The sequence below is a fragment of the Spea bombifrons genome, chromosome 12 (assembly GCF_027358695.1).
Source record: "Spea bombifrons isolate aSpeBom1 chromosome 12, aSpeBom1.2.pri, whole genome shotgun sequence".
Taxonomy (NCBI): domain Eukaryota; kingdom Metazoa; phylum Chordata; class Amphibia; order Anura; family Pelobatidae; genus Spea; species Spea bombifrons.
The window spans coordinates 32,000,024-32,070,337 of NC_071098.1; the positions used below are offsets into that span (position 1 = coordinate 32,000,024).

The 70,314-nt window shown below is 37.1% G+C and overlaps 9 protein-coding genes across 9 annotated transcripts in view; all 9 read right to left on the reverse strand.

Moving 5' to 3' along the window:
• Positions 1-21,376: 21,376 nt before the first annotated feature.
• LOC128469755 (IgGFc-binding protein-like) lies at positions 21,377-27,112 on the reverse strand. The gene is made up of 8 exons (XM_053451553.1): positions 27,031-27,112; positions 26,329-26,358; positions 25,822-25,851; positions 24,329-25,555; positions 22,489-22,518; positions 21,834-21,863; positions 21,640-21,746; positions 21,377-21,403 (listed from the first exon to the last, which is right to left on the reverse strand). Exons 1-8 carry the CDS (start codon positions 27,110-27,112, stop codon positions 21,377-21,379), a joined length of 1,563 nt encoding a protein of 520 aa, XP_053307528.1.
• A 51-nt stretch (positions 27,113-27,163) lies between these two features.
• LOC128469756 (IgGFc-binding protein-like) lies at positions 27,164-32,943 on the reverse strand. The gene is made up of 7 exons (XM_053451554.1): positions 32,925-32,943; positions 32,092-32,121; positions 31,610-31,639; positions 30,117-31,343; positions 28,276-28,305; positions 27,427-27,650; positions 27,164-27,190 (listed from the first exon to the last, which is right to left on the reverse strand). Exons 1-7 carry the CDS (start codon positions 32,941-32,943, stop codon positions 27,164-27,166), a joined length of 1,587 nt encoding a protein of 528 aa, XP_053307529.1.
• Positions 32,944-34,340: 1,397 nt separating this feature from the next.
• LOC128469758 (IgGFc-binding protein-like) lies at positions 34,341-39,749 on the reverse strand. The gene is made up of 6 exons (XM_053451555.1): positions 39,668-39,749; positions 38,966-38,995; positions 38,459-38,488; positions 36,966-38,192; positions 35,256-35,285; positions 34,341-34,630 (listed from the first exon to the last, which is right to left on the reverse strand). The coding sequence occupies exons 1-6, from the start codon at positions 39,747-39,749 to the stop codon at positions 34,341-34,343; spliced, it is 1,689 nt and encodes a 562-aa protein (XP_053307530.1).
• A 51-nt stretch (positions 39,750-39,800) lies between these two features.
• LOC128469759 (IgGFc-binding protein-like) lies at positions 39,801-45,535 on the reverse strand. Its single transcript, XM_053451556.1, has 8 exons — positions 45,454-45,535; positions 44,753-44,782; positions 44,246-44,275; positions 42,753-43,979; positions 40,913-40,942; positions 40,258-40,287; positions 40,064-40,170; positions 39,801-39,827 (listed from the first exon to the last, which is right to left on the reverse strand). Exons 1-8 carry the CDS (start codon positions 45,533-45,535, stop codon positions 39,801-39,803), a joined length of 1,563 nt encoding a protein of 520 aa, XP_053307531.1.
• Positions 45,536-45,586: 51 nt separating this feature from the next.
• On the reverse strand, positions 45,587-51,326 carry LOC128469760 (IgGFc-binding protein-like). The gene is made up of 8 exons (XM_053451557.1): positions 51,245-51,326; positions 50,540-50,569; positions 50,033-50,062; positions 48,540-49,766; positions 46,699-46,728; positions 46,044-46,073; positions 45,850-45,956; positions 45,587-45,613 (listed from the first exon to the last, which is right to left on the reverse strand). Exons 1-8 carry the CDS (start codon positions 51,324-51,326, stop codon positions 45,587-45,589), a joined length of 1,563 nt encoding a protein of 520 aa, XP_053307532.1.
• A 51-nt stretch (positions 51,327-51,377) lies between these two features.
• LOC128469761 (IgGFc-binding protein-like) lies at positions 51,378-56,807 on the reverse strand. The gene is made up of 7 exons (XM_053451558.1): positions 56,735-56,807; positions 56,301-56,330; positions 55,819-55,848; positions 54,326-55,552; positions 52,490-52,519; positions 51,749-51,864; positions 51,378-51,404 (listed from the first exon to the last, which is right to left on the reverse strand). Exons 1-7 carry the CDS (start codon positions 56,805-56,807, stop codon positions 51,378-51,380), a joined length of 1,533 nt encoding a protein of 510 aa, XP_053307533.1.
• A 1,742-nt stretch (positions 56,808-58,549) lies between these two features.
• On the reverse strand, positions 58,550-63,963 carry LOC128469763 (IgGFc-binding protein-like). Its single transcript, XM_053451559.1, has 6 exons — positions 63,882-63,963; positions 63,175-63,204; positions 62,668-62,697; positions 61,175-62,401; positions 59,465-59,494; positions 58,550-58,839 (listed from the first exon to the last, which is right to left on the reverse strand). Exons 1-6 carry the CDS (start codon positions 63,961-63,963, stop codon positions 58,550-58,552), a joined length of 1,689 nt encoding a protein of 562 aa, XP_053307534.1.
• Positions 63,964-64,014: 51 nt separating this feature from the next.
• LOC128469764 (IgGFc-binding protein-like) lies at positions 64,015-69,748 on the reverse strand. The gene is made up of 8 exons (XM_053451560.1): positions 69,667-69,748; positions 68,965-68,994; positions 68,458-68,487; positions 66,965-68,191; positions 65,127-65,156; positions 64,472-64,501; positions 64,278-64,384; positions 64,015-64,041 (listed from the first exon to the last, which is right to left on the reverse strand). Exons 1-8 carry the CDS (start codon positions 69,746-69,748, stop codon positions 64,015-64,017), a joined length of 1,563 nt encoding a protein of 520 aa, XP_053307535.1.
• A 51-nt stretch (positions 69,749-69,799) lies between these two features.
• The window catches only part of LOC128469765 (IgGFc-binding protein-like), a 5,734-nt gene continuing 5,219 nt past the window's right edge, over positions 69,800-70,314 (reverse strand). Inside the window, exons 6-7 of the mRNA XM_053451561.1 lie at positions 70,063-70,286; positions 69,800-69,826 (exon numbers count right to left, since the gene is read on the reverse strand). Of these exons, the coding sequence (XP_053307536.1) occupies positions 69,800-69,826; positions 70,063-70,286 (251 nt within the window). The remainder of the gene's footprint in view (positions 69,827-70,062; positions 70,287-70,314) is intronic.

Consider the following 70,314-nt stretch of genomic DNA (forward strand, 5'->3'; position numbering starts at 1 on the left):
TACGGTGTGAATTTTGTTATTGTACATAACAGCTAATTAAATGGAGTTAACTTGTATTAATTGATTATATACATAAGCCTGGCTGTGCCCCAGATTCATAAGAGAACACATTATATAGAGCAAATACTAGGACAAAAAGCATTACTAATGGTTTAAATTCAGCACCTCCAAATGAAGTAGTGTACATTATGTTTTTAGCCCCCATATATATTTGAAATATTGAATAAATTCCATTCTGAGGCAAAAAAATACAATATTCACCATGATTTTGTTGGGGTGTCGTCTGCTTATCTGGATCTCCGTCCCATAAACCTTGATATAAACAGCTGTAGTGTATGAAACTCGGATGTTTCCCCGGTTTTGGTTATGAACGTAGACCTGGAAATCGGTTAAGTCCAAACTATGGTCACAAAGTGCTGAGAATTGGTATTTACAGGTTCCCATGAAATCGTATCTGAGCCCATCATATGTGAAATAGTGAGGGTCACCCGAGGCGCTGCACATGCCAAAGGTAGTGGGGTAACAATCCTGCAGTCCATCTTTTACAATGCACTCCTCTCCGGCTCTGCACGAGCTCTCTCTGCACTCTACCTGCTGGCTACGTCCATTGCAGACACACTTTTGGCTACATTTATCGTCCTTCCAGAATGTCTCGTTTGGGCCATAGGAGCGCCCCTCAAAGAAACAACCACAGTTTTCCAAGGGCTGACACTTTCCTTCAATCAAGACAAAACCTGGATCACATTCACACAGCTCAACACAATGGTCCAAACAAGGGGACGAGGCATCAGGATCCTGACAGGTCGCAGGACAGGCTCTACCGCACAGCTTATAGGTGCTGTTCTGGTGGCACGCAAAGGCTGAAAAAAAAAAGAGAAAATTATGTATAACCACAATTCACAGGTTTCCTGAGAGAGAACTTCCAGATGGATTTGTAGTTGATGTTGTTACAATTAGAATTTTACTTTTACTTCATATTTTGAACTTACAGCATCCAGCTGCCACTCTCCACTGAGTGATGTTTGCCCCGGCGCGCTGGCATGCATCTGCATAGGCCTTAACAGCTTGGCATGAAATTTGCTTGTAGCCATCGTTTAAACACACGTCATACACACAATTTTCCATGTACATCTTGGGGTCGACAGCTGAATGACATTCACTGAAGGGGCCGTTATCAGTTTTGCCAATAAGACCACAGTAACCATCTGTTTTGAACTTCTCTGCAACGTTGGGTGGGCATTTTAGGCATGGTCCATGGCAGTCATCCCAACAAGCAGAATCATTTCCCACCTGCAAAATGGCAGACAGTCAAACCCTAGATGATTTATTTTGTCAACAAATATGAATTTTAAATTATATATTATTATTAAAATCAAATAATAGTCAAAGTCTGTCATGGTCATTTTTGGTCTCCACTTTTACTTCCAAAGCTTTTTTGACTACATGGAGATGTTTTCTTTGTCAATGGCACTTCCAATCCAATCTCGTATGGATGAGGTTTTCCATGACTCTCTACACTATCTCGCTTATTTTAAGTTATCTATCAATAAGATACCCTTAGTTTTACTGATATGACTGGGTCCCCAGTAGAGGCACCAGTGTTTACTTGAATTTTACAGAAGTCAAAAATTCCCAATGCATGTTTTTTTGTCATACTCCATCCAATACTAGGTCTGTTTAAGCCAATGCCTCCTCTACTACACACTGCCATGAAATACTACATCCCTTTTGGTGTAGTCATCATGAGCTACCCATACCTTCCAACTTCTCCCAAACTCAACGGCATTCGAAGCCTTGGAGCCACTTGGTGTTTCAAAGTCATCTGTGGAATCCTGGTTGTAATTACCACACATGCCACAGACATTTCTTGCATAGCGCCTTGTGAGCTCGATGCGCAAAACACTGTTCCAATCATAAGACACGTGCACGTCGTTCCCAAACTCAATGATTAACTTGTTTCCACTCTGGAAAATACTGAGGGAGCCATTGTTCAAAGTCACGGGAAGAAGAGATCTAGCTTTGTTCACCTAAGCACATGAAGCAAGAAAAATAAATAATCAAATAGATTCATAGAGACACAGTAGTTGTTTCACATAGAAAAACAAACTTTTTTGAACTATTACATTAAATATTTTTCGTCATATTTGTTTATTTGATTATGTTTTACTATAAAAAATTACTTTTATTTATCCACTTACCCTTACGTAACCAACTTCTCCTTTTTTGACCTCGACAATATGGTCATTTGTTTGGAAGGTTATCTGACCCACATAGGAAACACGAACATTTCCACGATTTTCATTTTTGGCTAGAACTGTAAAATTTTGAAGGGTTTGCCCAACGTCATTACAGAGTCGAACCATAGTATAAGTACACGTCCCCATAAAATCATAATATTTTCCATCAAAAGTACGATAATGGGGGTCTCCTGAAGCCCAACACACATCCACCTTTGGAAGAACACATTTGGGTTCACCATTCTCCATGACACATACTTGTCGCTGAGGGCAGATGGTGGAACTACAGGATGGCTCTTGAGGCTCAGGGTCTAGAAGACATAAAACAATGGATTAGACATGATATTCCTTGTATAATTCATCATCTCTATCACTGTCTAACCCCCAAACCATGCAAATAAACAGTTTTTAATAATCTATAGTTTGAACACTAAAGACAGAGTTACTACAAGACAGAGAAGTATCTCTCTCCAAATGTCATACTATGTAACCTACGTGTAAGAATTATCTTCCAACCACTAAAAAACAGCAACCTGATCTTTTTAGAATGAAAGTTTTTTTGGTAGTTTTTATAATTGTTTCAACTATATTATATGTTATGTTCAACATTATCAACTGCTGTTATTAATTAACCTTTTATGCAGGATCCTGGTGAGCCATAGCTGAATTCTTTACCAATTCCCACGCTCTGTAGACCAAATGTTGCATTTGGGTGATCAAATCTATGAGACGTAAAGCTGTTTCCAATGGAGTACCAAAGCCACATGTAGTCAGTTCCCTGGATTTCATGCCACATTGGATTTTGCAGGCTCTTTTGATCTATGGTAATTCCACCGCGGGAGGAATTCTTGGCTATCAGAATTGCATAGTTGCTAATGCTCCGTTGGCCATAGATGAAATAGCTAGAACAGTAGCTCCCAGTATCTAGAATATTCATGAGCATTGGGCCATATGAGTATCGGTTGGCTTTTCCACCAGTACTGTAAAAGGTAACTTGCACACCAGTACTTGCAGTGATTGCCAGTGGTGAACTCTCAATCTCTATCTCTAGAACCTGTCCAGCTACCATATTTACATTCCTTTCAGTATTATCTAGAACATAATTCAACCGTGCAGAGCCAGCTGCTACTACATTGACAATATCTTTGCTTGGTTGAGAAGGAACTAGAGAAACAAATGGTGCAACATAGAAATTTCTTCCCCAATGGTTGACTGGTAAGAGTTGTTCGAAGACATGGTTGCATTGAGTGTTCTTTCGAGCGCATGTGTGGCCGCTCAACACCGCTACCGATCTTGTAGATGTAACTCTGGAGCCTGAGAGGTCATCTGAACTTGTAAGTTGGACACCTTTAAAGGGAGCTAAATTCAGCATCAGAACACTGTTTGCCCGGTACGTTCGGCCCTTGTACTCCACTCGTCCATTCAAGGAAATTTCAACAGATGTGGTTTCTTTCGCTGCCACGATTGAGAACACCTTACTAGATTCACGAGAACCCTCCTTAGGTGTCAATAGGTAGTATTCATTGCCCAAGGTGGCCAGTGGGTACACAACTGATGTTTCTGCACTACCAAATTTGTAGTTTAGTGAGAGGACATTGATGGGCTTGTTGGACGTGATATAGACAGCATTGTTGATGTCTGAGTTGCCCCTAATCTCCACCAAGGATGGTAATTTAACTGAGATGGTTCTGCCACCATTGATTGTGATGTTTCTAGTGAAATCAGCCCCCAAAACAGTAATGGTAACTGTGGTGTTTTCATGATTCCCACTTATCCGAACCTCATATCTTTGCTGACCAAGACTGTTCAATCCATTCTCCATAAAAGTTGTAATAAATTCTGTTCCTGTGGGATTTGACCTTCCAAATCCTGTTAAAGAAGATAAGATCTATTGTTTATCTTAACAACCTAGATTTTTGACATTCTTAATAATGCAATCAATACTTACCAAACAAAATTGTGACCCACAAGGACAATACTGTTGTTCTGTGGCCCCCCATTTCTAGATGAAAAAAAAATAGACTATTAAAACATGCCGTGATGTCATTGCTTATAGATCTACTGAGATGCGGAAACAATGTCCCCAAAATATAAGATAATCCCAAACCATGGGAAATTTTATCTGCCTTCTTGGTAGAAATAAAATTTGTCTCCATATCAATATTATGATATTTACATTGATGTCTATGAATATTTTATATACCCCCCCTTCCCAATGCCTACATGCCACAGAATGATTGCTTAATGTGTTACAAGGTCACAATTTGAATAGTAGGATTCTTACATGTCTGCTCATTAAATGGAATACTTGTACTAAGACATATTCATGAAACCAGTTAGGCTACTTCGAGGTGTAGCAATCCAGAGTAATTATATTCAATCAAATTGGCAACCTTTTAAGAACATTTCATCCCTTAGTACGCAGTAGAATATCTGCTTCAATCACTCATTGGGTTCACATGGAGCCACAAGAACCGGGGACAGATCTCCCTATTGGGCGATCAGGTTCAGCGATGCACCGTGGCTTCCTATTGGGCGATCAGGTTCACTGCTACACCGTGAGCCAGTTGGAGACATGAGAGATCTCCCTTGCAACCATATGGTTGTGCCTAGCAGGCAGCCTCCATGTGATATTCATCCAGGCCTTCATCCAGGCCTTTACATTCATTGGATATGGAGCTTTGTGGTATGACATCATAGCAGGTGAGAGGAAGTAGGTCCTTACGGGTGGCTGTGGTCAGCACCCAACCTATATACGCATGTGTCGTGTAATAGAAATTTTAATTTTGGATAACAATGGAAAACTATAAATGAAATAAAGGTCAGGCTGTTTAGTACCCATGGGGAATATGCATAAAATGGGGAAAATTGGAGTATGGTGCTCAAGGTTTCAGAATATTTTATGGAAAAAAGAATAATCAACATATATGTGAATCTGTCGTCACCTATGTCAGCACAAACATGCTGAGTACTGCACTCAAGTGGTGGTTCTGGGAGTTGGCTCTCGATTTGTCTTCTACTTTTATTTTCAGGAGGTTTAAAAAGCTATTATTTCCGCCTGTGTTTGGGCAAAAATCCAAACTTCTGAATCACTAAACAGCTGTTAAATCAACAGCCCGCGAGCCAGGAAATTTAACCCTTTTGTAATCCTATTTACTAAAGGCCATGTTATAAAATGAATTGAAACACAGAAGCTGCCGGCAGATCGGCCCCATCTGGCCCCTGTCTAGTCAGCCGTATGTCTATCCCATGCATGTTTAATACCCTCACTGTATTACCCTCTACCACTTCTGCTGGGAGACTGTTCTACTTATCTACCACTCTCTCATTAAAGTAAAACTTCCTTACATTACACCTAGAAAGAGTCATCTAAATGAATTGAGATTATTTACAGATTGTTTCATGGTTAAACAAAACATTTCATAAACAGAGAAAAATAAAGAAAATGAAAAAATCAACATTTAAATTTGTTACAAATAAATATAATTAGCAATTCTGAAATTCTTCCTTCCAACTGCTACTTTTGCTCATGTACAGACCTTTAACTAAAAAATGAACATTATAGATTGATATTAAATGTTGATTTTATGTTTTCTCATATCAACAAAAAACAGCTATTATCAGATTATTAGTGGCCAACCATATAGCAATATTAACCATTTAATAGTTAAACCTTTGGAGAAATGTTACTGCTCGACATATACTGTACATTATGAAACACTTCTCTCTTACATCAGAGACAGAACAAGCTCCTGTGTGTCGGAATTCCAAAGGGCAGTTCAAAACCACTAAACCATACAGCTTCAAGGAGTTAATTATGCAACATTGTGTCACTGAACAATTGTAAAAGAATGTCAATAAATAATAAACGACAAAACCACTTCCTAATGGGGGACAGCAGGTGTGATGGCACAGAACGAGTCCTTACAAAGGGGATTTCTGGGAGTTTTGAATGCCAGTCTATACATATAAACATAAACAATGTTCTGAACCCACATGCATTAAATGCTCTGCGTGTTATTATCATTATTAAACGTGATGATGGCAACACACAATGATACCTACACTTTTATTATTGATTTTTCTTTATGACATAATATATATTTATATATATATAAAATGGAAGAGTAAGTCTTCTGCACAGAACAAAAAAGAAAATAAGTGGTAAGGTTTTTAACTTTGAATATTGATAAATGACAAATAATGTATTTGTAATTTCGTTCATAATTACAACACTTCTCTAAATAAACCCTTTTAAACCTTTTCCCACAAATTGTAACCTTAATTAAAAATTAAGTTGATTAGTAATTTCATACACTAAAATGTAATAACTTTTTCCATTGATATAAATAATATAAATATAAATATATTTTATTATTATTTTTTTTTCATGATGTGCATTGATGTTTGAAAGCATGAATATATATATAAATATTTATATATATATAGTGTATATATTTATATATATATATATATAAAAAGATAGATATAGATAGATATAGAAAGATATATGTGTTCATGATTTGAAACACCGGTGCACATCATGAAACATTTTGATGGGGTTCTAGATCTTAGAAGGATGATAGAAGATACTCACCTTCTCCTCTCTTGCCCTGGAACAGAAGCTGATTTGCCCTGGGCACTCTTTATAAAGGACCCGGTTCCCTATCTGGCTGTACACAAGAGGTATTTTGCATATCTTAATCTTAAAATAAGAAACCACAAGGAGTGGAGCCGCCCCTTCAATTTCGAAAGACGTGCCATGGAGGTTGGCATTATTTCAAACTCTAAAACCAATACAAGCTGATGAATTCTTGGCCGATTGTATGTTAATATTGCCGTTTAATTCCTATTGCCTTCACGCCCTTCTTGCTGAGCTGGTATATATGTGCATTATAATTCACTAATTACATTAAGTCGTGTTTCCGTCTCTACATCAGGAATGCATTTTATCATCGGGAGCTGTATGCATTCCAAAGAAAATATTGTGGTGTCATCTGAAAATCTGGCAAATTGTCACCAACGCCTGATAGAACAGCCTCTATCAAATGTCATTTGGGGCGACACTTCAACTGATGGACTTTGTGAATATTTGAATATGCATTCCCTAAACCTGAAAAGAGAATATCACTTGACTTTAGGAGTAGCTGCAGCTCCAGAGCAGCCCTTCCATGGTCCGACGTTTCATGCCACTGAGTAGGAAATAGGGGAAAAGGCATATTTGCAAGGAGGACTCCATGAAGATTGAAAGGGAGCTCAATGATGGCTGGCATGTCCCTTTAACTCGCAATGCAACCTGTCTGTTGAGAAAAGGCTGTATAATTGGGTTGGGTTCCTGGTATTTGTATAGACTTAGGGCTTTTGGACACCAGTAATATAAATGTTTTCCGTAAGAAGCCTCAGTGGGATGATTGCCTTCAAATACAAATGTCAACCCTATATCCCTCTTACTGCATGAGGACTTGTGATTTTCATACCATGCTTAGAGTAGAAGAAGGCTGACCAAACTGGAACCATTATTTATCATTTTTCTAGATAAACGAAGCATCTGGGAAAGAAACCCAACCATCACCTGTGGGACTGTTTCCCGGTAAAACACGACCATTTTTATCATTTGTAACAACTATGTTGTAACTCTTACAAAAGAAAAAGTTGGTTCTACAAACAAACTTCCCCTTTTCTTTTAAGGGTAACGCTGGTTCAGAGGTTTCGAACCTTTCTTTCGTGCCAGTTTCTGATCATTTATGAGCTACCACAGAAAACATTGTCAGCTTTCCTCCTGCCAAATTTCAGTGTTGTAAGTTTCCTAGTTTGGAGATTAAGCCAGCGCCTTTTCTCTACTAAAACCCCCTTTTATGAAAGACTGCAATATCGTATAATTTAGGGATATCCTTCTCTCTGTCCTAAATTGTATCTCTTGAGTTTCCTGAATACGTTCTGAGATGGACGTCCGCTATGTCAACTGAACTTCTACAGAAGCTGGTGTTCACAGTCCATACAGTAGACTTCATGAAAGGACCCCAATGGACCTCAAAGAGGGACAATAGAATATTCAATCTTTGTATTTCCTTGTTCGGTTCACCGGGGTTTTCCCAACAACATCTTGGTTATTTCTTATAAGCCAGGCTGAGACTAAAAACTTGTGTTTACTTTTTTTATGGGCTTTGCGATAACAAATCCTTCCTCAAACCTGTTTTTGTTACGTATGAATTCTATGGCACGTCGTATTCTTTGATTACCTAATCTTAAGTAATGCTGAAACAATCATATGTTTATTTCTACATAATTTAGCTTTTACTGGGAGATTCCAAACAACCATTAGAGATTTTTTTTTAGAGTCCACGAAGGTAAATTCCCATTATGCTAACCATCTAATCTCTAAAGCGGCAATGTTGCCCGGTAATGCATGTTGAATTTTCATTTGCATTCTCCATGTTTGTGGAGTTTAATGGTAATTCACAAAGTAAGACAATAAACAGGGACAGCTATCTTATAAAGTCCACTGGGCTGTGACATGTAGGAATCGTTGAAAGGTCCACTTTATGGACGGAAATAGGATAGCATAGTCTTACGATAAAATGTAACTCCGTACATTGGCTACGTGCCCTGTTGACCTTCGTCTTAAAAGAGTAAGTCACAGTGAAAGACGGGATGTTTCTGGAGTTGAAAGTAGACAGATAAGTAAAAGAAACAAGTCAAGTCAAGGATTGAGAGAAATCAGTAGATGGGTGCGGGAAATGAGCATGGGCATGGATCGAGTGGTAGCGGTCACATTTTTAATTGAAACGGTTGATAAACTTTTCTTTTTAATGCAAAACAAGTGAAAAGTAAAACTCCCAAAAAAGATTAACAAGATGTCACAGACAATGTTTGCGTTTGTATGTACGTTATGTTGTGTTGCATGTCGGATGGCGCCTTATGACGATTCTATAAACAGATATTAAGAAGAGAAGCCACTGCTAACAACCACGGCTCAAACATTATCACTCTCTCCATCATTCACAAAGCAGCTTTACCCTACCAAGCCATGGCAGAGCTTGTAATAAATCAACACTTGCATTAGTCTTGGCATTTCTCACCATTGTAGGGTCGTCCAAGTCATTCGGAGAGTCAGCTCTTTGGCAGAGAGGGTAGTTTCACACATACACCCGTTCCGTTTTGAGGCTATGAAGCAAAAGGTCATCCTCTGAAAGGCCATCAAGATAAATCCAACTAGGATCTTCCAATAGAAATGAAGAATTGTGAGTAGATAATAGTTCATTGTTTTAAGTAATCTCCAGGATCCATAACTGAATTACCTACTTAAACAGAAAAAAGTCAGCAGTTATATTTCCGACAGTATTTGTGAGCTGACAGAGTTGTTTTTTATTTTTATTTCACTTTGCATTGTATAGGGTCAGACCCAGTGAGCTTCTCCTAGTTAATTCAGAGAGACTTCTTGGTTGCCGCTTCTTGAGGACAATATAAATCTCCTTGTAGGAGATACTCGCTGGTGGTAACCATTTATAGTGCATAGTGAGGATGGGTAAATCCATCCTTTCACCTAAACCCAAGGTATTAAAGGCAAATTGAATAGCATTTTTAAACTTTCTGTTGGCTGAGTTCCTACTGTTACCAATACCATCGGAACACAATCCTGAAACAATAGCCTGGATATAGACTGGATATTCTGGTTTAAAAAAACAGGCCAACACAGGGTGGTATCCCATTGGCACCTAAAGCAGAAAGAGATAACGATGAATCAGCCAATTGGCTCTCTAATTTGAATTTAATACCTAATTAAAACATAATCAAAATCCGTAGGTCAGTCATTAGCACATTATGCAGATCATCTGAAAAAGAGAATTTTGTTAAATGCTGGAAAATTCTGAATCTATTCTGAATCTAAGACGAGACCAAGGACTGAGGAAAAAATGGGTGGGCCCCTTGGGCCAAATGGGGTCAATCTGCCGGCGGGTTCTATGTTTCTATGATTCTACGTTTTAGAAGTCAATTACAATGTTGCATGGCGTGTTTACTTGTGTATTATGTAGGGTCATAAAGTCACCTGGTCGGTATACTGGGTTTGGTGGAACATCTAGCTTTGGTGCCACCATTTATACTATGGTTTCATTGTGTACCAGAAACATTTCAACGCTGTCCCATATAATTTACCAAGAGTAAGAGCCAAGCAAAGTACTGTTAGCGCCTAAAACCCACCAAGCAGTAGGCCAGTACAATGAGTATGAAGGACTCGGCGTAAGTGCAGACTGTGTGAGGCCTAAAAACATCTTCAAGATTTTGGATACCTGGCAATAACGTAGATATGGTCCTCATATCAGCTGGTTCAATGTACTCTCCCCACTCACTATCTTGACAAATTGCCTCAAGATTATTAGATATTCGGCATAATGCATCCTTTTTTTCTTCCTTTCATCGTAAGTGTTGTATCAGATGGTAGTTAGCAACCACCGCCAGACTACTGTCTCAAAGCCTGCGCAACTGAACACTTAGTCCATTGTAGCGCTCACTATTCTTCGACATTTGAACACTGCTTCTTTTATTAATATATAATATATAATATTGAAAGGATTTGGATTTTAATGACTATTGCAGATTAAAATCAACAAAGGCAGATTGTTCAGATCTTATTAAAACGATGTGTGTAAAAAGAGCAATGTTATCGCTCCATTCTCTTAAATGTCAAAACAACTAAAGTATTTTATCAGCAACCATGACCTGAACAGGAAAATGAAACCCAACGGTATTTACATTGGCTGAGCAAATTGAATTGTGACATTCTTATTATATTACCAATCAAAACAATAATGGTTTGGCATTAACTAAGTGCAGCTTAACCGTTTGCTTAACAGTTCTCCTCATGTTATACATTACCAAAAACAAGAAACCCTGCTGTTTGGTCATGGGAATATTTGGGGATATTATATACTATATAATAAGTAACAAGCAGGAAGCTCAACGTTTATGGAAACAGATGTTTTCTTTGGGGTTTTAATGTTTGCCCAACTACACGCCGGTCGGTGATTTGAGCCCCCGAGACTTTATTGTTGCTTACATACTAAGTATTATCGTCTACAGAATCCCTTTACGAAAAAATGACTGCAGTTTTTCTGAAGTAATACTGCAGTTTTTTGGACATGAAAAAACTGCACATTTACTCCAGTTTTACTGCATTTGTACTTCACTGTACTGCAGTTATTTTTGTACGGAAGTAGAAATGCAATAAAGCTGCAGTACTTTGAAGTACAACTGTAGGTTTGCAATATAAAAAAAACTGCAGTATTACTTCAGAAAAACTGCAGTCATTTGTTCGTAAGGATAATAATTAGCAACCACAACCATAATTATTATGTTTGTCTTCTTTCACAGGTAGGTTACAATGTTAAACCAAATTGGGGCAGTCATTTAATTAGTGGGAAATTATAGCAGACACCCAGACCTCACCTTTCACGTTACACCCTTGTGATTTTCACCCCTGTTGGATTTTCTTCGTTGCAATGACAATCTTTCCTATTCCTTAGAGTTTTCGATTTCTCGATTTAACCCATAAACATGACCCCTCTAGGATTTACCTATTTCCCTTGCCTTCATTATAGAGGCATGTGCCTCTATAATGTAAATGGGCCAGTTGGGGTATTCAAAGATCTTTCTCGTATCTATCTTGTCGCCCCAGGGAGGCTGATTGCTGGGAAATGGGAAGCCACAATTTACATCTGAAGTCTACGAGCAGCCAGAGAAATGCTATATTTGCTCTATTTAATAAACCTTATATCGGGTTTTACTGTGGAAGCTAAAATTAGAAACAACTCCTTCATGGTCTAAATATTTCCTAGATTCTGCTTAATCTGAATCTTTCATAATATCAAAGGGAAGTCGTTTTTTTTTTTTTTCTGCTGAACCCAATATAACGTCGTCAGCAAATTCCGTAACTGGTGACTTCCATTGAATAGAAAACCAACACCATATATACAATTACATAATTGCCTAATAATAAGTTAATTGACTATATAATGAGTGAATTGCGAGGGCAATTATAAAGTTCCAGAACTTCATTTTTGTCTCGATTTATTTATAATTTATAATTAACTAACGACCAATAACGCTATGCATTATATAGGGTCAACACCACCTTCCATATGGGGCTCTCTTCTGAGTTGGGCCTTCATGACATATTGTGAGGTCACTGAGATAAAATATAATGTCTCCACTCAACCCACCTACAGCTGACTTTACTTAATAATGGTAAGAAGCAATGTTTTCTAGATATCTGATGATTATTCAGAATATCATTTGATTCCTAAACCATGCGATGGGTGCTGGGTGGAGCATATATGGCGCCCAACATGGCGATGGGTTGAATGCTAGACCTATGGGGATATCTTGGGGACGTCTTGTGAAGGTTAAGGTCTTTTTCTTAACTTCATAAGTCTCTACTTGGATGAGAGTAGATGGAAAAAAGCATCACAACAGACAGGTCCTTGCAAACAAATTTATTTATGACAGCTGTGACAGCGTTTTTTGAGGAAGCTACATGCCTAAAAGTTTTCAACTGTCCGAAAGTATTATTTTCTCATCTTCTTCACATCGCATCATAAAGGATCTGTGCGAAATGAGGAAAAATAGATCACATTTAGTTCTGCACATAATATATTTTTACCAAAAATAAAATGTTTATTTCTATTATCTACTGGAAAATGCCAACCAGTTATTCTTGTTTATTAGACTTTAAATATTAGTAATAAGATGAATATAGATACATGAGTTACTTTGACAACCATTTAGTGATTATATTAGTTTACTAATAATTTGTGGACGCTAATATATAAAGTTATTGTATGAAGTGTTTGCTTATTTAAATACACTTTAATATTTAGTTATTTAAAACTTTCTTTTATTGGGTATTTACTTTGGATCATAGGCTTTAGAAAAAGATTTAAGCACACATGGCAGAAGTAGATAAACAATATTTTCTTATATTTTAATAAATACAATAGTTAGATTTAATGACATCAAAAGAAAATTGGGAATTTAAATTTAAAATTAAAAAAAATCAATTAAAGCCCATATTTTCAGATATAATATGTAAGCCGACTCACGTTTCTGAGCTCCAGCGGGTTAGCTTTAAACGCATCTACCTTGCACCCCCGCTTCTAAACACGACTCCTTCTCGCTGCAGGCGAAAGCTTGGCAGTCGACGGTTCCTCCCTCCAGACATGTACATTTTCTGTTACAGCCGGGCGGGATGAAAAACTCCTGGAGCTGAAATGATAAATGAATTGGAAACAATGAACCCCCAACTACACCTAACGTCACGCTGACCCACGTCCTTCACCATTTCACCAGGGACATGTCTTCTAAGTCACGCAGAATTGTTATAGTATGCAGACGGAAGACTTTGAAGCTCTAGCCAACCGCAACCAGCAAGGAAGGATATATCAATTAAGTTTTTTGACTACCTTTAGGTATACTCCTTCATATACACAGCCACACTGCCCGGTGGCAACACACTGTTCTCCGTCAAAGTATTCCCCATCGAGACAGGAACAGCCCTCAAAACATCTTAAGGTGCACGTGTTTTGGCCAGTCATCTGGGCACATGTATGATCGCACGTGCGCGTGCAAATGTCATATCGACCACTGCGGCAGGAGAGAGCTGGAGGGGGATGAAACAGAGTCTTTAAGTAAGACAATTCTACAAATTTCTATTTAAATGAATAACTGCCAGAATAATGAATATACCACCACATGGCCACTGAAAGCTAAAAAGAAAACATTGGTAGGTTCTTTTTTGACATTGTTTCCTATCATAAACCATAAATATTTAACCATGAAGGAACCCAAGCTGCAATCTGTAGGTATGTGCCCACGAGTTCTGGAGCGTTGAACAATATTGACACAAGTTTGTAGTTAATTATGGCTTCTTCTACTGAAGCCTACTTCCTAAGATTAGTATGGATTTTACCGTCAATGGGCAAAACACCATTATCAACTCTAAAAATGCTGGTCGCTCAACAGGAAAAACAGAGCGTTAGAACCTCCATTTATATTTAAATGCATTGACTTACGGCAAAATGAGTCTGTTCTCCAGGGCTCGACTTTTCCACCAGCTGCTTCACATACAGACACATAAGCCTGAAGGCTCCTGCACATGGTGGCCGAGGATTCTGACGTGGACATATCATACAGGCAGTTCTTGAAATATGGAAGTGGGTTGATCTTTGAGAAACAATCCTTGAATGGTCCGCTTCGCGACTTAATCAACCCACACTGTTTTTCATCACTGAACACGGCAGCCATCTTGGGGTCAACAACCGGGCAATCTTCTTCACACCCGTCCTGACATGTTTCCCCTTTACCAGGTATCTTCCACGCGGCCCCGAATGCATTCACATTGGTGGTGACTTTTCCATCAGGCAGCATTAAGTCATCGGTCAAATCGTCGTTAAAATTCCCACAAAGCCCAAGGATATTGTTGAAGTAGCTTCCTGTTATCTGAATAATGATTTGGTAGTCTGTATCATACAGGACCTTCAGCCCAAAATTTGTCTGAAGGATTATTTTGTTTCCTTCTTGGTTAACCCAAACTTTCTTGGAGGGCAGGTTTAGTGGAAGGTTGTAGACTTGATTATCAAGCTGAAAGATATTAAAAGGATCCAATTAATTGTTCACAATTAGTTATAAAGGTCATGGTTTGGATGTATAATACAAGGCTATATGTTATACACCAAATCTGCCATACTGGTTACATTATTATGGTACTTTGTGTTAATAAATGCATTTATAGAAAGTGAAAAAAATAATTATTTGACAATCCGTCATCAATGAAGGGGCAACTATACAGTGAAGTAAATGTTGGGACTTTAAGTGTTATGAACGCAGGCAAGAACTGATGCTATGTAAGCAAACCTACCAGTACTTTCCAATTTGTTCCTCGGTCCATGACAATTTCATAACCAAACACTGATACTCTAACTCTTCGCTGAACTGTTAGTTTGCCCCCATCGAGATTCTCGTTTTCCACCGACACAGAAAATTTCTCCAAACGTGCGTTTTGGGCAACGGATTTCACCAACGTGTAAGAACACGTTCCATGGAATTTGTAGTCAAAGCCATCAAAAGAAATGTAGTGAGCACCACTGACCATACACTTAGAGCAACGGTCAGATTTGCATATTCGGGCTCCATCTTTAACTATGCATTGCTCACTAGGAGTGTTGTCTTTGGTGAGCATGTCATCACTTGGGTCTCCATTAAAGTTTCCACAAAGACCCGTTGTGACGCCGTGATAACTGCTTGGCAGTTTAATTATAACATGCCCGTTCCAGTCAAATGAAACTCGCAAGCCAAAATCTGCAATGATTAGTGCTGTTTTACCACTTGGAACTATTTGAATCTTTCCTTTATCTAATTTCACTGGCAGGTTTTGCAGTACTCCATCCACCTAAAAGAGATAACACACAATCATTTTGGCGAGAGACAAGATATTGGCCATTCCATGCACATGCGGACCAAAAAGACTCTACTTTTCTGACCTCTAATAATTAATTACCCATTTGACAAAGACTGGAAAAGTCTTACTGTTGAGGCATCTGACTCAATACAACTTAGAACTTAATGTTCAATGTAAAACATTCAACATCCAACAATTAATCATTTTTTTTTTCTCCATTCTACTTACATGAACCTTCGGACTTGTCCCTTTCCTTATGGAAATAGTGTGTCCATAAACAATGAGGGTAACCAGTCTGACGTATGACACAGCCTTGTTTCCTCTAAATTCATTCTTTTCTTCAATACTGAAGTGTTGTAGTCCTTTGTCATCTCCATTGTACTTGGCCAAAATGTAGGTGCATGTGCCTTGCAGGTCAAATTTGAAGCCATCAAAGGTGCCATAATGCGAGTCACCCCAACCGTAGCACGTGCCTACGTACTTGTGCACACAGACCGGTTGGGTAGCCTTAATTTCACATTTTTCCCCAGGTCGGCATTTAATGCCACTGCATGGATCTGAAATATGGCAAATGACATGTCAGAATATTTCATCTCAAATGGCTTTGTAGTCAAATATATGTAGATCAATAATCACTAAATGTAACTTATATATAATCGCTCGATCTATCAGGATTGTCTATCTATCGCTCTCCATATGGTATTTCATAGAACATTTTTAAATGGTAAGATTAAAATGCAACAAAAATAGCCAAAAACACACTTTTATTCTATTTTATATAACATTATTAAATGCTACACTTCTTCATTAAAAAGTAGGGATTTCAGGAGTCAAAAGTCATTTTTGAATTATTGTAAAAAAAAAAATGCCTGATCTATTGACAGGAGCGCTGTTCTGTTAAAGTTTTTGGGTAAATGCGTATAGGATTTGAAAAAGAAACATAGCATTAATACTTGGAGCCACAGAGCCATAACCAATTTGACTTGAGTATCCAATGCTCAGGAGACCAAATGGTGAATTCCGGTTTTCAAAAATGTGGAAGCTAAATCCCTTGCCAATGCTATATTCTCCCCAAGAGTAATCCGTTCCGGGGAATTTGTTCCATTGTATTTTACCCAGGGGTTTATTATCAACAGTAATTCCTGATTCCATAATGATAGCATAATTGCTTTTAAATGAGTCTTGTCCTAATGCACCATATATGTTACCATATCTCACTAAACTTGGGATGTTGATTAGGAATGGGTCAAAGTTATTGTCTTTGGTTTTACCTCCAGTGCAGTAAAACAGGACTTGCATCTTGGCTATATACTGAACCCATGAGAGTTACCTTGTGACATATTATAATGTATAATAAGCACAGAAGCCATACATCTTGTGGCCTACAAGTCAGCACATGGTTTGCACCATGAGATAAGCCAAGATATTGTGTTTTATGAAATACAAACTCCTAAGCATACTTTTGTGCAAAGCCGCTGCTTGAGGGGACAATTACAAATGAAGAATTCTCAGATACACTTGCCTTGTGTTTGTTGGACAATTCCAGTTTGCATTTCTGCTTTAACATCTGTAGACAAAATATCAAGAAAGCTAATTAATATGCAACTGTTATAAACATTTTAGATTTTTTTTTGTCCTTGCCCCTTATTTAATACAGTCAGGAACAAGCTCTATATAACACTATATTTTATTAAAGGTTTCCCAAACAAACAATACCCCATACTCACTTGGTTGGCTGATTTTTGGAATTTCTTCTTGTAGTTCTAGAATTAAGGTGCAAAAAAAGTCACAATTATTAATAATGAAATAATGAATTTTTTTTTTATTTTTGTTTATGGAAATTATTTTATCTTTAAAAAAGTTCTGAAAAGTTCTGGTGTTCGGCCAGGATTGGCATCCCTCAAAGCTCGAGCCATATATTGGGTTTAAGACCTTGTATCTAGCCTGTTGAGCAGTGGCATAACTTATAATAAAATTACAAAATAAAATAACAAAGCAAAATGTTCTTACCATTGAATTATAGAAGAATAAATAAGAAGAAAAATAAATTATATTGGATAAAATTCAAATGTAAAATTATATAAATATAAAATCCTTTGTCATTTCTACATCAGATGTAAGAACCGTAAAAAGAAAACAATACGAGAAATGTAAAGGGTATGGGTATTAAATATCAATACTATAATGACCATTCATCCATGGAATTAAAACTCTAGAAAGTAAATTGTAGTAAAAGTTATCATAATTTTTTTTTATATATATATATATATATATATATATATTAGTGCTGTAAACACATACTAACCCCAATTTGGATATTTGATTTCCTTTGTCAGTGCTGTTAAAAATACAAAATAAATTAGTAAAACCTAAATTTTTATCAATTTGATGTTTCTTAATAATTTCTTATTGGTAGTTTGTAGGTTTTACATACAGTTCATATCTTTGAGCCTGAAATGGAAGTGGGGTTATATGGAGTTGTAAAGGGTATATTAACCCCTTCTGGGCAAAATTCCTGTGAGCTTAAATACTCTCTATCAATTGCCTTTATTTGATCAATATGATTATGAAGACTGATCTTGATACATTCATACTAACTGATCATAATTGATGATTTCATTTAACTTAGCATATTGTTAGCCACCAGCCAGTTCTTTGACTACAAATATCCCAAACCTCAGACTCTACTACTAGTACTTCCTCTTTGTACTACTACTACAACTTTTTGGCTTTTGTCCACTTATTGTAAGAGTCATAATGTATTTTTTCTAAAATGTGACTTCGCAGACAACCTACTCTAAATGCTCTTTCAAGAAATCAATCCATAAATATCCAGAGACAGTGCTCACCGTTTAGAGAAGGTGCAATGGACCCATAGGCCATATTTGGAGAATAACCGATGCTTAGGAGACCAAAAGGCATTGTAGGATTCTTAACAGTATGGAAACTGAAGCCACTCGGCAACCTGAACTCTCCCCAAGAGTATTCTGTTCCCGGGAAATCTCTCCACTGAATCCCTTCGGGAGCCTTATCATCTATGGTGATTCCTGACTGACCCGGTTTCTTGATTATAATAACACCCTTGTTGTTCTCAATGTCTTTCTCCCCATTGATTTGAGCTTTATAACTATAGCTCTTGGTATCAGGCACAGTTATGAGAAATGGGTCCAAGGGGTTTCCTTCAGATATTCCACCAGTGCCAAAGAGATGGACTTGAATATTATTGTTAGCACGCAGGGACAAAGGAGATGACTCTGAGACATCAAACGTGACCATCTCTCCTTCTTCTAAAGGTTTCTTTCCCTTTTCAGTCCCTGATTGGTATTCAACTTCAGTCGGTTGGTAAGCTATAACCATCGCAATGTCTGATTTAGGCTGGAAGGACAGACCGGGAACAAAGTAGGTATCTCCCCAGCGTTCCACTGGTAGGAGCTGCTCGTAGACATGGCCACAGTTTCCATTTTTCTGTGAGCATGTGTGCCCACTTAGGACTGTTATCGGATATTGGGCTTCTACCTTGGTGCCCGACAGATCGTCTTTGCTCTGAATCTGCATGGCTTGGTTGGGCTCCAAGGTGACACGTAGAATGCTTCCCTTCGGATAATCCTGTCCCTGGAAGTTCACATCTCCTTTTAGATGCATATTAACATTTGTTGGCATGTCATTGGAGATGATGGCAAACTCTTTATATTCTGTGTCAGGTCCCCACGGAGGTGTGACAATGTAATAGAGAATTCCCCAGGATTCCACTGGGTAAAGCAAAGCTGTATCAGAACTGCCGTATTTGGAACTACGCGACACAACTGCCACCCCATGATCGGCTTCAATGACCACTGATCTGGGGGATGTGTCCGTTCCCAGCATCTCTACGGGTTCTGTGATAGGAACGGATACCGTTTCCCCATTGTTGACCGTCACTTCTTTCTTGAAATCAGTGTTGCTAATGGTAAGCGTGACCTGCGTGGAGGGGTGGGTGCCGGTTATTTGAAACTCCACTTGAGGAATTTCGTCGGCTCCGTGATTTTGTAGGAACGTGGTGACAAATTTTTTGCCGACTGTAGTTGCTTCTTCAGGGCCTATAAATAAAAATTGGAGGGAAATTGAAATAAAATAAAACATGTTTTCCATCTTTACGATTACAACTGTAGATATTTTCCTTCAAAGATGAAATATTTTATTATAAGGTGTGACTTAAATTAATATGTTTTTACAGGTTTTAATACTTTTGGCATCTACATTTTTCTGAAAAGTAACATTAATTTATAGAGGGAAAACTCGACACCTGTTCTTTGGTTAAAATATTATAATTATTTGGTGCACCTTTAACAGATGCTATAATTACCTTCCCGCCATCGAATGTTACTGCCAAATTCTGCAAAAAAAGTAGAGGTCATTTAAAATTTGGAGGTCAATAATTGTTTTGCATTTCTAAGTCAATCTTCTCGTACTGTATGTCTACTCACCCCATATGGGTTGCTGCATTTGTATTTTCCATTCTATTTAGTGAAATAAGGAAAACGTATATCAGAAAGTTTTAATTCAAAATAAAATGCCTTATGTCAATGTTCTGAGAATTCAGTAAAAAACATTTTTTGTTTCTCCCTCCCTTTCTCCGACTCTCCGGCTCTCTACAGATCGAGGGGGAGGTCGACAAAAACAAACAAACGAGTGAATTCATTTCTAATAAATGTTATCATTACTTATTTGTTTTCGTAAGTTTCGTATAGGTTCCCGCCTCCTTTTAGGAGATTCGGATAAATACAAATACACAAGTCTAATGTATATACTAATCAGATTGTACTTTATAGATAATAATCTTGAAAAATAAATATAAATGTTTAACAATTACCTTTCATTGTAGGAAATTTAGCTTCATTTTCTATAAAAAAAAAAAAAAAGTGAAGTATTTGATAAACAAAATCTTGAAAGACGGTGTAATTATTATATGTGTATAATAATCCACTATACATTATATATATTATTTACATCCTTCTCATTCTATCTCATTCATGTTTATCCTCTTAATGTATTGTAAGATCGTAATATCAAGGCCTTCTTCTCCTTCTGCCCAATAACACAATATCTGCATTTACCTTTTAACCAGGAAAGCCAGCCTTCTTTTCCTATGAAAAGATAGATAAGGCTCAGTAAAGAGATATATAAATGGTAGTCTTTACCGATTAAACAAAAAACAAACATTAATTATGAACTGACCGGTAAAATGGGGCAAAAAGAGAAACCTGCAGTAAAGCTCAATGAACTTCCTTGTTGTCAACTAAAATTGTTAAACTATATAAAAAGATAAACTATTAAGAGGTCTTCAGATAACTGAATTGGGACCCGGATCTCCCGGATTCTCTGACTTTAGGAAGATGACACAGAAGGTCAAACCCGGCTCAGATTAATGTTACGCCAACAGAAAGCTGTAAGAACCGGGTGAGCAAACAGAGACCGCTAGACGAGCTCTTACTGAGATAAAATGAAATCCAGAGCTTACGTTCTTTGGTTGACAGATTATAACCAAACCCCAAAACCTTTTACACCCCATATAATTACCTTCCGGCCATTGAAATGTAACGCCATTATCTGTAAAAAGTAGAGGTGATTTAGAATGTGGAAGCGCATCACCAGCCGCCATCTATCTACAACTATTTTTTGAAACTCAACATTATTTTGTAAGATTTACCTTTTAGCCAGGAAATCCAGTTTTCTTTTGCTAGAACAAGATACATAGGATTCAGTAAAAAGATATATTAATAGCATTTTTACCAATTACATAGAAAAATACCTTCATTATGAACAGATGGGTAAAATGACGAAGAAACAGATTATCCACAGAAAGCCAGAGCATAGCTCAAGGAATTTCCGAGTTGACAATTATAAACTTCAGTTAAAGTATTTCGAGGTTTTCTGTTGAGTGAATTGGGACCCGGATCTCCCGGATTCTCTGACTTTAGGAAGATGACCCAGAAGGTCAAACTCGGCTCGGATTAATGTTACGCCAACAGAAAGCTGTAGGAACCGGGTGAGCGAGACAGAGACTGCTAGATGAGCTCTTACTGAGATAAGATGAAATCCAGAGTTTACGTTCTTTGGGTGACAGATTATAACCAAACCCCAAAACCTTTTACACCCCATATAATTACCTTCCGGCCATGGAAATTTACCGCCTTGTTCTGCAAAAGGTAGAGGAAATTTAAAATGTGATCATTGATACTTTTTACAATCAAACATGCTAATGATAGCTTGTAAGTGAAGTCATTCTGTATGTTTACTCACCCCATATTACACGCAGCATTTGTATCGGCCATTCTGTTAAATGCCATTAAGAAAATAGATATAAACTAGTAGAAAGTTTTATTTCATAGTAAAGTGTTATTAAAATCTGTATTATTTATTCATTCGTTTTTAGGCTACACAATTTGTTTCCTGATCCTTTGCTTTGGATGAAATCTGGATAATGTTTCCATTTAGAATTTAAATTAGGTAATATCTGTATGTCTCCCTCCATTACCCCACAGAGTAAAGAGAAGCCACTAAAATGGGCAGACAATTGAAATAAATTCTAACAAATATTAGGAAGGTCCTCATTTCTTTTCATTGGCTTCATTTCAGGTCCTTCCTTGTTTTTAGAGATTAGCAGAAATGCAGGAATTTGTCCAAATGATTACTATTAAAATTTGTATCAATTAGAATGCACATCTAGTGAATATTCTAATAAATAGTCTAATGAACAGTCCAAGCAGATTGTAATTTATAGATAATAATCTTGAAAAACAATACAACTTTTTGTAAATGTACCTTTCATCTCAGGAAATTTGCCTTCATTTTCTAAAAAATAAATAAGTAAACAATGTTTTGAAATCTCATGTAATTATTATATGTGTGAAACGAGAATCCCCTACACACTATATGACATCCATGATAATTACAAAGAGATATTTTGTACTAAATTCTGTTTTTGGCTGTCCTGGAGCTTTAGGGGGTAAAATAACATGTCATTATTATAAGTGTAAAACGGGAATCCGCTCCACACTATATTCCGCCATTCGTGATAATTACAAAAATATATTTTGGACCGACTTGTGTTTTTGACTGCCCTGGAGCTTTAGGGAGTAAACCCACAAGACTTTCCTTTTATCATCTCAAGCGGCGAGGACTTTATGTGTTTATCTAGAAGTCGGCAGTAAGACGGGACTGATTCACCACCTATAGAAACCACGTCTACAGCCGTCCTCTATCTACATCTATTTCATGACACTCAACATGATTTGGTAAGAGAAATACAGACAACGCTGTTAAAAGTCTTTCATTAAATGGCGTTATTGACAATTGTTTCTTTCTGTTAGAACTTTTCTTACAAATATCTACAGAATTACATGGAGAACAAATTCACTTCCCCATAACGCAATCTCTCCAATTACCTTTTAACCAGGAAAGCCAGGCTTCTTGTCCTATGAAAAGATAAATAGGGCTTCATAAAACAAACATAAGTGGCATTCTTTACTAGTTCTATAGAAAAAAAAAGCATTATTTATGACTTAATGGGTGAAATGGGGAAAAAAACATAATTTCATCCACTGAAATCCAGAGGAGACCTCAATACATTTCCTAGGTGAGAACTTTAATCGTAAAGTGAAACCAGTTAGAGGTTTTCCGTTGAGTGACTTGGGACCCGACTCTCCTGGATCCTCTGACTTTTGGAGGATCTTCCGGAAATTCCAACTCAGCTCAGATTAATGTTGGGCCAAAACATGGTTTTGCATTTAACATATTAATGGTCATTTCAAAGTAAATCAGCTTATTAGAATTTTCATTTTCTGACTTTTCGGGCAAAATTCGTGTTTCTTTATTTCCAAATGAAAGTCGGTGTAATTTTCTCTTTCTCGGTCTCTATCTTCTTAAACCAACATTATAAATCTAAATTCACCAGAATTTAAAAATGAGATCTGTCCGTTTTACTTTACTACCATATAGCCCAAAAAGGAAATAGAAATATAAAACATAAAGAATAAAATAAAAACATAGAACTAGATAGATATAAATTTCTCTATAACTTGAACATTTGAACACTCTGGAGTAAAAGTGCGCTATATATACCTTTTTTCCTTGGAACGATACCACCAAAATCTACAAAAAAAAAATATATAATTTAAAATGTATAATATTTCTATAGTATGAAAAATAAAACCAATGACTATTTCTTTTTATGTTAGTAAAAATATACTGACCCAATGTGTGATGTTGAATTTTCATTGTTGGTCCTGTAAAAAATGTAAAATAAATTAGTAATTGCTATATTTTTATCCATTTGTAGGTTATTTCAATCATTTATTGCCGATAGCTCATGTGTACTATATACAGCTCATATTTTTGACTAATCTAATCGTCTGATAATGATTATTTAACTCAACTTTAGCATTGTTAGTCAAAAGACACTTTTTCGACGGTTACTACAAATATATAACGATCAGTGGCCTCAGACACCAGTAGAGTTATTACCTTTACAAGTATGGAAGAACTACTTTCGGGTTACTTCTCACCTATTGTTTATTTGACAATGATGAACCTTCCAAAACTATCTATTCTAAGAGCGCTATCGATAAACATATTCATAAATTTATACAAAGATAGTGCTCACCGTTTAGAGAAGGTGCAATGGACCCATAGGCCATATTTGGAGAATAACCAATGCTTAGGAGGCCAAAAGGCATTGTAGGATTCTTAACAGTATGGAAACTGAAGCCACTCGGCAACCTGAACTCTCCCCAAGAGTATTCTGTTCCCGGGAAATCTCTCCACTGAATCCCTTCGGGAGCCTTATCATCTATGGTGATTCCTGACTGACCCGGTTTCTTGATTATAATAACACCCTTGTTGTTCTCAATGTCTTTCTCCCCATTGATTTGAGCTTTATAACTATAGCTCTTGGTATCAGGCACAGTTATGAGAAATGGGTCCAAGGGGTTTCCTTCAGATATTCCACCAGTGCCAAAGAGATGGACCTGAATATTATTGTTAGCACGCAGGGACAAAGGAGATGACTCTGAGACATCAAACGTGACCATCTCTCCTTCTTCTAAAGGTTTCTTTCCCTTTTCAGTCCCTGATTGGTATTCAACTTCAGTCGGTTGGTAAGCCATAACCATCGCAATGTCTGATTTAGGCTGGAAGGACAGACCGGGAACAAAGTAGGTATCTCCCCAGCGTTCCACTGGTAGGAGCTGCTCGTAGACATGGCCACAGTTTCCATTTTTCTGGGAGCATGTGTGCCCACTTAGGACTGTTATCGGATATTGGGCTTCTACCTTGGTGCCCGACAGATCGTCTTTGCTCTGAATCTGCATGGCTTGGTTGGGCTCCAAGGTGACACGTAGAATGCTTCCCTTCGGATAATCCTGTCCCTGGAAGTTCACATCTCCTTTTAGATGCATTTTAACATTTGTTGGCATGTCATTGGAGATGATGGCAAACTCTTTATATTCTGTGTCGGGTCCCCACGGAGGTGTGACAATGTAATAGAGAATTCCCCAGGATTCCACTGGGTAAAGCAAAGCTGTATCAGAACTGCCGTATTTGGAACTACGCGACACAACTGCCACCCCATGATCGGCTTCAATGACCACTGATCTGGGGGATGTGTCCGTTCCCAGCATCTCTACGGGTTCTGTGATAGGAACGGATACCGTTTCCCCATTGTTGACCGTCACTTCTTTCTTGAAATCAGTGTTGCTAATGGTAAGCGTGACCTGCGTGGAGGGGTGGGTGCCGGTAATTTGAAACTCCACTTGAGGAATTTCGTCGGCTCCGTGATTTTGCAGGAACGTGGTGACAAATTTTTTGCCGACTGTAGTTGCTTCTTCAGGGCCTATAAATAAAAATTGGAGGGAAATTGAAATAAAATGAAACATGTTTTCCATCTTTACGATTACAACTGTAGATATTTTCCTTCAAAGATGAAATATTTTATTATAAGGTGTGACTTAAATTAATATGTTTTTACAGGTTTTAATACTTTTGGCATCTACATTTTTCTGAAAAGTAACATTAATTTATAGAGGGAAAACTCGACACCTGTTCTTTGGTTAAAATATTATAATTATTTGGTGCACCTTTAACAGATGCTATAATTACCTTCCCGCCATCGAATGTTACCGCCAAATTCTGCAAAAAAAGTAGAGGTCATTTAAAATTTGGAGGTCAATAATTGTTTTGCATTTCTAAGTCAATCTTCTCGTACTGTATGTCTACTCACCCCATATGGGTTGCTGCATTTGTATTTTCCATTCTATTTAGTGAAATAAGGAAAACGTATATCAGAAAGTTTTAATTCAAAATAAAATGCCTTATGTCAATGTTCTGAGAATTCAGTAAAAAACATTTTTTGTTTCTCCCTCCCTTTCTCCGACTCTCCGGCTCTCTACAGATCGAGGGGGAGGTCGACAAAAACAAACAAACGAGTGAATTCATTTCTAATAAATGTTATCATTACTTATTTGTTTTCGTAAGTTTCGTATAGGTTCCCGCCTCCTTTTAGGAGATTCGGATAAATACAAATACACAAGTCTAATGTATATACTAATCAGATTGTACTTTATAGATAATAATCTTGAAAAATAAATATAAATGTTTAACAATTACCTTTCATTGTAGGAAATTTAGCTTCATTTTCTATAAAAAAAAAAGTGAAGTATTTGATAAACAAAATCTTGAAAGACGGTGTAATTATTATATGTGTATAATAATCCACTATACATTATATATATTATTTACATCCTTCTCATTCTATCTCATTCATGTTTATCCTCTTAATGTATTGTAAGATCGTAATATCAAGGCCTTCTTCTCCTTCTGCCCAATAACACAATATCTGCATTTACCTTTTAACCAGGAAAGCCAGCCTTCTTTTCCTATGAAAAGATAGATAAGGCTCAGTAAAGAGATATATAAATGGTAGTCTTTACCGATTAAACAGAAAACAAACATTAATTATGAACTGACCGGTAAAATGGGGCAAAAAGAGAAACCTGCAGTAAAGCTCAATGAACTTCCTTGCTGTCAACTAAAATTGTTAAACTATATAAAAAGATAAACTATTAAGAGGTCTTCAGATAACTGAATTGGGACCCGGATCTCCCGGATTCTCTGACTTTAGGAAGATGACACAGAAGGTCAAACCCGGCTCAGATTAATGTTACGCCAACAGAAAGCTGTAGGAACCGGGTGAGCAAACAGAGACCGCTAGACGAGCTCTTACTGAGATAAGATGAAATCCAGAGCTTACGTTCTTTGGTTGACAGATTATAACCAAACCCCAAAACCTTTTACACCCCATATAATTACCTTCCGGCCATTGAAATGTAACGCCATTATCTGTAAAAAGTAGAGGTGATTTAGAATGTGGAAGCGCATCACCAGCCGCCATCTATCTACAACTATTTTTTGAAACTCAACATTATTTTGTAAGATTTACCTTTTAGCCAGGAAATCCAGTTTTCTTTTGCTAGAACAAGATACATAGGATTCAGTAAAAAGATATATTAATAGCATTTTTACCAATTACATAGAAAAATACCTTCATTATGAACAGATGGGTAAAATGACGAAGAAACAGATTATCCACAGAAAGCCAGAGCATAGCTCAAGGAATTTCCGAGTTGACAATTATAAACTTCAGTTAAAGTATTTCGAGGTTTTCTGTTGAGTGAATTGGGACCCGGATCTCCCGGATTCTCTGACTTTAGGAAGATGACCCAGAAGGTCAAACTCGGCTCGGATTAATGTTACGCCAACAGAAAGCTGTAGGAACCGGGTGAGCGAGACAGAGACTGCTAGATGAGCTCTTACTGAGATAAGATGAAATCCAGAGTTTACGTTCTTTGGGTGACAGATTATAACCAAACCCCGAAACCTTTTACACGCCATATAATTACCTTCCGGCCATGGAAATTTACCGCCTTGTTCTGCAAAAGGTAGAGGAAATTTAAAATGTGATCATTGATACTTTTTACAATCAAACATGCTAATGATAGCTTGTAAGTGAAGTCATTCTGTATGTTTACTCACCCCATATTACACGCAGCATTTGTATCGGCCATTCTGTTAAATGCCATTAAGAAAATAGATATAAACTAGTAGAAAGTTTTATTTCATAGTAAAGTGTTATTAAAATCTGTATTATTTATTCATTCGTTTTTAGGCTACACAATTTGTTTCCTGATCCTTTGCTTTGGATGAAATCTGGATAATGTTTCCATTTAGAATTTAAATTAGGTAATATCTGTATGTCTCCCTCCATTACCCCACAGAGTAAAGAGAAGCCACTAAAATGGGCAGACAATTGAAATAAATTCTAACAAATATTAGGAAGGTCCTCATTTCTTTTCATTGGCTTCATTTCAGGTCCTTCCTTGTTTTTAGAGATTAGCAGAAATGCAGGAATTTGTCCAAATGATTACTATTAAAATTTGTATCAATTAGAATGCACATCTAGTGAATATTCTAATAAATAGTCTAATGAACAGTCCAAGCAGATTGTAATTTATAGATAATAATCTTGAAAAACAATACAACTTTTTGTAAATGTACCTTTCATCTCAGGAAATTTGCCTTCATTTTCTAAAAAATAAATAAGTAAACAATGTTTTGAAATCTCATGTAATTATTATATGTGTGAAACGAGAATCCCCTACACACTATATGACATCCCTGATAATTACAAAGAGATATTTTGTACTAAATTCTGTTTTTGGCTGTCCTGGAGCTTTAGGGGGTAAAATAACATGTCATTATTATAAGTGTAAAACGGGAATCCGCTACACACTATATTCTGCCATTCGTGATAATTACAAAAATATATTTTGGACCGACTTGTGTTTTTGACTGCCCTGGAGCTTTAGGGAGTAAACCCACAAGACTTTCCTTTTATCATCTCAAGCGGCGAGGACTTTATGTGTTTATCTAGAAGTCGGCAGTAAGACGGGACTGATTCACCACCTATAGAAACCACGTCTACAGCCGTCCTCTATCTACATCTATTTCATGACACTCAACATGATTTGGTAAGAGAAATACAGACAACGCTGTTAAAAGTCTTTCATTAAATGGCGTTATTGACAATTGTTTCTTTCTGTTAGAACTTTTCTTACAAATATCTACAGAATTACATGGAGAACAAATTCACTTCCCCATAACGCAATCTCTCCAATTACCTTTTAACCAGGAAAGCCAGGCTTCTTGTCCTATGAAAAGATAAATAGGGCTTCATAAAACAAACATAAGTGGCATTCTTTACTAGTTCTATAGAAAAAAAAAAGCATTATTTATGACTTAATGGGTGAAATGGGGAAAAAAACATAATTTCATCCACTGAAATCCAGAGGAGACCTCAATACATTTCCTAGGTGAGAACTTTAATCGTAAAGTGAAACCAGTTAGAGGTTTTCCGTTGAGTGACTTGGGACCCGACTCTCCTGGATCCTCTGACTTTTGGAGGATCTTCCGGAAATTCCAACTCAGCTCAGATTAATGTTGGGCCAAAACATGGTTTTGCATTTAACATATTAATGGTCATTTCAAAGTAAATCAGCTTATTAGAATTTTCATTTTCTGACTTTTCGGGCAAAATTCGTGTTTCTTTATTTCCAAATGAAAGTCGGTGTAATTTTCTCTTTCTCGGTCTCTATCTTCTTAAACCAACATTATAAATCTAAATTCACCAGAATTTAAAAATGAGATCTGTCCGTTTTACTTTACTACCATATAGCCCAAAAAGGAAATAGAAATATAAAACATAAAGAATAAAATAAAAACATAGAACTAGATAGATATAAATTTCTCTATAACTTGAACATTTGAACACTCTGGAGTAAAAGTGCGCTATATATACCTTTTTTCCTTGGAACGATACCACCAAAATCTACAAAAAAAAAATATATAATTTAAAATGTATAATATTTCTATAGTATGAAAAATAAAACCAATGACTATTTCTTTTTATGTTAGTAAAAATATACTGACCCAATGTGTGATGTTGAATTTTCATTGTTGGTCCTGTAAAAAATGTAAAATAAATTAGTAATTGCTATATTTTTATCCATTTGTAGGTTATTTCAATCATTTATTGCCGATAGCTCATGTGTACTATATACAGCTCATATTTTTGACTAATCTAATCGTCTGATAATGATTATTTAACTCAACTTTAGCATTGTTAGTCAAAAGACACTTTTTCGACGGTTACTACAAATATATAACGATCAGTGGCCTCAGACACCAGTAGAGTTATTACCTTTACAAGTATGGAAGAACTACTTTCGGGTTACTTCTCACCTATTGTTTATTTGACAATGATGAACCTTCCAAAACTATCTATTCTAAGAGCGCTATCGATAAACATATTCATAAATTTATACAAAGATAGTGCTCACCGTTTAGAGAAGGTGCAATGGACCCATAGGCCATATTTGGAGAATAACCAATGCTTAGGAGGCCAAAAGGCATTGTAGGATTCTTAACAGTATGGAAACTGAAGCCACTCGGCAACCTGAACTCTCCCCAAGAGTATTCTGTTCCCGGGAAATCTCTCCACTGAATCCCTTCGGGAGCCTTATCATCTATGGTGATTCCTGACTGACCCGGTTTCTTGATTATAATAACACCCTTGTTGTTCTCAATGTCTTTCTCCCCATTGATTTGAGCTTTATAACTATAGCTCTTGGTATCAGGCACAGTTATGAGAAATGGGTCCAAGGGGTTTCCTTCAGATATTCCACCAGTGCCAAAGAGATGGACCTGAATATTATTGTTAGCACGCAGGGACAAAGGAGATGACTCTGAGACATCAAACGTGACCATCTCTCCTTCTTCTAAAGGTTTCTTTCCCTTTTCAGTCCCTGATTGGTATTCAACTTCAGTCGGTTGGTAAGCCATAACCATCGCAATGTCTGATTTAGGCTGGAAGGACAGACCGGGAACAAAGTAGGTATCTCCCCAGCGTTCCACTGGTAGGAGCTGCTCGTAGACATGGCCACAGTTTCCATTTTTCTGGGAGCATGTGTGCCCACTTAGGACTGTTATCGGATATTGGGCTTCTACCTTGGTGCCCGACAGATCGTCTTTGCTCTGAATCTGCATGGCTTGGTTGGGCTCCAAGGTGACACGTAGAATGCTTCCCTTCGGATAATCCTGTCCCTGGAAGTTCACATCTCCTTTTAGATGCATTTTAACATTTGTTGGCATGTCATTGGAGATGATGGCAAACTCTTTATATTCTGTGTCGGGTCCCCACGGAGGTGTGACAATGTAATAGAGAATTCCCCAGGATTCCACTGGGTAAAGCAAAGCTGTATCAGAACTGCCGTATTTGGAACTACGCGACACAACTGCCACCCCATGATCGGCTTCAATGACCACTGATCTGGGGGATGTGTCCGTTCCCAGCATCTCTACGGGTTCTGTGATAGGAACGGATACCGTTTCCCCATTGTTGACCGTCACTTCTTTCTTGAAATCAGTGTTGCTAATGGTAAGCGTGACCTGCGTGGAGGGGTGGGTGCCGGTAATTTGAAACTCCACTTGAGGAATTTCGTCGGCTCCGTGATTTTGCAGGAACGTGGTGACAAATTTTTTGCCGACTGTAGTTGCTTCTTCAGGGCCTATAAATAAAAATTGGAGGGAAATTGAAATAAAATGAAACATGTTTTCCATCTTTACGATTACAACTGTAGATATTTTCCTTCAAAGATGAAATATTTTATTATAAGGTGTGACTTAAATTAATATGTTTTTACAGGTTTTAATACTTTTGGCATCTACATTTTTCTGAAAAGTAACATTAATTTATAGAGGGAAAACTCGACACCTGTTCTTTGGTTAAAATATTATAATTATTTGGTGCACCTTTAACAGATGCTATAATTACCTTCCCGCCATCGAATGTTACCGCCAAATTCTGCAAAAAAAGTAGAGGTCATTTAAAATTTGGAGGTCAATAATTGTTTTGCAATCTTCTCGTACTGTATGTCTACTCACCCCATATGGGTTGCTGCATTTGTATTTTCCATTCTATTTAGTGAAATAAGGAAAACGTATATCAGAAAGTTTTAATTCAAAATAAAATGCCTTATGTCAATGTTCTGAGAATTCAGTAAAAAACATTTTTTGTTTCTCCCTCCCTTTCTCCGGCTCTCCGGCTCTCCACAGATCGAGGGGGAGGTCAACAAAAACAGACAAACGAGTGAATTCATTTCTAATAAATGTTATCATTACTTATTTGTTTTCGTAAGTTTCGTATAGGTTCCCGCCTCCTTTTAGGAGATTCGGATAAATACAAATACACAAGTCTAATGTATATACTAATCAGATAATAATCTTGAAAAATAAATATAAATGTTTAACAATTACCTTTCATTGTAGGAAATTTAGCTTCATTTTCTATAAAAAAAAAAAAAAGTGAAGTATTTGATAAACAAAATCTTGAAAGACGGTGTAATTATTATATGTGTATAATAATCCACTATACATTATATATATTATTTACATCCTTCTCATTCTATCTCATTCATGTTTATCCTCTTAATGTATTGTAAGATCGTAATATCAAGGCCTTCTTCTCCTTCTGCCCAATAACACAATATCTGCATTTACCTTTTAACCAGGAAAGCCAGCCTTCTTTTCCTATGAAAAGATAGATAAGGCTCAGTAAAGAGATATATAAATGGTAGTCTTTACCGATTAAACAGAAAACAAACATTAATTATGAACTGACCGAAATCCGGACTTCGCGCCGGGTCGTGCCCGAGGGAGATTAACTTTCTTGGGGGTTCCTCCGCCTGTACGCTTGCACTCGCTTTTGGGTGATCGGGGAGTGCTGCCCTTTACAGATTTCCACGCGCGCGGACTACCGTCCATGCTGGATCGCTTCACTTACCTTCAAATAACGCATTATGTCTCCTCCCTTCCTAATCAGCAGAATCTGTACAGGGAACTCACGGTATTCGAGGCCTTATGCTCTCAGAAGCGCCCGCCAGCGGGGGCTATCTCCTTGCTCTATTCATTGCTGCTGTCTGGGTTGTCGGACTCGCCCCCTTCATTTTGCCTGACGTGGGAATCTGTGTGTGACGTACGACTCTCCGACGCTGACTGGACCAAGATATTCTCCCTCACCCATCAGAGTTCTAGAGCCACCAAGGTACAAGAGACTAATTATAAAATCCTGTCCCTCTGGTACCGCACACCTGAGAGGTTACACGCCATGTTCCCGACTGCCTCCGTCTGCTGTTGGCGGTGCGGCCGTGATGTTGGTACCATGCTTCACATCTGGTGGGCCTGCCCCGTGTTACAGGTGTTTTGGAAGGAGGTATACCGGGTTATTACAGAGCTTACTGACTCACCCCCGCCTTACCAGGCGCTGTCCATGCTTTTGCATCACACGTCGCTCCCTGTCTCGCGTTATAAGAAATCGGTCGTACGTCATTTGCTTGATGCGGCGAGATGCCTTATCCCTCTAAATTGGAAGTCGGTCCATCCTCCGACGCTCCATGCCTGGATGTCCAAGGTAGAGGACATCAGGGTGATTGAGGACCTTTCTGCCACTTCTCTCAAACAGAGGGAGGCTTACACCGCTACCTGGTTCCACTGGCTCTCCTTCTTGGGTAGGCGCACTCCATGATTGCCTCCTTCGTGTGGGGTGTATGTTTCTTTTCGCCTCTTTGTATCGTTGTTGCTTGGATGGGCGCCTGGTCATGTTTGTTTCACCTGTATCCTTTGTGTTTTATTTGATCAGGTTTGCTCATTTTATACACTGTGTCTTGCTGGCATGTTATATTGCAATTGCTGTATTACTTCCTTTGCCTTTGTCCCTTGCCCCTTTCCCCCTTCCCCCCTTTTTTTGCCTTCTGTACCCTTCCTTCCCCCATCCTGTATAAAATTTTGAAAAACCCAATAAACTTTGGATTTTGAAAAAATAATTATGAACTGACCGGTAAAATGGGGCAAAAAGAGAAACCTGCAGTAAAGCTCAATGAACTTCCTTGTTGTCAACTAAAATTGTTAAACTATATAAAAAGATAAACTATTAAGAGGTCTTCAGATAACTGAATTGGGACCCGGATCTCCCGGATTCTCTGACTTTAGGAAGATGACACAGAAGGTCAATCCCGGCTCAGATTAATGTTACGCCAACAGAAAGCTGTAGGAACCGGGTGAGCAAACAGAGACCGCTAGACGAGCTCTTACTGAGATAAGATGAAATCCAGAGCTTACGTTCTTTGGTTGACAGATTATAACCAAACCCCAAAACCTTTTACACCCCATATAATTACCTTCCGGCCATTGAAATGTAACGCCATTATCTGTAAAAAGTAGAGGTGATTTAGAATGTGGAAGCGCATCACCAGCCGCCATCTATCTACAACTATTTTTTGAAACTCAACATTATTTTGTAAGATTTACCTTTTAGCCAGGAAATCCAGTTTTCTTTTGCTAGAACAAGATACATAGGATTCAGTAAAAAGATATATTAATAGCATTTTTACCAATTACATAGAAAAATACCTTCATTATGAACAGATGGGTAAAATGACGAAGAAACAGATTATCCACAGAAAGCCAGAGCATAGCTCAAGGAATTTCCGAGTTGACAATTATAAACTTCAGTTAAAGTATTTCGAGGTTTTCCGTTGAGTGAATTGGGACCCGGATCTCCCGGATTCTCTGACTTTAGGAAGATGACCCAGAAGGTCAAACTCTGCTCGGATTAATGTTACGCCAACAGAAAGCTGTAGGAACCGGGTGAGCGAGACAGAGACTGCTAGATGAGCTCTTACTAAGATAAGATGAAATCCAGAGTTTACGTTCTTTGGGTGACAGATTATAACCAAACCCCGAAACCTTTTACACGCCATATAATTACCTTCCGGCCATGGAAATTTACCGCCTTGTTCTGCAAAAGGTAGAGGAAATTTAAAATGTGATCATTGATACTTTTTACAATCAAACATGCTAATGATAGCTTGTAAGTGAAGTCATTCTGTATGTTTACTCACCCCATATTACACGCAGGATTTGTATCGGCCATTCTGTTAAATGCCATTAAGAAAATAGATATAAACTAGTAGAAAGTTTTATTTCATAGTAAAGTGTTATTAAAATCTGTATTATTTATTCATTCGTTTTTAGGCTACACAATTTGTTTCCTGATCCTTTGCTTTGGATGAAATCTGGATAATGTTTCCATTTAGAATTTAAATTAGGTAATATCTGTATGTCTCCCTCCATTACCCCACAGAGTAAAGAGAAGCCACTAAAATGGGCAGACAATTGAAATAAATTCTAACAAATATTAGGAAGGTCCTCATTTCTTTTCATTGGCTTCATTTCAGGTCCTTCCTTGTTTTTAGAGATTAGCAGAAATGCAGGAATTTGTCCAAATGATTACTATTAAAATTTGTATCAATTAGAATGCACATCTAGTGAATATTCTAATAAATAGTCTAATGAACAGTCCAAGCAGATTGTAATTTATAGATAATAATCTTGAAAAACAATTCAACTTTTTGTAAATGTACCTTTCATCTCAGGAAATTTGCCTTCATTTTCTAAAAAATAAATAAGTAAACAATGTTTTGAAATCTCATGTAATTATTATATGTGTGAAACGAGAATCCCCTACACACTATATGACATCCCTGATAATTACAAAAATATATTTTGGACCGACTTGTGTTTTTGACTGCCCTGGAGCTTTAGGGAGTAAACCCACAAGACTTTCCTTTTATCATCTCAAGCGGCGAGGACTTTATGTGTTTATCTAGAAGTCGGCAGTAAGACGGGACTGATTCACCACCTATAGAAACCACGTCTACAGCCGTCCTCTATCTACATCTATTTCATGACACTCAACATGATTTGGTAAGAGAAATACAGACAACGCTGTTAAAAGTCTTTCATTAAATGGCGTTATTGACAATTGTTTCTTTCTGTTAGAACTTTTCTTACAAATATCTACAGAATTACATGGAGAACAAATTCACTTCCCCATAACGCAATCTCTCCAATTACCTTTTAACCAGGAAAGCCAGGCTTCTTGTCCTATGAAAAGATAAATAGGGCTTCATAAAACAAACATAAGTGGCATTCTTTACTAGTTCTATAGAAAAAAAAGCATTATTTATGACTTAATGGGTGAAATGGGGAAAAAAAACATAATTTCATCCACTGAAATCCAGAGGAGACCTCAATACATTTCCTAGGTGAGAACTTTAATCGTAAAGTGAAACCAGTTAGAGGTTTTCCGTTGAGTGACTTGGGACCCGACTCTCCTGGATCCTCTGACTTTTGGAGGATCTTCCGGAAATTCCAACTCAGCTCAGATTAATGTTGGGCCAAAACATGGTTTTGCATTTAACATATTAATGGTCATTTCAAAGTAAATCAGCTTATTAGAATTTTCATTTTCTGACTTTTCGGGCAAAATTCGTGTTTCTTTATTTCCAAATGAAAGTCGGTGTAATTTTCTCTTTCTCGGTCTCTATCTTCTTAAACCAACATTATAAATCTAAATTCACCAGAATTTAAAAATGAGATCTGTCCGTTTTACTTTACTACCATATAGCCCAAAAAGGAAATAGAAATATAAAACATAAAGAATAAAATAAAAACATAGAACTAGATAGATATAAATTTCTCTATAACTTGAACATTTGAACACTCTGGAGTAAAAGTGCGCTATATATACCTTTTTTCCTTGGAACGATACCACCAAAATCTACAAAAAAAAAATATATAATTTAAAATGTATAATATTTCTATAGTATGAAAAATAAAACCAATGACTATTTCTTTTTATGTTAGTAAAAATATACTGACCCAATGTGTGATGTTGAATTTTCATTGTTGGTCCTGTAAAAAATGTAAAATAAATTAGTAATTGCTATATTTTTATCCATTTGTAGGTTATTTCAATCATTTATTGCCGATAGCTCATGTGTACTATATACAGCTCATATTTTTGACTAATCTAATCGTCTGATAATGATTATTTAACTCAACTTTAGCATTGTTAGTCAAAAGACACTTTTTCGACGGTTACTACAAATATATAACGATCAGTGGCCTCAGACACCAGTAGAGTTATTACCTTTACAAGTATGGAAGAACTACTTTCGGGTTACTTCTCACCTATTGTTTATTTGACAATGATGAACCTTCCAAAACTATCTATTCTAAGAGCGCTATCGATAAACATATTCATAAATTTATACAAAGATAGTGCTCACCGTTTAGAGAAGGTGCAATGGACCCATAGGCCATATTTGGAGAATAACCAATGCTTAGGAGGCCAAAAGGCATTGTAGGATTCTTAACAGTATGGAAACTGAAGCCACTCGGCAACCTGAACTCTCCCCAAGAGTATTCTGTTCCCGGGAAATCTCTCCACTGAATCCCTTCGGGAGCCTTATCATCTATGGTGATTCCTGACTGACCCGGTTTCTTGATTATAATAACACCCTTGTTGTTCTCAATGTCTTTCTCCCCATTGATTTGAGCTTTATAACTATAGCTCTTGGTATCAGGCACAGTTATGAGAAATGGGTCCAAGGGGTTTCCTTCAGATATTCCACCAGTGCCAAAGAGATGGACCTGAATATTATTGTTAGCACGCAGGGACAAAGGAGATGACTCTGAGACATCAAACGTGACCATCTCTCCTTCTTCTAAAGGTTTCTTTCCCTTTTCAGTCCCTGATTGGTATTCAACTTCAGTCGGTTGGTAAGCCATAACCATCGCAATGTCTGATTTAGGCTGGAAGGACAGACCGGGAACAAAGTAGGTATCTCCCCAGCGTTCCACTGGTAGGAGCTGCTCGTAGACATGGCCACAGTTTCCATTTTTCTGGGAGCATGTGTGCCCACTTAGGACTGTTATCGGATATTGGGCTTCTACCTTGGTGCCCGACAGATCGTCTTTGCTCTGAATCTGCATGGCTTGGTTGGGCTCCAAGGTGACACGTAGAATGCTTCCCTTCGGATAATCCTGTCCCTGGAAGTTCACATCTCCTTTTAGATGCATTTTAACATTTGTTGGCATGTCATTGGAGATGATGGCAAACTCTTTATATTCTGTGTCGGGTCCCCACGGAGGTGTGACAATGTAATAGAGAATTCCCCAGGATTCCACTGGGTAAAGCAAAGCTGTATCAGAACTGCCGTATTTGGAACTACGCGACACAACTGCCACCCCATGATCGGCTTCAATGACCACTGATCTGGGGGATGTGTCCGTTCCCAGCATCTCTACGGGTTCTGTGATAGGAACGGATACCGTTTCCCCATTGTTGACCGTCACTTCTTTCTTGAAATCAGTGTTGCTAATGGTAAGCGTGACCTGCGTGGAGGGGTGGGTGCCGGTAATTTGAAACTCCACTTGAGGAATTTCGTCGGCTCCGTGATTTTGCAGGAACGTGGTGACAAATTTTTTGCCGACTGTAGTTGCTTCTTCAGGGCCTATAAATAAAAATTGGAGGGAAATTGAAATAAAATGAAACATGTTTTCCATCTTTACGATTACAACTGTAGATATTTTCCTTCAAAGATGAAATATTTTATTATAAGGTGTGACTTAAATTAATATGTTTTTACAGGTTTTAATACTTTTGGCATCTACATTTTTCTGAAAAGTAACATTAATTTATAGAGGGAAAACTCGACACCTGTTCTTTGGTTAAAATATTATAATTATTTGGTGCACCTTTAACAGATGCTATAATTACCTTCCCGCCATCGAATGTTACCGCCAAATTCTGCAAAAAAAGTAGAGGTCATTTAAAATTTGGAGGTCAATAATTGTTTTGCATTTCTAAGTCAATCTTCTCGTACTGTATGTCTACTCACCCCATATGGGTTGCTGCATTTGTATTTTCCATTCTATTTAGTGAAATAAGGAAAACGTATATCAGAAAGTTTTAATTCAAAATAAAATGCCTTATGTCAATGTTCTGAGAATTCAGTAAAAAACATTTTTTGTTTCTCCCTCCCTTTCTCCGGCTCTCCGGCTCTCCACAGATCGAGGGGGAGGTCGACAAAAACAGACAAACGAGTGAATTCATTTCTAATAAATGTTATCATTACTTATTTGTTTTCGTAAGTTTCGTATAGGTTCCCGCCTCCTTTTAGGAGATTCGGATAAATACAAATACACAAGTCTAATGTATATACTAATCAGATTGTACTTTATAGATAATAATCTTGAAAAATAAATATAAATGTTTAACAATTACCTTTCATTGTAGGAAATTTAGCTTCATTTTCTATAAAAAAAAAAGTGAAGTATTTGATAAACAAAATCTTGAAAGACGGTGTAATTATTATATGTGTATAATAATCCACTATACATTATATATATTATTTACATCCTTCTCATTCTATCTCATTCATGTTTATCCTCTTAATGTATTGTAAGATCGTAATATCAAGGCCTTCTTCTCCTTCTGCCCAATAACACAATATCTGCATTTACCTTTTAACCAGGAAAGCCAGCCTTCTTTTCCTATGAAAAGATAGATAAGGCTCAGTAAAGAGATATATAAATGGTAGTCTTTACCGATTAAACAGAAAACAAACATTAATTATGAACTGACCGGTAAAATGGGGCAAAAAGAGAAACCTGCAGTAAAGCTCAATGAACTTCCTTGCTGTCAACTAAAATTGTTAAACTATATAAAAAGATAAACTATTAAGAGGTCTTCAGATAACTGAATTGGGACCCGGATCTCCCGGATTCTCTGACTTTAGGAAGATGACACAGAAGGTCAAACCCGGCTCAGATTAATGTTACGCCAACAGAAAGCTGTAGGAACCGGGTGAGCAAACAGAGACCGCTAGACGAGCTCTTACTGAGATAAGATGAAATCCAGAGCTTACGTTCTTTGGTTGACAGATTATAACCAAACCCCAAAACCTTTTACACCCCATATAATTACCTTCCGGCCATTGAAATGTAACGCCATTATCTGTAAAAAGTAGAGGTGATTTAGAATGTGGAAGCGCATCACCAGCCGCCATCTATCTACAACTATTTTTTGAAACTCAACATTATTTTGTAAGATTTACCTTTTAGCCAGGAAATCCAGTTTTCTTTTGCTAGAACAAGATACATAGGATTCAGTAAAAAGATATATTAATAGCATTTTTACCAATTACATAGAAAAATACCTTCATTATGAACAGATGGGTAAAATGACGAAGAAACAGATTATCCACAGAAAGCCAGAGCATAGCTCAAGGAATTTCCGAGTTGACAATTATAAACTTCAGTTAAAGTATTTCGAGGTTTTCCGTTGAGTGAATTGGGACCCGGATCTCCCGGATTCTCTGACTTTAGGAAGATGACCCAGAAGGTCAAACTCGGCTCGGATTAATGTTACGCCAACAGAAAGCTGTAGGAACCGGGTGAGCGAGACAGAGACTGCTAGATGAGCTCTTACTGAGATAAGATGAAATCCAGAGTTTACGTTCTTTGGGTGACAGATTATAACCAAACCCCAAAACCTTTTACACCCCATATAATTACCTTCCGGCCATGGAAATTTACCGCCTTGTTCTGCAAAAGGTAGAGGAAATTTAAAATGTGATCATTGATACTTTTTACAATCAAACATGCTAATGATAGCTTGTAAGTGAAGTCATTCTGTATGTTTACTCACCCCATATTACACGCAGAATTTGTATCGGCCATTCTGTTAAATGCCATTAAGAAAATAGATATAAACTAGTAGAAAGTTTTATTTCATAGTAAAGTGTTATTAAAATCTGTATTATTTATTCATTCGTTTTTAGGCTACACAATTTGTTTCCTGATCCTTTGCTTTGGATGAAATCTGGATAATGTTTCCATTTAGAATTTAAATTAGGTAATATCTGTATGTCTCCCTCCATTACCCCACAGAGTAAAGAGAAGCCACTAAAATGGGCAGACAATTGAAATAAATTCTAACAAATATTAGGAAGGTCCTCATTTCTTTTCATTGGCTTCATTTCAGGTCCTTCCTTGTTTTCAGAGATTAGCAGAAATGCAGGAATTTGTCCAAATTATTACTATTAAAATTTGTATCAATTAGAATGCACATCTAGTGAATATTCTAATAAATAGTCTAATGAACAGTCCAAGCAGATTGTAATTTATAGATAATAATCTTGAAAAACAATTCAACTTTTTGTAAATGTACCTTTCATCTCAGGAAATTTGCCTTCATTTTCTAAAAAATAAATAAGTAAACAATGTTTTGAAATCTCATGTAATTATTATATGTGTGAAACGAGAATCCCCTACACACTATATGACATCCCTGATAATTACAAAGAGATATTTTGTACTAAATTCTGTTTTTGGCTGTCCTGGAGCTTTAGGGGGTAAAATAACATGTCATTATTATAAGTGTAAAACGGGAATCCGCTACACACTATATTCTGCCATTCGTGATAATTACAAAAATATATTTTGGACCGACTTGTGTTTTTGACTGCCCTGGAGCTTTAGGGAGTAAACCCACAAGACTTTCCTTTTATCATCTCAAGCGGCGAGGACTTTATGTGTTTATCTAGAAGTCGGCAGTAAGACGGGACTGATTCACCACCTATAGAAACCACGTCTACAGCCGTCCTCTATCTACATCTATTTCATGACACTCAACATGATTTGGTAAGAGAAATACAGACAACGCTGTTAAAAGTCTTTCATTAAATGGCGTTATTGACAATTGTTTCTTTCTGTTAGAACTTTTCTTACAAATATCTACAGAATTACATGGAGAACAAATTCACTTCCCCATAACGCAATCTCTCCAATTACCTTTTAACCAGGAAAGCCAGGCTTCTTGTCCTATGAAAAGATAAATAGGGCTTCATAAAACAAACATAAGTGGCATTCTTTACTAGTTCTATAGAAAAAAAAGCATTATTTATGACTTAATGGGTGAAATGGGGAAAAAAAACATAATTTCATCCACTGAAATCCAGAGGAGACCTCAATACATTTCCTAGGTGAGAACTTTAATCGTAAAGTGAAACCAGTTAGAGGTTTTCCGTTGAGTGACTTGGGACCCGACTCTCCTGGATCCTCTGACTTTTGGAGGATCTTCCGGAAATTCCAACTCAGCTCAGATTAATGTTGGGCCAAAACATGGTTTTGCATTTAACATATTAATGGTCATTTCAAAGTAAATCAGCTTATTAGAATTTTCATTTTCTGACTTTTCGGGCAAAATTCGTGTTTCTTTATTTCCAAATGAAAGTCGGTGTAATTTTCTCTTTCTCGGTCTCTATCTTCTTAAACCAACATTATAAATCTAAATTCACCAGAATTTAAAAATGAGATCTGTCCGTTTTACTTTACTACCATATAGCCCAAAAAGGAAATAGAAATATAAAACATAAAGAATAAAATAAAAACATAGAACTAGATAGATATAAATTTCTCTATAACTTGAACATTTGAACACTCTGGAGTAAAAGTGCGCTATATATACCTTTTTTCCTTGGAACGATACCACCAAAATCTACAAAAAAAAAATATATAATTTAAAATGTATAATATTTCTATAGTATGAAAAATAAAACCAATGACTATTTCTTTTTATGTTAGTAAAAATATACTGACCCAATGTGTGATGTTGAATTTTCATTGTTGGTCCTGTAAAAAATGTAAAATAAATTAGTAATTGCTATATTTTTATCCATTTGTAGGTTATTTCAATCATTTATTGCCGATAGCTCATGTGTACTATATACAGCTCATATTTTTGACTAATCTAATCGTCTGATAATGATTATTTAACTCAACTTTAGCATTGTTAGTCAAAAGACACTTTTTCGACGGTTACTACAAATATATAACGATCAGTGGCCTCAGACACCAGTAGAGTTATTACCTTTACAAGTATGGAAGAACTACTTTCGGGTTACTTCTCACCTATTGTTTATTTGACAATGATGAACCTTCCAAAACTATCTATTCTAAGAGCGCTATCGATAAACATATTCATAAATTTATACAAAGATAGTGCTCACCGTTTAGAGAAGGTGCAATGGACCCATAGGCCATATTTGGAGAATAACCAATGCTTAGGAGGCCAAAAGGCATTGTAGGATTCTTAACAGTATGGAAACTGAAGCCACTCGGCAACCTGAACTCTCCCCAAGAGTATTCTGTTCCCGGGAAATCTCTCCACTGAATCCCTTCGGGAGCCTTATCATCTATGGTGATTCCTGACTGACCCGGTTTCTTGATTATAATAACACCCTTGTTGTTCTCAATGTCTTTCTCCCCATTGATTTGAGCTTTATAACTATAGCTCTTGGTATCAGGCACAGTTATGAGAAATGGGTCCAAGGGGTTTCCTTCAGATATTCCACCAGTGCCAAAGAGATGGACCTGAATATTATTGTTAGCACGCAGGGACAAAGGAGATGACTCTGAGACATCAAACGTGACCATCTCTCCTTCTTCTAAAGGTTTCTTTCCCTTTTCAGTCCCTGATTGGTATTCAACTTCAGTCGGTTGGTAAGCCATAACCATCGCAATGTCTGATTTAGGCTGGAAGGACAGACCGGGAACAAAGTAGGTATCTCCCCAGCGTTCCACTGGTAGGAGCTGCTCGTAGACATGGCCACAGTTTCCATTTTTCTGGGAGCATGTGTGCCCACTTAGGACTGTTATCGGATATTGGGCTTCTACCTTGGTGCCCGACAGATCGTCTTTGCTCTGAATCTGCATGGCTTGGTTGGGCTCCAAGGTGACACGTAGAATGCTTCCCTTCGGATAATCCTGTCCCTGGAAGTTCACATCTCCTTTTAGATGCATTTTAACATTTGTTGGCATGTCATTGGAGATGATGGCAAACTCTTTATATTCTGTGTCGGGTCCCCACGGAGGTGTGACAATGTAATAGAGAATTCCCCAGGATTCCACTGGGTAAAGCAAAGCTGTATCAGAACTGCCGTATTTGGAACTACGCGACACAACTGCCACCCCATGATCGGCTTCAATGACCACTGATCTGGGGGATGTGTCCGTTCCCAGCATCTCTACGGGTTCTGTGATAGGAACGGATACCGTTTCCCCATTGTTGACCGTCACTTCTTTCTTGAAATCAGTGTTGCTAATGGTAAGCGTGACCTGCGTGGAGGGGTGGGTGCCGGTAATTTGAAACTCCACTTGAGGAATTTCGTCGGCTCCGTGATTTTGCAGGAACGTGGTGACAAATTTTTTGCCGACTGTAGTTGCTTCTTCAGGGCCTATAAATAAAAATTGGAGGGAAATTGAAATAAAATGAAACATGTTTTCCATCTTTACGATTACAACTGTAGATATTTTCCTTCAAAGATGAAATATTTTATTATAAGGTGTGACTTAAATTAATATGTTTTTACAGGTTTTAATACTTTTGGCATCTACATTTTTCTGAAAAGTAACATTAATTTATAGAGGGAAAACTCGACACCTGTTCTTTGGTTAAAATATTATAATTATTTGGTGCACCTTTAACAGATGCTATAATTACCTTCCCGCCATCGAATGTTACCGCCAAATTCTGCAAAAAAAGTAGAGGTCATTTAAAATTTGGAGGTCAATAATTGTTTTGCATTTCTAAGTCAATCTTCTCGTACTGTATGTCTACTCACCCCATATGGGTTGCTGCATTTGTATTTTCCATTCTATTTAGTGAAATAAGGAAAACGTATATCAGAAAGTTTTAATTCAAAATAAAATGCCTTATGTCAATGTTCTGAGAATTCAGTAAAAAACATTTTTTGTTTCTCCCTCCCTTTCTCCGGCTCTCCGGCTCTCCACAGATCGAGGGGGAGGTCGACAAAAACAGACAAACGAGTGAATTCATTTCTAATAAATGTTATCATTACTTATTTGTTTTCGTAAGTTTCGTATAGGTTCCCGCCTCCTTTTAGGAGATTCGGATAAATACAAATACACAAGTCTAATGTATATACTAATCAGATTGTACTTTATAGATAATAATCTTGAAAAATAAATATAAATGTTTAACAATTACCTTTCATTGTAGGAAATTTAGCTTCATTTTCTATAAAAAAAAAGTGAAGTATTTGATAAACAAAATCTTGAAAGACGGTGTAATTATTATATGTGTATAATAATCCACTATACATTATATATATTATTTACATCCTTCTCATTCTATCTCATTCATGTTTATCCTCTTAATGTATTGTAAGATCGTAATATCAAGGCCTTCTTCTCCTTCTGCCCAATAACACAATATCTGCATTTACCTTTTAACCAGGAAAGCCAGCCTTCTTTTCCTATGAAAAGATAGATAAGGCTCAGTAAAGAGATATATAAATGGTAGTCTTTACCGATTAAACAGAAAACAAACATTAATTATGAACTGACCGGTAAAATGGGGCAAAAAGAGAAACCTGCAGTAAAGCTCAATGAACTTCCTTGCTGTCAACTAAAATTGTTAAACTATATAAAAAGATAAACTATTAAGAGGTCTTCAGATAACTGAATTGGGACCCGGATCTCCCGGATTCTCTGACTTTAGGAAGATGACACAGAAGGTCAAACCCGGCTCAGATTAATGTTACGCCAACAGAAAGCTGTAGGAACCGGGTGAGCAAACAGAGACCGCTAGACGAGCTCTTACTGAGATAAGATGAAATCCAGAGCTTACGTTCTTTGGTTGACAGATTATAACCAAACCCCAAAACCTTTTACACCCCATATAATTACCTTCCGGCCATTGAAATGTAACGCCATTATCTGTAAAAAGTAGAGGTGATTTAGAATGTGGAAGCGCATCACCAGCCGCCATCTATCTACAACTATTTTTTGAAACTCAACATTATTTTGTAAGATTTACCTTTTAGCCAGGAAATCCAGTTTTCTTTTGCTAGAACAAGATACATAGGATTCAGTAAAAAGATATATTAATAGCATTTTTACCAATTACATAGAAAAATACCTTCATTATGAACAGATGGGTAAAATGACGAAGAAACAGATTATCCACAGAAAGCCAGAGCATAGCTCAAGGAATTTCCGAGTTGACAATTATAAACTTCAGTTAAAGTATTTCGAGGTTTTCCGTTGAGTGAATTGGGACCCGGATCTCCCGGATTCTCTGACTTTAGGAAGATGACCCAGAAGGTCAAACTCGGCTCGGATTAATGTTACGCCAACAGAAAGCTGTAGGAACCGGGTGAGCGAGACAGAGACTGCTAGATGAGCTCTTACTGAGATAAGATGAAATCCAGAGTTTACGTTCTTTGGGTGACAGATTATAACCAAACCCCAAAACCTTTTACACCCCATATAATTACCTTCCGGCCATGGAAATTTACCGCCTTGTTCTGCAAAAGGTAGAGGAAATTTAAAATGTGATCATTGATACTTTTTACAATCAAACATGCTAATGATAGCTTGTAAGTGAAGTCATTCTGTATGTTTACTCACCCCATATTACACGCAGAATTTGTATCGGCCATTCTGTTAAATGCCATTAAGAAAATAGATATAAACTAGTAGAAAGTTTTATTTCATAGTAAAGTGTTATTAAAATCTGTATTATTTATTCATTCGTTTTTAGGCTACACAATTTGTTTCCTGATCCTTTGCTTTGGATGAAATCTGGATAATGTTTCCATTTAGAATTTAAATTAGGTAATATCTGTATGTCTCCCTCCATTACCCCACAGAGTAAAGAGAAGCCACTAAAATGGGCAGACAATTGAAATAAATTCTAACAAATATTAGGAAGGTCCTCATTTCTTTTCATTGGCTTCATTTCAGGTCCTTCCTTGTTTTCAGAGATTAGCAGAAATGCAGGAATTTGTCCAAATTATTACTATTAAAATTTGTATCAATTAGAATGCACATCTAGTGAATATTCTAATAAATAGTCTAATGAACAGTCCAAGCAGATTGTAATTTATAGATAATAATCTTGAAAAACAATTCAACTTTTTGTAAATGTACCTTTCATCTCAGGAAATTTGCCTTCATTTTCTAAAAAATAAATAAGTAAACAATGTTTTGAAATCTCATGTAATTATTATATGTGTGAAACGAGAATCCCCTACACACTATATGACATCCCTGATAATTACAAAGAGATATTTTGTACTAAATTCTGTTTTTGGCTGTCCTGGAGCTTTAGGGGGTAAAATAACATGTCATTATTATAAGTGTAAAACGGGAATCCGCTACACACTATATTCTGCCATTCGTGATAATTACAAAAATATATTTTGGACCGACTTGTGTTTTTGACTGCCCTGGAGCTTTAGGGAGTAAACCCACAAGACTTTCCTTTTATCATCTCAAGCGGCGAGGACTTTATGTGTTTATCTAGAAGTCGGCAGTAAGACGGGACTGATTCACCACCTATAGAAACCACGTCTACAGCCGTCCTCTATCTACATCTATTTCATGACACTCAACATGATTTGGTAAGAGAAATACAGACAACGCTGTTAAAAGTCTTTCATTAAATGGCGTTATTGACAATTGTTTCTTTCTGTTAGAACTTTTCTTACAAATATCTACAGAATTACATGGAGAACAAATTCACTTCCCCATAACGCAATCTCTCCAATTACCTTTTAACCAGGAAAGCCAGGCTTCTTGTCCTATGAAAAGATAAATAGGGCTTCATAAAACAAACATAAGTGGCATTCTTTACTAGTTCTATAGAAAAAAAAAGCATTATTTATGACTTAATGGGTGAAATGGGGAAAAAAAACATAATTTCATCCACTGAAATCCAGAGGAGACCTCAATACATTTCCTAGGTGAGAACTTTAATCGTAAAGTGAAACCAGTTAGAGGTTTTCCGTTGAGTGACTTGGGACCCGACTCTCCTGGATCCTCTGACTTTTGGAGGATCTTCCGGAAATTCCAACTCAGCTCAGATTAATGTTGGGCCAAAACATGGTTTTGCATTTAACATATTAATGGTCATTTCAAAGTAAATCAGCTTATTAGAATTTTCATTTTCTGACTTTTCGGGCAAAATTCGTGTTTCTTTATTTCCAAATGAAAGTCGGTGTAATTTTCTCTTTCTCGGTCTCTATCTTCTTAAACCAACATTATAAATCTAAATTCACCAGAATTTAAAAATGAGATCTGTCCGTTTTACTTTACTACCATATAGCCCAAAAAGGAAATAGAAATATAAAACATAAAGAATAAAATAAAAACATAGAACTAGATAGATATAAATTTCTCTATAACTTGAACATTTGAACACTCTGGAGTAAAAGTGCGCTATATATACCTTTTTTCCTTGGAACGATACCACCAAAATCTACAAAAAAAAAATATATAATTTAAAATGTATAATATTTCTATAGTATGAAAAATAAAACCAATGACTATTTCTTTTTATGTTAGTAAAAATATACTGACCCAATGTGTGATGTTGAATTTTCATTGTTGGTCCTGTAAAAAATGTAAAATAAATTAGTAATTGCTATATTTTTATCCATTTGTAGGTTATTTCAATCATTTATTGCCGATAGCTCATGTGTACTATATACAGCTCATATTTTTGACTAATCTAATCGTCTGATAATGATTATTTAACTCAACTTTAGCATTGTTAGTCAAAAGACACTTTTTCGACGGTTACTACAAATATATAACGATCAGTGGCCTCAGACACCAGTAGAGTTATTACCTTTACAAGTATGGAAGAACTACTTTCGGGTTACTTCTCACCTATTGTTTATTTGACAATGATGAACCTTCCAAAACTATCTATTCTAAGAGCGCTATCGATAAACATATTCATAAATTTATACAAAGATAGTGCTCACCGTTTAGAGAAGGTGCAATGGACCCATAGGCCATATTTGGAGAATAACCAATGCTTAGGAGGCCAAAAGGCATTGTAGGATTCTTAACAGTATGGAAACTGAAGCCACTCGGCAACCTGAACTCTCCCCAAGAGTATTCTGTTCCCGGGAAATCTCTCCACTGAATCCCTTCGGGAGCCTTATCATCTATGGTGATTCCTGACTGACCCGGTTTCTTGATTATAATAACACCCTTGTTGTTCTCAATGTCTTTCTCCCCATTGATTTGAGCTTTATAACTATAGCTCTTGGTATCAGGCACAGTTATGAGAAATGGGTCCAAGGGGTTTCCTTCAGATATTCCACCAGTGCCAAAGAGATGGACCTGAATATTATTGTTAGCACGCAGGGACAAAGGAGATGACTCTGAGACATCAAACGTGACCATCTCTCCTTCTTCTAAAGGTTTCTTTCCCTTTTCAGTCCCTGATTGGTATTCAACTTCAGTCGGTTGGTAAGCCATAACCATCGCAATGTCTGATTTAGGCTGGAAGGACAGACCGGGAACAAAGTAGGTATCTCCCCAGCGTTCCACTGGTAGGAGCTGCTCGTAGACATGGCCACAGTTTCCATTTTTCTGGGAGCATGTGTGCCCACTTAGGACTGTTATCGGATATTGGGCTTCTACCTTGGTGCCCGACAGATCGTCTTTGCTCTGAATCTGCATGGCTTGGTTGGGCTCCAAGGTGACACGTAGAATGCTTCCCTTCGGATAATCCTGTCCCTGGAAGTTCACATCTCCTTTTAGATGCATTTTAACATTTGTTGGCATGTCATTGGAGATGATGGCAAACTCTTTATATTCTCTGTCGGGTCCCCACGGAGGTGTGACAATGTAATAGAGAATTCCCCAGGATTCCACTGGGTAAAGCAAAGCTGTATCAGAACTGCCGTATTTGGAACTACGCGACACAACTGCCACCCCATGATCGGCTTCAATGACCACTGATCTGGGGGATGTGTCCGTTCCCAGCATCTCTACGGGTTCTGTGATAGGAACGGATACCGTTTCCCCATTGTTGACCGTCACTTCTTTCTTGAAATCAGTGTTGCTAATGGTAAGCGTGACCTGCGTGGAGGGGTGGGTGCCGGTAATTTGAAACTCCACTTGAGGAATTTCGTCGGCTCCGTGATTTTGCAGGAACGTGGTGACAAATTTTTTGCCGACTGTAGTTGCTTCTTCAGGGCCTATAAATAAAAATTGGAGGGAAATTGAAATAAAATGAAACATGTTTTCCATCTTTACGATTACAACTGTAGATATTTTCCTTCAAAGATGAAATATTTTATTATAAGGTGTGACTTAAATTAATATGTTTTTACAGGTTTTAATACTTTTGGCATCTACATTTTTCTGAAAAGTAACATTAATTTATAGAGGGAAAACTCGACACCTGTTCTTTGGTTAAAATATTATAATTATTTGGTGCACCTTTAACAGATGCTATAATTACCTTCCCGCCATCGAATGTTACCGCCAAATTCTGCAAAAAAAGTAGAGGTCATTTAAAATTTGGAGGTCAATAATTGTTTTGCATTTCTAAGTCAATCTTCTCGTACTGTATGTCTACTCACCCCATATGGGTTGCTGCATTTGTATTTTCCATTCTATTTAGTGAAATAAGGAAAACGTATATCAGAAAGTTTTAATTCAAAATAAAATGCCTTATGTCAATGTTCTGAGAATTTAGTAAAAAACATTTTTTGTTTCTCCCTCCCTTTCTCCGGCTCTCCGGCTCTCCACAGATCGAGGGGGAGGTCGACAAAAACAGACAAACGAGTGAATTCATTTCTAATAAATGTTATCATTACTTATTTGTTTTCGTAAGTTTCGTATAGGTTCCCGCCTCCTTTTAGGAGATTCGGATAAATACAAATACACAAGTCTAATGTATATACTAATCAGATTGTACTTTATAGATAATAATCTTGAAAAATAAATATAAATGTTTAACAATTACCTTTCATTGTAGGAAATTTAGCTTCATTTTCTATAAAAAAAAAAAAAGTGAAGTATTTGATAAACAAAATCTTGAAAGACGGTGTAATTATTATATGTGTATAATAATCCACTATACATTATATATATTATTTACATCCTTCTCATTCTATCTCATTCATGTTTATCCTCTTAATGTATTGTAAGATCGTAATATCAAGGCCTTCTTCTCCTTCTGCCCAATAACACAATATCTGCATTTACCTTTTAACCAGGAAAGCCAGCCTTCTTTTCCTATGAAAAGATAGATAAGGCTCAGTAAAGAGATATATAAATGGTAGTCTTTACCGATTAAACAGAAAACAAACATTAATTATGAACTGACCGGTAAAATGGGGCAAAAAGAGAAACCTGCAGTAAAGCTCAATGAACTTCCTTGTTGTCAACTAAAATTGTTAAACTATATAAAAAGATAAACTATTAAGAGGTCTTCAGATAACTGAATTGGGACCCGGATCTCCCGGATTCTCTGACTTTAGGAAGATGACACAGAAGGTCAAACCCGGCTCAGATTAATGTTACGCCAACAGAAAGCTGTAGGAACCGGGTGAGCAAACAGAGACCGCTAGACGAGCTCTTACTGAGATAAGATGAAATCCAGAGCTTACGTTCTTTGGTTGACAGATTATAACCAAACCCCAAAACCTTTTGCACCCCATATAATTACCTTCCGGCCATTGAAATGTAACGCCATTATCTGTAAAAAGTAGAGGTGATTTAGAATGTGGAAGCGCATCACCAGCCGCCATCTATCTACAACTATTTTTTCAAACTCAACATTATTTTGTAAGATTTACCTTTTAGCCAGGAAATCCAGTTTTCTTTTGCTAGAACAAGATACATAGGATTCAGTAAAAAGATATATTAATAGCATTTTTACCAATTACATAGAAAAATACCTTCATTATGAACAGATGGGTAAAATGACGAAGAAACAGATTATCCACAGAAAGCCAAAGCATAGCTCAAGGAATTTCCGAGTTGACAATTATAAACTTCAGTTAAAGTATTTCGAGGTTTTCCGTTGAGTGAATTGGGACCCGGATCTCCCGGATTCTCTGACTTTAGGAAGATGACCCAGAAGGTCAAACTCGGCTCGGATTAATGTTACGCCAACAGAAAGCTGTAGGAACCGGGTGAGTGAGACAGAGACTGCTAGATGAGCTCTTACTGAGATAAGATGAAATCCAGAGTTTACGTTCTTTGGGTGACAGATTATAACCAAACCCCGAAACCTTTTACACGCCATATAATTACCTTCCGGCCATGGAAATTTACCGCCTTGTTCTGCAAAAGGTAGAGGAAATTTAAAATGTGATCATTGATACTTTTTACAATCAAACATGCTAATGATAGCTTGTAAGTGAAGTCATTCTGTATGTTTACTCACCCCATATTACACGCAGGATTTGTATCGGCCATTCTGTTAAATGCCATTAAGAAAATAGATATAAACTAGTAGAAAGTTTTATTTCATAGTAAAGTGTTATTAAAATCTGTATTATTTATTCATTCGTTTTTAGGCTACACAATTTGTTTCCTGATCCTTTGCTTTGGATGAAATCTGGATAATGTTTCCATTTAAAATTTAAATTAGGTAATATCTGTATGTCTCCCTCCATTACCCCACAGAGTAAAGAGAAGCCACTAAAATGGGCAGACAATTGAAATAAATTCTAACAAATATTAGGAAGGTCCTCATTTCTTTTCATTGGCTTCATTTCAGGTCCTTCCTTGTTTTTAGAGATTAGCAGAAATGCAGGAATTTGTCCAAATGATTACTATTAAAATTTGTATCAATTAGAATGCACATCTAGTGAATATTCTAATAAATAGTCTAATGAACAGTCCAAGCAGATTGTAATTTATAGATAATAATCTTGAAAAACAATTCAACTTTTTGTAAATGTACCTTTCATCTCAGGAAATTTGCCTTCATTTTCTAAAAAATAAATAAGTAAACAATGTTTTGAAATCTCATGTAATTATTATATGTGTGAAACGAGAATCCCCTACACACTATATGACATCCCTGATAATTACAAAGAGATATTTTGTACTAAATTCTGTTTTTGGCTGTCCTGGAGCTTTAGGGGGTAAAATAACATGTCATTATTATAAGTGTAAAACGGGAATCCGCTACACACTATATTCTGCCATTCGTGATAATTACAAAAATATATTTTGGACCGACTTGTGTTTTTGACTGCCCTGGAGCTTTAGGGAGTAAACCCACAAGACTTTCCTTTTATCATCTCAAGCGGCGAGGACTTTATGTGTTTATCTAGAAGTCGGCAGTAAGACGGGACTGATTCACCACCTATAGAAACCACGTCTACAGCCGTCCTCTATCTACATCTATTTCATGACACTCAACATGATTTGGTAAGAGAAATACAGACAACGCTGTTAAAAGTCTTTCATTAAATGGCGTTATTGACAATTGTTTCTTTCTGTTAGAACTTTTCTTACAAATATCTACAGAATTACATGGAGAACAAATTCACTTCCCCATAACGCAATCTCTCCAATTACCTTTTAACCAGGAAAGCCAGGCTTCTTGTCCTATGAAAAGATAAATAGGGCTTCATAAAACAAACATAAGTGGCATTCTTTACTAGTTCTATAGAAAAAAAAGCATTATTTATGACTTAATGGGTGAAATGGGGAAAAAAACATAATTTCATCCACTGAAATCCAGAGGAGACCTCAATACATTTCCTAGGTGAGAACTTTAATCGTAAAGTGAAACCAGTTAGAGGTTTTCCGTTGAGTGACTTGGGACCCGACTCTCCTGGATCCTCTGACTTATGGAGGATCTTCCGGAAATTCCAACTCAGCTCAGATTAATGTTGGGCCAAAACATGGTTTTGCATTTAACATATTAATGGTCATTTCAAAGTAAATCAGCTTATTAGAATTTTCATTTTCTGACTTTTCGGGCAAAATTCGTGTTTCTTTATTTCCAAATGAAAGTCGGTGTAATTTTCTCTTTCTCGGTCTCTATCTTCTTAAACCAACATTATAAATCTAAATTCACCAGAATTTAAAAATGAGATCTGTCCGTTTTACTTTACTACCATATAGCCCAAAAAGGAAATAGAAATATAAAACATAAAGAATAAAATAAAAACATAGAACTAGATAGATATAAATTTCTCTATAACTTGAACATTTGAACACTCTGGAGTAAAAGTGCGCTATATATACCTTTTTTCCTTGGAACGATACCACCAAAATCTACAAAAAAAAATATAATTTAAAATGTATAATATTTCTATAGTATGAAAAATAAAACCAATGACTATTTCTTTTTATGTTAGTAAAAATATACTGACCCAATGTGTGATGTTGAATTTTCATTGTTGGTCCTGTAAAAAATGTAAAATAAATTAGTAATTGCTATTTTTTTATCCATTTGTAGGTTATTTCAATCATTTATTGCCGATAGCTCATGTGTACTATATACAGCTCATATTTTTGACTAATCTAATCGTCTGATAATGATTATTTAACTCAACTTTAGCATTGTTAGTCAAAAGACACTTTTTCGACGGTTACTACAAATATATAACGATCAGTGGCCTCAGACACCAGTAGAGTTATTACCTTTACAAGTATGGAAGAACTACTTTCGGGTTACTTCTCACCTATTGTTTATTTGACAATGATGAACCTTCCAAAACTATCTATTCTAAGAGCGCTATCGATAAACATATTCATAAATTAATACAAAGATAGTGCTCACCGTTTAGAGAAGGTGCAATGGACCCATAGGCCATATTTGGAGAATAACCAATGCTTAGGAGGCCAAAAGGCATTGTAGGATTCTTAACAGTATGGAAACTGAAGCCACTCGGCAACCTGAACTCTCCCCAAGAGTATTCTGTTCCCGGGAAATCTCTCCACTGAATCCCTTCCGGAGCCTTATCATCTATAGTGATTCCTGACTGACCCGGTTTCTTGATTATAATAACACCCTTGTTGTTCTCAATGTCTTTCTCCCCATTGATTTGAGCTTTATAACTATAGCTCTTGGTATCAGGCACAGTTATGAGAAATGGGTCCAAGGGGTTTCCTTCAGATATTCCACCAGTGCCAAAGAGATGGACTTGAATATTATTGTTAGCACGCAGGGACAAAGGAGATGACTCTGAGACATCAAACGTGACCATCTCTCCTTCTTCTAAAGGTTTCTTTCCCTTTTCAGTCCCTGATTGGTATTCAACTTCAGTCGGTTGGTAAGCCATAACCATCGCAATGTCTGATTTAGGCTGGAAGGACAGACCGGGAACAAAGTAGGTATCTCCCCAGCGTTCCACTGGTAGGAGCTGCTCGTAGACATGGCCACAGTTTCCATTTTTCTGGGAGCATGTGTGCCCACTTAGGACTGTTATCGGATATTGGGCTTCTACCTTGGTGCCCGACAGATCGTCTTTGCTCTGAATCTGCATGGCTTGGTTGGGCTCCAAGGTGACACGTAGAATGCTTCCCTTCGGATAATCCTGTCCCTGGAAGTTCACATCTCCTTTTAGATGCATTTTAACATTTGTTGGCATGTCATTGGAGATGATGGCAAACTCTTTATATTCTGTGTCGGGTCCCCACGGAGGTGTGACAATGTAATAGAGAATTCCCCAGGATTCCACTGGGTAAAGCAAAGCTGTATCAGAACTGCCGTATTTGGAACTACGCGACACAACTGCCACCCCATGATCGGCTTCAATGACCACTGATCTGGGGGATGTGTCCGTTCCCAGCATCTCTACGGGTTCTGTGATAGGAACGGATACCGTTTCCCCATTGTTGACCGTCACTTCTTTCTTGAAATCAGTGTTGCTAATGGTAAGCGTGACCTGCGTGGAGGGGTGGGTGCCGGTAATTTGAAACTCCACTTGAGGAATTTCGTCGGCTCCGTGATTTTGCAGGAACGTGGTGACAAATTTTTTGCCGACTGTAGTTGCTTCTTCAGGGCCTATAAATAAAAATTGGAGGGAAATTGAAATAAAATGAAACATGTTTTCCATCTTTACGATTACAACTGTAGATATTTTCCTTCAAAGATGAAATATTTTATTATAAGGTGTGACTTAAATTAATATGTTTTTACAGGTTTTAATACTTTTGGCATCTACATTTTTCTGAAAAGTAACATTAATTTATAGAGGGAAAACTCGACACCTGTTCTTTGGTTAAAATATTATAATTATTTGGTGCACCTTTAACAGATGCTATAATTACCTTCCCGCCATCGAATGTTACCGCCAAATTCTGCAAAAAAAGTAGAGGTCATTTAAAATTTGGAGGTCAATAATTGTTTTGCAATCTTCTCGTACTGTATGTCTACTCACCCCATATGGGTTGCTGCATTTGTATTTTCCATTCTATTTAGTGAAATAAGGAAAACGTATATCAGAAAGTTTTAATTCAAAATAAAATGCCTTATGTCAATGTTCTGAGAATTCAGTAAAAAACATTTTTTGTTTCTCCCTCCCTTTCTCCGGCTCTCCGGCTCTCCACAGATCGAGGGGGAGGTCGACAAAAACAGACAAACGAGTGAATTCATTTCTAATAAATGTTATCATTACTTATTTGTTTTCGTAAGTTTCGTATAGGTTCCCGCCTCCTTTTAGGAGATTCGGATAAATACAAATACACAAGTCTAATGTATATACTAATCAGATAATAATCTTGAAAAATAAATATAAATGTTTAACAATTACCTTTCATTGTAGGAAATTTAGCTTCATTTTCTATAAAAAAAAAAAAAAGTGAAGTATTTGATAAACAAAATCTTGAAAGACGGTGTAATTATTATATGTGTATAATAATCCACTATACATTATATATATTATTTACATCCTTCTCATTCTATCTCATTCATGTTTATCCTCTTAATGTATTGTAAGATCGTAATATCAAGGCCTTCTTCTCCTTCTGCCCAATAACACAATATCTGCATTTACCTTTTAACCAGGAAAGCCAGCCTTCTTTTCCTATGAAAAGATAGATAAGGCTCAGTAAAGAGATATATAAATGGTAGTCTTTACCGATTAAACAGAAAACAAACATTAATTATGAACTGACCGAAATCCGGACTTCGCGCCGGGTCGTGCCCGAGGGAGATTAACTTTCTTGGGGGTTCCTCCGCCTGTACGCTTGCACTCGCTTTTGGGTGATCGGGGAGTGCTGCCCTTTACAGATTTCCACGTGCGCGGACTACCGTCCATGCTGGATCGCTTCACTTACCTTCAAATAACGCATTATGTCTCCTCCCTTCCTAATCAGCAGAATCTGTACAGGGAACTCACGGTATTCGAGGCCTTATGCTCTCAGAAGCGCCCGCCAGCGGGGGCTATCTCCTTGCTCTATTCATTGCTGCTGTCTGGGTTGTCGGACTCGCCCCCTTCATTTTGCCTGACGTGGGAATCTGTGTGTGACGTACGACTCTCCGACGCTGACTGGACCAAGATATTCTCCCTCACCCATCAGAGTTCTAGAGCCACCAAGGTACAAGAGACTAATTATAAAATCCTGTCCCTCTGGTACCGCACACCTGAGAGGTTACACGCCATGTTCCCGACTGCCTCCGTCTGCTGTTGGCGGTGCGGCCGTGATGTTGGTACCATGCTTCACATCTGGTGGGCCTGCCCCGTGTTACAGGTGTTTTGGAAGGAGGTATACCGGGTTATTACAGAGCTTACTGACTCACCCCCGCCTTACCAGGCGCTGTCCATGCTTTTGCATCACACGTCGCTCCCTGTCTCGCGTTATAAGAAATCGGTCGTACGTCATTTGCTTGATGCGGCGAGATGCCTTATCCCTCTAAATTGGAAGTCGGTCCATCCTCCGACGCTCCATGCCTGGATGTCCAAGGTAGAGGACATCAGGGTGATTGAGGACCTTTCTGCCACTTCTCTCAAACAGAGGGAGGCTTACACCGCTACCTGGTTCCACTGGCTCTCCTTCTTGGGTAGGCGCACTCCATGATTGCCTCCTTCGTGTGGGGTGTATGTTTCTTTTCGCCTCTTTGTATCGTTGTTGCTTGGATGGGCGCCTGGTCATGTTTGTTTCACCTGTATCCTTTGTGTTTTATTTGATCAGGTTTGCTCATTTTATACACTGTGTCTTGCTGGCATGTTATATTGCAATTGCTGTATTACTTCCTTTGCCTTTGTCCCTTGCCCCTTTCCCCCTTCCCCCCTTTTTTTGCCTTCTGTACCCTTCCTTCCCCCATCCTGTATAAAATTTTGAAAAACCCAATAAACTTTGGATTTTGAAAAAATAATTATGAACTGACCGGTAAAATGGGGCAAAAAGAGAAACCTGCAGTAAAGCTCAATGAACTTCCTTGTTGTCAACTAAAATTGTTAAACTATATAAAAAGATAAACTATTAAGAGGTCTTCAGATAACTGAATTGGGACCCGGATCTCCCGGATTCTCTGACTTTAGGAAGATGACACAGAAGGTCAATCCCGGCTCAGATTAATGTTACGCCAACAGAAAGCTGTAGGAACCGGGTGAGCAAACAGAGACCGCTAGACGAGCTCTTACTGAGATAAGATGAAATCCAGAGCTTACGTTCTTTGGTTGACAGATTATAACCAAACCCCAAAACCTTTTACACCCCATATAATTACCTTCCGGCCATTGAAATGTAACGCCATTATCTGTAAAAAGTAGAGGTGATTTAGAATGTGGAAGCGCATCACCAGCCGCCATCTATCTACAACTATTTTTTGAAACTCAACATTATTTTGTAAGATTTACCTTTTAGCCAGGAAATCCAGTTTTCTTTTGCTAGAACAAGATACATAGGATTCAGTAAAAAGATATATTAATAGCATTTTTACCAATTACATAGAAAAATACCTTCATTATGAACAGATGGGTAAAATGACGAAGAAACAGATTATCCACAGAAAGCCAGAGCATAGCTCAAGGAATTTCCGAGTTGACAATTATAAACTTCAGTTAAAGTATTTCGAGGTTTTCCGTTGAGTGAATTGGGACCCGGATCTCCCGGATTCTCTGACTTTAGGAAGATGACCCAGAAGGTCAAACTCGGCTCGGATTAATGTTACGCCAACAGAAAGCTGTAGGAACCGGGTGAGCGAGACAGAGACTGCTAGATGAGCTCTTACTAAGATAAGATGAAATCCAGAGTTTACGTTCTTTGGGTGACAGATTATAACCAAACCCCGAAACCTTTTACACGCCATATAATTACCTTCCGGCCATGGAAATTTACCGCCTTGTTCTGCAAAAGGTAGAGGAAATTTAAAATGTGATCATTGATACTTTTTACAATCAAACATGCTAATGATAGCTTGTAAGTGAAGTCATTCTGTATGTTTACTCACCCCATATTACACGCAGGATTTGTATCGGCCATTCTGTTAAATGCCATTAAGAAAATAGATATAAACTAGTAGAAAGTTTTATTTCATAGTAAAGTGTTATTAAAATCTGTATTATTTATTCATTCGTTTTTAGGCTACACAATTTGTTTCCTGATCCTTTGCTTTGGATGAAATCTGGATAATGTTTCCATTTAGAATTTAAATTAGGTAATATCTGTATGTCTCCCTCCATTACCCCACAGAGTAAAGAGAAGCCACTAAAATGGGCAGACAATTGAAATAAATTCTAACAAATATTAGGAAGGTCATCATTTCTTTTCATTGGCTTCATTTCAGGTCCTTCCTTGTTTTTAGAGATTAGCAGAAATGCAGGAATTTGTCCAAATGATTACTATTAAAATTTGTATCAATTAGAATGCACATCTAGTGAATATTCTAATAAATAGTCTAATGAACAGTCCAAGCAGATTGTAATTTATAGATAATAATCTTGAAAAACAATTCAACTTTTTGTAAATGTACCTTTCATCTCAGGAAATTTGCCTTCATTTTCTAAAAAATAAATAAGTAAACAATGTTTTGAAATCTCATGTAATTATTATATGTGTGAAACGAGAATCCCCTACACACTATATGACATCCCTGATAATTACAAAAATATATTTTGGACCGACTTGTGTTTTTGACTGCCCTGGAGCTTTAGGGAGTAAACCCACAAGACTTTCCTTTTATCATCTCAAGCGGCGAGGACTTTATGTGTTTATCTAGAAGTCGGCAGTAAGACGGGACTGATTCACCACCTATAGAAACCACGTCTACAGCCATCCTCTATCTACATCTATTTCATGACACTCAACATGATTTGGTAAGAGAAATACAGACAACGCTGTTAAAAGTCTTTCATTAAATGGCGTTATTGACAATTGTTTCTTTCTGTTAGAACTTTTCTTACAAATATCTACAGAATTACATGGAGAACAAATTCACTTCCCCATAACGCAATCTCTCCAATTACCTTTTAACCAGGAAAGCCAGGCTTCTTGTCCTATGAAAAGATAAATAGGGCTTCATAAAACAAACATAAGTGGCATTCTTTACTAGTTCTATAGAAAAAAAAGCATTATTTATGACTTAATGGGTGAAATGGGGAAAAAAAACATAATTTCATCCACTGAAATCCAGAGGAGACCTCAATACATTTCCTAGGTGAGAACTTTAATCGTAAAGTGAAACCAGTTAGAGGTTTTCCGTTGAGTGACTTGGGACCCGACTCTCCTGGATCCTCTGACTTTTGGAGGATCTTCCGGAAATTCCAACTCAGCTCAGATTAATGTTGGGCCAAAACATGGTTTTGCATTTAACATATTAATGGTCATTTCAAAGTAAATCAGCTTATTAGAATTTTCATTTTCTGACTTTTCGGGCAAAATTCGTGTTTCTTTATTTCCAAATGAAAGTCGGTGTAATTTTCTCTTTCTCGGTCTCTATCTTCTTAAACCAACATTATAAATCTAAATTCACCAGAATTTAAAAATGAGATCTGTCCGTTTTACTTTACTACCATATAGCCCAAAAAGGAAATAGAAATATAAAACATAAAGAATAAAATAAAAACATAGAACTAGATAGATATAAATTTCTCTATAACTTGAACATTTGAACACTCTGGAGTAAAAGTGCGCTATATATACCTTTTTTCCTTGGAACGATACCACCAAAATCTACAAAAAAAAAATATATAATTTAAAATGTATAATATTTCTATAGTATGAAAAATAAAACCAATGACTATTTCTTTTTATGTTAGTAAAAATATACTGACCCAATGTGTGATGTTGAATTTTCATTGTTGGTCCTGTAAAAAATGTAAAATAAATTAGTAATTGCTATATTTTTATCCATTTGTAGGTTATTTCAATCATTTATTGCCGATAGCTCATGTGTACTATATACAGCTCATATTTTTGACTAATCTAATCGTCTGATAATGATTATTTAACTCAACTTTAGCATTGTTAGTCAAAAGACACTTTTTCGACGGTTACTACAAATATATAACGATCAGTGGCCTCAGACACCAGTAGAGTTATTACCTTTACAAGTATGGAAGAACTACTTTCGGGTTACTTCTCACCTATTGTTTATTTGACAATGATGAACCTTCCAAAACTATCTATTCTAAGAGCGCTATCGATAAACATATTCATAAATTTATACAAAGATAGTGCTCACCGTTTAGAGAAGGTGCAATGGACCCATAGGCCATATTTGGAGAATAACCAATGCTTAGGAGGCCAAAAGGCATTGTAGGATTCTTAACAGTATGGAAACTGAAGCCACTCGGCAACCTGAACTCTCCCCAAGAGTATTCTGTTCCCGGGAAATCTCTCCACTGAATCCCTTCGGGAGCCTTATCATCTATGGTGATTCCTGACTGACCCGGTTTCTTGATTATAATAACACCCTTGTTGTTCTCAATGTCTTTCTCCCCATTGATTTGAGCTTTATAACTATAGCTCTTGGTATCAGGCACAGTTATGAGAAATGGGTCCAAGGGGTTTCCTTCAGATATTCCACCAGTGCCAAAGAGATGGACCTGAATATTATTGTTAGCACGCAGGGACAAAGGAGATGACTCTGAGACATCAAACGTGACCATCTCTCCTTCTTCTAAAGGTTTCTTTCCCTTTTCAGTCCCTGATTGGTATTCAACTTCAGTCGGTTGGTAAGCCATAACCATCGCAATGTCTGATTTAGGCTGGAAGGACAGACCGGGAACAAAGTAGGTATCTCCCCAGCGTTCCACTGGTAGGAGCTGCTCGTAGACATGGCCACAGTTTCCATTTTTCTGGGAGCATGTGTGCCCACTTAGGACTGTTATCGGATATTGGGCTTCTACCTTGGTGCCCGACAGATCGTCTTTGCTCTGAATCTGCATGGCTTGGTTGGGCTCCAAGGTGACACGTAGAATGCTTCCCTTCGGATAATCCTGTCCCTGGAAGTTCACATCTCCTTTTAGATGCATATTAACATTTGTTGGCATGTCATTGGAGATGATGGCAAACTCTTTATATTCTGTGTCGGGTCCCCACGGAGGTGTGACAATGTAATAGAGAATTCCCCAGGATTCCACTGGGTAAAGCAAAGCTGTATCAGAACTGCCGTATTTGGAACTACGCGACACAACTGCCACCCCATGATCGGCTTCAATGACCACTGATCTGGGGGATGTGTCCGTTCCCAGCATCTCTACGGGTTCTGTGATAGGAACGGATACCGTTTCCCCATTGTTGACCGTCACTTCTTTCTTGAAATCAGTGTTGCTAATGGTAAGCGTGACCTGCGTGGAGGGGTGGGTGCCGGTAATTTGAAACTCCACTTGAGGAATTTCGTCGGCTCCGTGATTTTGCAGGAACGTGGTGACAAATTTTTTGCCGACTGTAGTTGCTTCTTCAGGGCCTATAAATAAAAATTGGAGGGAAATTGAAATAAAATGAAACATGTTTTCCATCTTTACGATTACAACTGTAGATATTTTCCTTCAAAGATGAAATATTTTATTATAAGGTGTGACTTAAATTAATATGTTTTTACAGGTTTTAATACTTTTGGCATCTACATTTTTCTGAAAAGTAACATTAATTTATAGAGGGAAAACTCGACACCTGTTCTTTGGTTAAAATATTATAATTATTTGGTGCACCTTTAACAGATGCTATAATTACCTTCCCGCCATCGAATGTTACCGCCAAATTCTGCAAAAAAAGTAGAGGTCATTTAAAATTTGGAGGTCAATAATTGTTTTGCATTTCTAAGTCAATCTTCTCGTACTGTATGTCTACTCACCCCATATGGGTTGCTGCATTTGTATTTTCCATTCTATTTAGTGAAATAAGGAAAACGTATATCAGAAAGTTTTAATTCAAAATAAAATGCCTTATGTCAATGTTCTGAGAATTCAGTAAAAAACATTTTTTGTTTCTCCCTCCCTTTCTCCGGCTCTCCGGCTCTCCACAGATCGAGGGGGAGGTCGACAAAAACAGACAAACGAGTGAATTCATTTCTAATAAATGTTATCATTACTTATTTGTTTTCGTAAGTTTCGTATAGGTTCCCGCCTCCTTTTAGGAGATTCGGATAAATACAAATACACAAGTCTAATGTATATACTAATCAGATTGTACTTTATAGATAATAATCTTGAAAAATAAATATAAATGTTTAACAATTACCTTTCATTGTAGGAAATTTAGCTTCATTTTCTATAAAAAAAAAAAAAAAGTGAAGTATTTGATAAACAAAATCTTGAAAGACGGTGTAATTATTATATGTGTATAATAATCCACTATACATTATATATATTATTTACATCCTTCTCATTCTATCTCATTCATGTTTATCCTCTTAATGTATTGTAAGATCGTAATATCAAGGCCTTCTTCTCCTTCTGCCCAATAACACAATATCTGCATTTACCTTTTAACCAGGAAAGCCAGCCTTCTTTTCCTATGAAAAGATAGATAAGGCTCAGTAAAGAGATATATAAATGGTAGTCTTTACCGATTAAACAAAAAACAAACATTAATTATGAACTGACCGGTAAAATGGGGCAAAAAGAGAAACCTGCAGTAAAGCTCAATGAACTTCCTTGTTGTCAACTAAAATTGTTAAACTATATAAAAAGATAAACTATTAAGAGGTCTTCAGATAACTGAATTGGGACCCGGATCTCCCGGATTCTCTGACTTTAGGAAGATGACACAGAAGGTCAAACCCGGCTCAGATTAATGTTACGCCAACAGAAAGCTGTAAGAACCGGGTGAGCAAACAGAGACCGCTAGACGAGCTCTTACTGAGATAAGATGAAATCCAGAGCTTACGTTCTTTGGTTGACAGATTATAACCAAACCCCAAAACCTTTTACACCCCATATAATTACCTTCCGGCCATTGAAATGTAACGCCATTATCTGTAAAAAGTAGAGGTGATTTAGAATGTGGAAGCGCATCACCAGCCGCCATCTATCTACAACTATTTTTTGAAACTCAACATTATTTTGTAAGATTTACCTTTTAGCCAGGAAATCCAGTTTTCTTTTGCTAGAACAAGATACATAGGATTCAGTAAAAAGATATATTAATAGCATTTTTACCAATTACATAGAAAAATACCTTCATTATGAACAGATGGGTAAAATGACGAAGAAACAGATTATCCACAGAAAGCCAGAGCATAGCTCAAGGAATTTCCGAGTTGACAATTATAAACTTCAGTTAAAGTATTTCGAGGTTTTCCGTTGAGTGAATTGGGACCCGGATCTCCCGGATTCTCTGACTTTAGGAAGATGACCCAGAAGGTCAAACTCGGCTCGGATTAATGTTACGCCAACAGAAAGCTGTAGGAACCGGGTGAGCGAGACAGAGACTGCTAGATGAGCTCTTACTGAGATAAGATGAAATCCAGAGTTTACGTTCTTTGGGTGACAGATTATAACCAAACCCCAAAACCTTTTACACCCCATATAATTACCTTCCGGCCATGGAAATTTACCGCCTTGTTCTGCAAAAGGTAGAGGAAATTTAAAATGTGATCATTGATACTTTTTACAATCAAACATGCTAATGATAGCTTGTAAGTGAAGTCATTCTGTATGTTTACTCACCCCATATTACACGCAGGATTTGTATCGGCCATTCTGTTAAATGCCATTAAGAAAATAGATATAAACTAGTAGAAAGTTTTATTTCATAGTAAAGTGTTATTAAAATCTGTATTATTTATTCATTCGTTTTTAGGCTACACAATTTGTTTCCTGATCCTTTGCTTTGGATGAAATCTGGATAATGTTTCCATTTAGAATTTAAATTAGGTAATATCTGTATGTCTCCCTCCATTACCCCACAGAGTAAAGAGAAGCCACTAAAATGGGCAGACAATTGAAATAAATTCTAACAAATATTAGGAAGGTCCTCATTTCTTTTCATTGGCTTCATTTCAGGTCCTTCCTTGTTTTTAGAGATTAGCAGAAATGCAGGAATTTGTCCAAATGATTACTATTAAAATTTGTATCAATTAGAATGCACATCTAGTGAATATTCTAATAAATAGTCTAATGAACAGTCCAAGCAGATTGTAATTTATAGATAATAATCTTGAAAAACAATACAACTTTTTGTAAATGTACCTTTCATCTCAGGAAATTTGCCTTCATTTTCTAAAAAATAAATAAGTAAACAATGTTTTGAAATCTCATGTAATTATTATATGTGTGAAACGAGAATCCCCTACACACTATATGACATCCATGATAATTACAAAGAGATATTTTGTACTAAATTCTGTTTTTGGCTGTCCTGGAGCTTTAGGGGGTAAAATAACATGTCATTATTATAAGTGTAAAACGGGAATCCGCTCCACACTATATTCCGCCATTCGTGATAATTACAAAAATATATTTTGGACCGACTTGTGTTTTTGACTGCCCTGGAGCTTTAGGGAGTAAACCCACAAGACTTTCCTTTTATCATCTCAAGCGGCGAGGACTTTATGTGTTTATCTAGAAGTCGGCAGTAAGACGGGACTGATTCACCACCTATAGAAACCACGTCTACAGCCGTCCTCTATCTACATCTATTTCATGACACTCAACATGATTTGGTAAGAGAAATACAGACAACGCTGTTAAAAGTCTTTCATTAAATGGCGTTATTGACAATTGTTTCTTTCTGTTAGAACTTTTCTTACAAATATCTACAGAATTACATGGAGAACAAATTCACTTCCCCATAACGCAATCTCTCCAATTACCTTTTAACCAGGAAAGCCAGGCTTCTTGTCCTATGAAAAGATAAATAGGGCTTCATAAAACAAACATAAGTGGCATTCTTTACTAGTTCTATAGAAAAAAAAAGCATTATTTATGACTTAATGGGTGAAATGGGGAAAAAAACATAATTTCATCCACTGAAATCCAGAGGAGACCTCAATACATTTCCTAGGTGAGAACTTTAATCGTAAAGTGAAACCAGTTAGAGGTTTTCCGTTGAGTGACTTGGGACCCGACTCTCCTGGATCCTCTGACTTTTGGAGGATCTTCCGGAAATTCCAACTCAGCTCAGATTAATGTTGGGCCAAAACATGGTTTTGCATTTAACATATTAATGGTCATTTCAAAGTAAATCAGCTTATTAGAATTTTCATTTTCTGACTTTTCGGGCAAAATTCGTGTTTCTTTATTTCCAAATGAAAGTCGGTGTAATTTTCTCTTTCTCGGTCTCTATCTTCTTAAACCAACATTATAAATCTAAATTCACCAGAATTTAAAAATGAGATCTGTCCGTTTTACTTTACTACCATATAGCCCAAAAAGGAAATAGAAATATAAAACATAAAGAATAAAATAAAAACATAGAACTAGATAGATATAAATTTCTCTATAACTTGAACATTTGAACACTCTGGAGTAAAAGTGCGCTATATATACCTTTTTTCCTTGGAACGATACCACCAAAATCTACAAAAAAAAAATATATAATTTAAAATGTATAATATTTCTATAGTATGAAAAATAAAACCAATGACTATTTCTTTTTATGTTAGTAAAAATATACTGACCCAATGTGTGATGTTGAATTTTCATTGTTGGTCCTGTAAAAAATGTAAAATAAATTAGTAATTGCTATATTTTTATCCATTTGTAGGTTATTTCAATCATTTATTGCCGATAGCTCATGTGTACTATATACAGCTCATATTTTTGACTAATCTAATCGTCTGATAATGATTATTTAACTCAACTTTAGCATTGTTAGTCAAAAGACACTTTTTCGACGGTTACTACAAATATATAACGATCAGTGGCCTCAGACACCAGTAGAGTTATTACCTTTACAAGTATGGAAGAACTACTTTCGGGTTACTTCTCACCTATTGTTTATTTGACAATGATGAACCTTCCAAAACTATCTATTCTAAGAGCGCTATCGATAAACATTCATAAATTTATACAAAGATAGTGCTCACCGTTTAGAGAAGGTGCAATGGACCCATAGGCCATATTTGGAGAATAACCAATGCTTAGGAGGCCAAAAGGCATTGTAGGATTCTTAACAGTATGGAAACTGAAGCCACTCGGCAACCTGAACTCTCCCCAAGAGTATTCTGTTCCCGGGAAATCTCTCCACTGAATCCCTTCGGGAGCCTTATCATCTATGGTGATTCCTGACTGACCCGGTTTCTTGATTATAATAACACCCTTGTTGTTCTCAATGTCTTTCTCCCCATTGATTTGAGCTTTATAACTATAGCTCTTGGTATCAGGCACAGTTATGAGAAATGGGTCCAAGGGGTTTCCTTCAGATATTCCACCAGTGCCAAAGAGATGGACCTGAATATTATTGTTAGCACGCAGGGACAAAGGAGATGACTCTGAGACATCAAACGTGACCATCTCTCCTTCTTCTAAAGGTTTCTTTCCCTTTTCAGTCCCTGATTGGTATTCAACTTCAGTCGGTTGGTAAGCCATAACCATCGCAATGTCTGATTTAGGCTGGAAGGACAGACCGGGAACAAAGTAGGTATCTCCCCAGCGTTCCACTGGTAGGAGCTGCTCGTAGACATGGCCACAGTTTCCATTTTTCTGGGAGCATGTGTGCCCACTTAGGACTGTTATCGGATATTGGGCTTCTACCTTGGTGCCCGACAGATCGTCTTTGCTCTGAATCTGCATGGCTTGGTTGGGCTCCAAGGTGACACGTAGAATGCTTCCCTTCGGATAATCCTGTCCCTGGAAGTTCACATCTCCTTTTAGATGCATTTTAACATTTGTTGGCATGTCATTGGAGATGATGGCAAACTCTTTATATTCTGTGTCGGGTCCCCACGGAGGTGTGACAATGTAATAGAGAATTCCCCAGGATTCCACTGGGTAAAGCAAAGCTGTATCAGAACTGCCGTATTTGGAACTACGCGACACAACTGCCACCCCATGATCGGCTTCAATGACCACTGATCTGGGGGATGTGTCCGTTCCCAGCATCTCTACGGGTTCTGTGATAGGAACGGATACCGTTTCCCCATTGTTGACCGTCACTTCTTTCTTGAAATCAGTGTTGCTAATGGTAAGCGTGACCTGCGTGGAGGGGTGGGTGCCGGTAATTTGAAACTCCACTTGAGGAATTTCGTCGGCTCCGTGATTTTGCAGGAACGTGGTGACAAATTTTTTGCCGACTGTAGTTGCTTCTTCAGGGCCTATAAATAAAAATTGGAGGGAAATTGAAATAAAATGAAACATGTTTTCCATCTTTACGATTACAACTGTAGATATTTTCCTTCAAAGATGAAATATTTTATTATAAGGTGTGACTTAAATTAATATGTTTTTACAGGTTTTAATACTTTTGGCATCTACATTTTTCTGAAAAGTAACATTAATTTATAGAGGGAAAACTCGACACCTGTTCTTTGGTTAAAATATTATAATTATTTGGTGCACCTTTAACAGATGCTATAATTACCTTCCCGCCATCGAATGTTACCGCCAAATTCTGCAAAAAAAGTAGAGGTCATTTAAAATTTGGAGGTCAATAATTGTTTTGCATTTCTAAGTCAATCTTCTCGTACTGTATGTCTACTCACCCCATATGGGTTGCTGCATTTGTATTTTCCATTCTATTTAGTGAAATAAGGAAAACGTATATCAGAAAGTTTTAATTCAAAATAAAATGCCTTATGTCAATGTTCTGAGAATTCAGTAAAAAACATTTTTTGTTTCTCCCTCCCTTTCTCCGGCTCTCCGGCTCTCCACAGATCGAGGGGGAGGTCGACAAAAACAGACAAACGAGTGAATTCATTTCTAATAAATGTTATCATTACTTATTTGTTTTCGTAAGTTTCGTATAGGTTCCCGCCTCCTTTTAGGAGATTCGGATAAATACAAATACACAAGTCTAATGTATATACTAATCAGATTGTACTTTATAGATAATAATCTTGAAAAATAAATATAAATGTTTAACAATTACCTTTCATTGTAGGAAATTTAGCTTCATTTTCTATAAAAAAAAAAGTGAAGTATTTGATAAACAAAATCTTGAAAGACGGTGTAATTATTATATGTGTATAATAATCCACTATACATTATATATATTATTTACATCCTTCTCATTCTATCTCATTCATGTTTATCCTCTTAATGTATTGTAAGATCGTAATATCAAGGCCTTCTTCTCCTTCTGCCCAATAACACAATATCTGCATTTACCTTTTAACCAGGAAAGCCAGCCTTCTTTTCCTATGAAAAGATAGATAAGGCTCAGTAAAGAGATATATAAATGGTAGTCTTTACCGATTAAACAGAAAACAAACATTAATTATGAACTGACCGGTAAAATGGGGCAAAAAGAGAAACCTGCAGTAAAGCTCAATGAACTTCCTTGTTGTCAACTAAAATTGTTAAACTATATAAAAAGATAAACTATTAAGAGGTCTTCAGATAACTGAATTGGGACCCGGATCTCCCGGATTCTCTGACTTTAGGAAGATGACACAGAAGGTCAAACCCGGCTCAGATTAATGTTACGCCAACAGAAAGCTGTAGGAACCGGGTGAGCAAACAGAGACCGCTAGACGAGCTCTTACTGAGATAAGATGAAATCCAGAGCTTACGTTCTTTGGTTGACAGATTATAACCAAACCCCAAAACCTTTTACACCCCATATAATTACCTTCCGGCCATTGAAATGTAACGCCATTATCTGTAAAAAGTAGAGGTGATTTAGAATGTGGAAGCGCATCACCAGCCGCCATCTATCTACAACTATTTTTTGAAACTCAACATTATTTTGTAAGATTTACCTTTTAGCCAGGAAATCCAGTTTTCTTTTGCTAGAACAAGATACATAGGATTCAGTAAAAAGATATATTAATAGCATTTTTACCAATTACATAGAAAAATACCTTCATTATGAACAGATGGGTAAAATGACGAAGAAACAGATTATCCACAGAAAGCCAGAGCATAGCTCAAGGAATTTCCGAGTTGACAATTATAAACTTCAGTTAAAGTATTTCGAGGTTTTCTGTTGAGTGAATTGGGACCCGGATCTCCCGGATTCTCTGACTTTAGGAAGATGACCCAGAAGGTCAAACTCGGCTCGGATTAATGTTACGCCAACAGAAAGCTGTAGGAACCGGGTGAGCGAGACAGAGACTGCTAGATGAGCTCTTACTGAGATAAGATGAAATCCAGAGTTTACGTTCTTTGGGTGACAGATTATAACCAAACCCCGAAACCTTTTACACGCCATATAATTACCTTCCGGCCATGGAAATTTACCGCCTTGTTCTGCAAAAGGTAGAGGAAATTTAAAATG

Bases quoted from the DNA above. Each gene is read 5' to 3' on its own strand.
- LOC128469760 (XM_053451557.1), bottom strand. From the start codon at position 51,326: ATGGCGGCTGGTGATGCGCTTCCACATTCTAAATCACCTCTACTTTTT. The intron at 45,957-46,043 runs GTAATTATATGG...ATCTTATCTCAG, and splicing joins TAAATTTCCATGGCCGGAAG to TAAGAGCTCATCTAGCAGTC. The intron at 45,614-45,849 runs GTCAGAGAATCC...ATCTTGTTCTAG, and splicing joins TTCTGGGTCATCTTCCTAAA to CAAAAGAAAACTGGATTTCC.
- LOC128469758 (XM_053451555.1), bottom strand. From the start codon at position 39,749: ATGGCGGCTGGTGATGCGCTTCCACATTCTAAATCACCTCTACTTTTT. The intron at 35,286-36,965 runs GTGAGCACTATC...TTTATTTTTTAG, and splicing joins CATTGCACCTTCTCTAAACG to AAAATGAAGGCAAATTTCCT. The intron at 34,631-35,255 runs GTACATTTACAA...TACCTTTTGCAG, and splicing joins CAAATTTCCTGAGATGAAAG to AACAAGGCGGTAAATTTCCA.
- LOC128469759 (XM_053451556.1), bottom strand. From the start codon at position 45,535: ATGGCGGCTGGTGATGCGCTTCCACATTCTAAATCACCTCTACTTTTT. The intron at 44,783-45,453 runs GTAATTATATGG...TTTTTTTTATAG, and splicing joins TACATTTCAATGGCCGGAAG to AAAATGAAGCTAAATTTCCT. The intron at 40,288-40,912 runs GTACATTTACAA...TACCTTTTGCAG, and splicing joins CAAATTTCCTGAGATGAAAG to AACAAGGCGGTAAATTTCCA.
- LOC128469764 (XM_053451560.1), bottom strand. From the start codon at position 69,748: ATGGCGGCTGGTGATGCGCTTCCACATTCTAAATCACCTCTACTTTTT. The intron at 68,192-68,457 runs GTAATTATAGCA...TTTTATTTATAG, and splicing joins TAACATTCGATGGCGGGAAG to GCCCTGAAGAAGCAACTACA. The intron at 64,502-65,126 runs GTACATTTACAA...TACCTTTTGCAG, and splicing joins CAAATTTCCTGAGATGAAAG to AACAAGGCGGTAAATTTCCA.
- LOC128469756 (XM_053451554.1), bottom strand. The intron at 31,344-31,609 runs GTAATTATAGCA...TTTTATTTATAG, and splicing joins TAACATTCGATGGCGGGAAG to GCCCTGAAGAAGCAACTACA. The intron at 28,306-30,116 runs GTGAGCACTATC...TTTATTTTTTAG, and splicing joins CATTGCACCTTCTCTAAACG to AAAATGAAGGCAAATTTCCT.
- LOC128469763 (XM_053451559.1), bottom strand. From the start codon at position 63,963: ATGGCGGCTGGTGATGCGCTTCCACATTCTAAATCACCTCTACTTTTT. The intron at 59,495-61,174 runs GTGAGCACTATC...TTTATTTTTTAG, and splicing joins CATTGCACCTTCTCTAAACG to AAAATGAAGGCAAATTTCCT. The intron at 58,840-59,464 runs GTACATTTACAA...TACCTTTTGCAG, and splicing joins CAAATTTCCTGAGATGAAAG to AACAAGGCGGTAAATTTCCA.
- LOC128469755 (XM_053451553.1), bottom strand. From the start codon at position 27,112: ATGGCGGCTGGTGATGCGCTTCCACATTCTAAATCACCTCTACTTTTT. The intron at 25,852-26,328 runs GTAATTGTTAAA...CTTTTTTTGCAG, and splicing joins TAAATTTCCTACAATGAAAG to AATTTGGCGGTAACATTCGA. The intron at 21,404-21,639 runs GTCAGAGAATCC...ATCTTGTTCTAG, and splicing joins TTCTGGGTCATCTTCCTAAA to CAAAAGAAAACTGGATTTCC.
- LOC128469761 (XM_053451558.1), bottom strand. From the start codon at position 56,807: ATGGACGGTAGTCCGCGCACGTGGAAATCTGTAAAGGGCAGCACTCCC. The intron at 56,331-56,734 runs GTACAGGCGGAG...TTTTTTTTATAG, and splicing joins ACCCAAAAGCGAGTGCAAGC to AAAATGAAGCTAAATTTCCT. The intron at 52,520-54,325 runs GTGAGCACTATC...TTTATTTTTTAG, and splicing joins CATTGCACCTTCTCTAAACG to AAAATGAAGGCAAATTTCCT.